This window comes from Diadema antillarum, unplaced genomic scaffold (assembly GCF_040938485.1).
Source record: "Diadema antillarum isolate AM-2024a unplaced genomic scaffold, OU_Dant_1.0 seq00000030_RagTag, whole genome shotgun sequence".
Classification (NCBI taxonomy): Eukaryota; Metazoa; Echinodermata; class Echinoidea; order Diadematoida; family Diadematidae; genus Diadema; species Diadema antillarum.
The window spans coordinates 736,480-797,427 of NW_027271146.1; the positions used below are offsets into that span (position 1 = coordinate 736,480).

Genomic DNA, 60,948 nt, shown 5'->3' on the forward strand with positions numbered 1-60,948 from the left:
TTACGGAATCCCTGGATCCGCCCCTGTAATCATACCTGTGGTTCAATCTATAGTCTCTTTCTTCGTCCCATTGGTATACGATAAACAACAAAAGTAACCAAAAAATACGTTTGTACAGACGGTAGGAGCTTGTGTTCATCCTAACACTCTTGCACATGAGTGTGACCTTTAAAAAAATGTACATTTTACATGCATCATGGTTATTGATTACACATTATACCTGGACAATCATCAATGGGACGTAAAGCTAAAAACACAGCTAAAAGATGCGTCGTCAGTGGTAGCGCGCCCACTGACGACGCATCTTTTATTTGGGTTTATAGGGCCTACCATCTTCAAAATAAAATCTGCCATCGACTTGACAAAGCTCTATAGGCGAAATTCGTTGAAACAATGTCTTTCACGGAAGTTCCTCAATTACTACTGTTGTGAACCTATGTCTTATTTACGGGACTCTGAACAGATGTGTCAAAGATATACAATGGGTCATAATACATCTTGTCTCACGGTGAAACATTGTATATAGATCCGTATTCTGTTATGGATTTCTGTGTCCAGGTACCAAGCCTCCTTCATCTGACCTTTATGACTACACACTCTGTGATGCACTACAAAAGAGAGGTAGAGTGGTATGAACTGCGCATCTATAGAGGCTGATAAAACACAACCAATGAACGAAACTTAAATAACATCACGCCATAGAATAAATACACCGCATGTCATAAAGATAAGTAATGATTACGACTAGCTAATCGGTTTTTTTTTTTCTTATAAGGGAAATCTTAAAAGCGTTACGTGTTTGCCATTAGTCTCTGGTTTAAATCGTGTATTAATTATAGCGCGCAATTCAACTAATTAAGGGCGTGTGTAATAATGAATGTTTACACCTATACATCACATTTAGCAGACACGTTGTAATACACTAGCATTCTTCTTTGTGCTTTCAAAAGATGTACATGTATATCGTACATGTATTATGACTGAGTGCTACATGTTGTATATTTTGTTCCAGTCCCCTTGTATCACTATTTCTTTTGTCGCGGGATGTGTAATGGTGCACGATACTTGTGAATTTGTCTGTGTTCTCTGCGTTTGTTTTAAATGTAAATGATACGCTAGTGTACTACACTTGAATGTACATTGTGGTAATACAAGATACGCGATATGCATAAATTAGCAAACTACGTGATCGTTGTAAAATGTATAAAGTACTGAAAAGTACTAATATATTGCAGATCATGTCTGAATTTAACAGCATTAGTCTATGTCTTAAAATGTATAAGTTCTGTCAATATTGATCATACATGTATTACTATAGTGATACAACATCAGTGATGTCCGAGTATACATGTTAACGCGCGGTCTACCAGTGTAGCTGCATCTCTGTAGACATTGAGAAAAGATGAGTTGCCAGGTAACTCTCCGTACATTCTTTATGGCAACATAGAGGCGAACCTTCTTTTATTGTGTAATTATTTTCAGGTGTACTTGGTGTGATATATCTTTCACATCCGGTCTGATAGTGTATGATTTGTGTGATACCATTCAGATTATCGCATAACCGACAGAGGGTAAGGCACACTAGGCAATTGTGTTTCCTTTTATTTTAAAAAAAAGAGCCGCGTTGATTTTGTATGTAATTGCAACTGTTTATGTATTGCACCTTTTACTTTTGTTGGAAATAAAATCATATGAAGGTGCTACATGAGCAACAAACAAACAAAAAAGAAAATTGAACACAAAAAACGATCGCAGAATACGCATTACTCACACACACACAGAGGATGAGGGCTTGGGTGGTCATGATGGGTCTTACTGATGGAGGCTAACTCTTTTCTATATTTTTGAAGACAGTACATGAATTAAAAAAGAAAAAGTGATTTAAAATCACTCAGTGGCTCTGGAATTATACTCACTGGTGTTTAAGCGCCATCACCGTCCTGTTCTATGTCTTGATTATTGTATTGTATTGACTTTAGTGTTTTGCTTAAAGTGATTTTGTGTGCGTTCTTTGCTGTTCCTATTGTCTTTTTGTACATTACTAGTTCACGAGAAGTACTACTTCAGTATTACTATTAGTGTCTTATTCAAGAAAAACTATTGATTTGATATTAACCGCGGTGTTGATCACTTGCTCCTAATAAATAAAAAATGCCACTTTTGCACGAAGTTCTTGGTCTCCTTGATTGTAATTTGGAAAATTGTGAATCTGTCTAACCATGTTGCATGTGTGTGTGATTATATAATCATAATGAAATTATAGTGCAAAAACACACAGATAGAGTAGTTGTAGAGTAATTAAGATTTGCTGTAGAAGAAGAAAATCGTTGAATTTGAGAGTTTCAGTGAACAATAGTTTGGTCACAATACATGACAAATGGTATATGCACACAGAATTATAGAAAAAAGATTGAGAATTTTCTCGACAAATTTAATAAGCAACCACATTTGTTCTCACTGTATAAACGTAATTTTTCTTGAAGTATTCCAGCACAAATGAAATTTGATACATGTACAAATTTGCTTTCCTGTTTCATGTGAAACAAGGGAATTTAACTGACTTTGTGTGGTGGTCAATATAGAACTTCACCTTCTTCAGTAGAGCGGTGTACTGACATAATTATTGAAATCTGTCTCTTTTGTCTTGACGTATAGGAACGAACTTCAACTTAACCAGCACTTCAAAAACATTTTTCAATTCTTGGAATCCAATTTGCATACATAAGTTGTTAATATAATAGACCTATACGTCGGGCAACCTCGGGCAAGTGAGGTTGGCTTGCATAGATTCGATTTGCATAATGCCGAGGCCGCGGACTAAGGGGAGGGGGGGGGGGGGGGGACTGCTTGGCTGCATCACCACACTCAGTACTTTTCGATCAAATAAAAACCAACAACAAACAAACGGAAAATCAAGAAAATACACACACACTTTTTTGTGTGTTTTATGATATCATTTATTTGAGTTTCATCCGATATCATGCAGGTCCATGATGGCAATGAAATTAATATGAGCAACAGCAACAAAAAAAGCAGCTGTATTTTTTTTTTTTTTTTGAGCTGCTAAATCATTTTTCCAGCATACAGTACAATATATTATTTTGGGTTTTTTTTCACATCATACCATGTTCATATAAGAGAAATGACATTAAATTCTGCTTAACTTTCAGAAAAAAAAGTATCTTGATTAACCTAATCAAGCCAGTCCTTATATGCCTTATTACACACCAAAAAAAAAAAAAAAAAATGTGCTGCTAAATCACCTTTTTTAAAAACATACATGTATTTACCTTTTTCTTTTTTTGCAGAACACACGCTATATACAAAAATATCAAATGAAGCATTACTCTTAGAAAAAAAACACTATCTTGATCAACTTGATGAAATTAATCAATATCCGCTCAACTCCCTTACACTCTCTTGAGAATACAGCATTTCCCAAAACATGCCATAAACTGAAAAAAAGGGCTTCTTAAAGGGCTTCTTAAAGAACAAAATCGTGACCCAAGCATTATGATACGGACTGAGTGAATCGTACTGCAATATTACAATGTACATGTAGTACAATTAACACTCAGCATGCTCAGTCAAGATTGAGGAAAATTGGAAAGTTTGTTCAGAAGTTAAAAGTTTCACTTCCGTCACTGCGGGACAATGATAGCAAAGAAAATATAAACAGAATTCAATAGATCCCATTTTTAATGAAAAGTGCACAATACCCTCGACTTCTTACGGGCACATATAAGGGTAATAATTCATTGTTCTCCCTACTTTCTGAAAGAGGTATAAGAGTCAAGCCCTCTTGAAGTTTCTAGAAATATCAAAATACACTGTATGATAAGTTCTGTTGTCCTGTAATGACGTCGTAAACTGTGATATAGTCGCCGGTGATCCTCTCATCCAGAAATGGCAGCACTGAAACTTACAAAATTCATAACTTTAGAATCAATAATATGTGTCCGATTTTCCTCAAACTCTTACTAATTTTTTTTTTTTTACTAATGTTGCTGCATTCACTCAATCAACATGAATATTTACGTGAGCTTGTCCTTTAATTCCCACCAAAAAGAAGCAGAGTCCTGATACTTATTCACTTCCATCCAAATAATACCAAAATAAATAATTATTTAATTTGAAATTACTGTACAACGTGATTTCCGCACTGCTTGGAAAGAGAAATGAACAATGGTGACATTTGTGACACAAATTTCTTGTTTTCAATGTAACAAATGGAGTTGAAATCATACAGTTGATACCAAACAGTTAAAAAGATGAAAGATGGAAGTATACTCACATCTAAAAACGTGTCCTTACACCAATTCTCCATGACTATCCTTCCTACCAATGTAGTATACCTTTACAACTTTCAAAAATTCCAAACACCTCCCAATTTCCCTCTTGTACACACAAGGGTCTAGCCCAAATATAGAACAACCTGTCTCCTTCCCCCCATTCCCTCGTTGATTTGACCCAACCAATCACGAGCACTACCCCCCCCCCACACACACACACACACCAAAAACGTTTCCTTTTCTACCCAATCAAACCAGGGAGGTGATTCTCACCTCCCTGATCAAACCATAATCGAGCTTCACACCATTGTCAAAATGGATTCAAACAAGCCCATCACTGTGTAGCAGCTCCATAACATGCATGTGTGACCAAAATGGTTTCGTCTATCCATGGAGCATGGTCTACAATATGAACAGCATTGTCAGAAATTGACCCCAATAGTCTGATGTTTTCACCAAATTAATTCTAGCATGAAGTTGTTTCGTAAGCCTACTTCTTCAAAATCAACATCTTCTTCTCCTTCTTCTTCTTCTTCTTCTTTACGGTAGCACGCCCTCTACGTTGCGCCTGTCATCCATATTACTTTTTCCCCCTTCCACAGGGTTCCTTTATCAAATAATATCATACACACAAATATATACAAAAAGAGATATGTATGTACATGCAGATTTAACACATGATATTCTTGGCCACTCTAAATACAATAAGAACAGCAAACAGTTACAAAAATCAATTATAAATTGCAAATTCTTTTCAAAGTGTCAGAAAATTACCTGACAATTAATTTCATAAGAAAACACAATCAGAAACATTTAGTAAAATGTAACCACTTTTTCATAAATTTCTTTTCTTTCAGATTTGTTTTACATAAATACTTTTCCATATCATAATAACTTTTTATCGCTGACATGATTTGTTCAAAAACTGGCAAACAATTTTTGCATTTGGCTGTAAAAATTTCTTTCCTTACTATAATCATAATGCAATTGAGGGCACTGTTATTACGTCCATAAAAACCAAATAATTTATTTTGATTTGTAAGCTTAATATGATTAGCATTACGGGACAGCCAAAGCTCAAGTTTTGACCATATTTCGTTTGAATATATACAAGAACAAAATATATGCATAATTGTTTCTTCGCTGTTATTACAAAAAATACGTAAGTTATCTGTTACTAATTTAAATCTCAATAAAGCGTCTTTCATATAAAGAATTCTATTTAGCATCTTGAACTGAAACCATCTCATGTTTACATCGACAGTTGAATAAAAGGGAATTTGGTAATAAAAACTCCAAATGATATTGTCAAAATCAATAAAAACTCCAAATGATATTGTCAAAATCAAACTCCTGTTTCCATTTTATAAGACTTTTACATTCCTTTGTCTTATGTTTCAAGAAAGCCTGGTAGATATGTGCACAACCTTTTTTCACTTTCAGTGCAATGTTTCAGGGATAATACATGTAGGTTCCATAATCTTAGGTATGACATTTTTATTATAACCAAATCGAATAGCATTACACAAATCGTAATATTGAAGAAAGTTTACTTGTACATTGTATTTACGTTGAAAATCAAAATATGAAAGAAATTTTCCATCTGTTTCTAGAACATCGTTAACAAAACGTACCCCCTTAGCACACCCTGACTTACAATAAATTACATTATTATTAACTTGTATTCTAGGATTGTTCCAAAGGGGTTGACATGCGATATTATCTACAATGGACTGAGTTAGATCTGGAAAGGCTAATAATACCTCTTTCCAAAATGGGTTGCGCATTGAAATAGCTAATTCTTTGTGTAATGTTCAGCCCCCATGAATAAGTGGAGAGATGTGTATGATGGAGGCAAGAATGATTGGAACATATGTAAAGTGAGATTTTCGTTACTTGGATAACAAAAGAATCTTCTTATCCATGATATTCTGAGTGATTTAGAATGCATAAAAATATCTGTCATTTTAACCCCACCATCACTGTATAATTGGCACATTTGTTTCCTACTTATTTTATCAGGTTTATCGTGCCATATAAATTTATTAAAAGATCGGTTAACATCATTCATTATTTCTAATTTTGGTTCTGGAAGAGATAAAAGCAAATAATTCAGTTTGGGTATCAATAAAGATTTTACTATCGTTACTCTCTCTAAGGGAGTCAATGTTCTTTTCAGCCATATCGCTATCTGACGTTTTATCTCTTCAACCTTTTCTTGATAATTGTGATTAACCATTTCAGATAATTTAACTGAAAAGTCAATGCCCGGGTACCTGAAATATCCTTCAGATATCCAGTTTAATTTGTACTCGTGTAAAATCTCTTTTTTGAAAGTTCTGTTCTTCCCAATCCATATTACTTGAGTTTTAGTTACGTTAATTTTGAGGTTGGACATATTTGCAAATTCATTAAGTATTGTAAGAGCACTTTGTAAATCCTGGGTTGAACCGTTGAGTGTCAAAAGGGTATCATCTGCATATTGCAAAAGTTTAAGCGATTTCCCTTTCATATGCAATCCAACTAAAGAATCCGAGTGTCGTATTAGGATACCAAGTATTTCACTGACTAACAAAAAGAGGTAGGGGGACAAAGGATCTCCCTGGCGACACCCTCGTCTTATTTCAAATCTATCTGTACAGTATCCGTTAACTAATACACAAGAGGATGCATTTGCATAAAATAACTTGATCCATTTCTTTACAGATGGACCGAAGTGAACAAAATCCAGGACCTTGAATAGAAAAGTATGCGATACGGAATCGAAAGCTTTTTCGAAATCGACAACAAGAAGCATGCCTGCTATATCATTCAATTCAGTATAAAGTAGCGTATTATAATAGACGTATATTTTCGCCAATGAAGCGACCACTCAAAGATCCTGTTTGATTTTCATGTATTAAAAAAGACAAAACGCCCTTGAGTCTATTTGCAATACAACCGGATGCCAATTTGTAAACTATATTCAATAAAGACTAGTGATCGGGCGCCAATTTCTTAACAAAATAACGTCTAGGTTTATTTCCTTTAGGAATCAAGGTTATTATTCCCATTTTTTGTGAGTTTGACAATTGTCCTGAGAAATACGCATAATTCAGTGATCTTACCAGAAAGTATTTAAGATCTTCCCAAAAGTAACGATAAAATTCTACAGTAAAACCATCCTGTCCGGGAGATTTATTATTTTTCATAAGTTTTAAAGTGGAATAGACCTCATCAACACTAAGTGGACCTTCCAATAATCCATATTACTATAGTCATATTCATGGTCTTTGGATATATTGACAATCTGCTGTTATCAATGCTTGCATTATCACCGTCATCACAATCACAGATTATGATAACGATGGTGATGATGATGATGATGATGAAATGATGACAATGTCCCAATTACGTTTCAATCATTGCCATTGCGGGTTTTTTTTTCAGCAATATGGGCCTAGGCCCACTACAGTATGTTGATTCATTAAAATCTGGAAGTAGGGTGCCTGTTTTCAAGATTTCAGTACAAATCAATACAATAAAGAAAAGAATGAACTTGTATGAAGTAGGCATCTATGTGGTAAAAGTCAAAAGTTAGCCGGGCCACTGGATAAGCCCGACTGGGCTTGGCATTATTTTCTTGTACTTCCTCATATTTCAAATATTTCATCCTATTCTCTTCATTCTTCCGTACCATCCCCATGTCGTTTAAGTCTGGACCCCTAGATCACTCCATGGAGTGGCTAGTGACCCCCCCCCCCCCCCCCCGACTCCCCTTTGACGCCTTCCATCCGAAACCTTTAAAGGGGAAATCCAGTCCAAATATAAATTAGGGCGTGTTAGTTTGATAAGTAGTAAAATACTATACGAGTTCAACAGCAAAATTTTTATTGAAATCGAAGAAAGTTATTCTCTTCCCAACTCCGCATCGAAAACTTTCCACATTTTGAAGTTTCACTATTATTTTTTTTTTGCAGGAAACAGTTCTTGAACAGTCAAATGTGAATATGCAAATGGGAAAGTGAGCATGTCATCATATATTATGTCATCCCCTCACAACTTGCCATGTAGTTTGACTTGCCATTGTAGTTTGTTATACATAAAATTTTGAAATTTCCCATTTTTTCATTCAAACGCATAGTATTATGCCCGAGGCTCAAATCCTGGATATCTAACTGATCGTTGAAGGTATTCAAGCAGGAATAACGCCATGTTTCAGACTTCAATGACCGAAACTGTAAACATTGAATTTTTTTTTTTTTTTTTTTTTTTTTTGTACACGACCAATGGAAAATTGTGAGGGTATGCCTTGGTTAGCTCACTGATTTGCATATTCATATCCACTGTACAAAAACTGTATGTTTTCCAGAAATTAGTAAAATTTCAAAACGTCATTTTTTTTTTCGTAAACTCGAAAGATTTTACTTTCTTTTTATCAGATATATTTATATTTGGACCAGATTTTGAACCATTGCTTTTGACATGAAAGATTTGAAATCGAGGCAATTTGCTGTCCCGATGTCAAAATGAGAATTTAGTGTCTGCCCACATGACTTTGCATAGTTGTATATAGGCTGCATCATGCAATTCACGCCGTGTTCAAGTTGACGTATAGGCCTAGTCAAGTAAATTCAAATGCACACTAGTGGGGTAGGCTCCAACTTGAAATATAAGGTTTTTTATGTTAATGTCTTACAAAGAACACCCCATAATTATCTTCTTACTGGGCCGATTTGGATTAAATCTCTACCACTTTGTTTCTGAGTTAGATTAATAGACCCATCTCACAGTCTGACCACTGCATATCTCGTGTCCTCAAGTTGAGTTTGAATTCATATTGCACCTAGGGCCTATGTTTGTTTGTTTGTTTTTCTTGTGTGTTTGCTTTTGTGTGTTTTGTGTGTTTTGTGTGTGTGTGTGTGTGTGTGTGCGTGCGTGCGTGCGTGTGTGTGTGTGTGTGTGTGTGTGTGTGTTTGTTTGTTTGTTTGTTTGTTTGTTTGTTTGTTTGTTTGTTTGTTTCAAAAGGTTACGGTATGACGAAGGCCGGCTGTGTCCGAGGCTGTGCTAATCGTGCAATCATCACGGTTGTTAATTTCGAGTCTGCATTCAAGACTATCAAGACGAATCAATCAGGTGACTGCAACACGCTGGGGAAACCTACGACTTCAACAATAATGGCAACAACAAGAACAAGCTTTCCTACTGTATGTCACATGATACGCCGCCTGCACTAAATGAAAGCTAGCGAGATAACGAAGTGAATGATGCAGCAAAACACTACTAAACCGGTCATTTCTCTCGTGAATTGATTCAGTCTGTAGCATGAATTGTGACAACGAACACTCACCTTGTAAATTTCAGAAACTCTGTCAGAGTAAGTATGGAATCGCAATTATTAGTGATATTTTGCATGTGTGTTCTAGAAGTAGAACTGAATGGGGATGTGGCTGGGCATTGCACTGTGTGGTGGTGACTACACTACTACGGCCCACGGGCTGTAAAGTGCATGTTTGTACAGCTCGTGCACTGTAAAATAGATCTATAATGAATGGTAACGCCGGTAATCACAATGTCACGGCGTGTGCTCGGGCTAGGTTCTGAGTAAATTTAGTACCTAGAATAAACTAGATCTACTTGCTTGCTGCTGTGGTGCCTACTTCTTCAAGATGGAACAATCTCCCCCCCAGCAGCTGTCCATGCAACGTCAATTTTAATAAACAGCTTCAAAACAGAATTAAGACCATCAATGGGTTACTAAGGGCGAATAGCCCCCCTCACCTTAGCCGCACTAAATTTACATTGGTACACTACCAAGACGGCGCTTCAGTAAGTTCAGTTCTTTCTACAACTTACGACTCGACTCAGTAAACTACCACTACAAATACAAGTACATTTGTAGGCCTAAACTTTAAAGATAATAGATTCTATAAAGTTTTGGTACCTCAAAAGTTTCCTTGAGTTTCCTTGTCTTAGTTTGTGTTTCAGGTTAAAGTACCTTTCATATGTGAGACTAATACTCGCCCCAAAGTGCTCTCATGTCTTAGTAATCATGCAATAATGGTTTCGTACCAGAGCAGAGCGGGCTCTGAAAAAGTCGAACGAGCCGTTGGTTTGACTCGACGTGGTACCGCGACAATCAATGACAATATACACATATTGTACGAAACCAGGCATTATGCATGATTACTAAGACATGAGAGCACTTTGGGGCGAGTAAGTCTCACAGTGTTAGTTATATGAAAGGTACTTTAACCTGAAACACAAACTAAGACAAGGAAACTCAGGGAAACTTTTGAGGTACCGGTACCAAAACTTTATATTATCTTTAACTTTATTAGCTAAACATACTGACTGGTAATGACTGTCTTAAATTACTGGTATATTATCATTACGAGTAGGAGAGGTCTATAAGCTGACTATCACAGCAGGCCCTGTTGCTGTAAATTACATGAGTGTCATGGCTTCTATGTCTGGTCGGGATCGCTGTATATACTGTACATTGTACATAAAGAAAGTACGAGTACGGCCACGAGTAGGCTATTTTTACATGTTGTAGTCATAGATCTGTAAACTTAGTTACTTGCTTATTACTAATTGATACAAGGTAAACTTTATGTTACACAGAATAATATGTCTGTCTGACTCTGGAGGAGTCTTAAATTTAAGTTACATTTTTTTGGGGACACTATTTTTTTATCATTATTATTATTATTTTTTTTTTGCTTTTACAGCTCTCCTAGAGCTGTATAGGAGGGGATTCTGTGAAGTCAGACCCAGTCTCCACCGAACATCCCCATCGACAAGATTTGTTAGACCAATCTTTTGGTCAATTTGCTTAGTTGTAGGAGGATTGGCATATTAGTGAATTCTGAAGTAGGCCCCACCACTGTTTGTCTGTTTACCTAGCGAACTTGTTAAGTTTTCTAGAACATACCAATTCACTAGATTGTTTACATCCACTCTCTGTAACTTACAAGCAGAGCATGAATTTTGTTTCTTTCCAGAGGACTTCAAGGGACTTCACGTTTCATGTTTGAGAGCAGTGCAGGATGTTGTTATTGATCGGATTGAGACATTTAATACAGTACACTCTAGTCTCTCTATATCGCATCAAACTTTGGTCTACAAGATAATACATGTAGTTTAATACTTTGAGTGTAGTCCGTACCCCTTTTTGCTCCACTGTATACTTAAAAATGTATATTACTGATATCTACTGTTTTACATAGTCTAGGTCTAGATTCTAGATGAAGTCAAACTTTAACAGAAATAGTCAAACAGGATATTTTTCTCACCGGATCATGTGCCCTCCTCTCAAGTAGCTGCATTCCTTAATCAAACTCCAAAGTGTGCACTTAACAACATTAACATTAATTTCCATGCTAAACCCTATCCCATGCTATAGAAATTTCAGATACAGTAATGGTCCTCATTAGAGAAGTGGTGTTTGTATTATGCCTTAGGAAGTTCCATGCTTTGAATGGCATGTATTGTTAGCACAGATAATGTGTTGACTCTGGTAATTATTGCAGTTTATAACAATCTTACAATGTACAATTGTACATCAATTCCCACTTCTTCACCTACATACACTTGTACATGTAATGTGTAGATCTATGTCGTGTATAAGATATCCTGCCATTTTGTCAGATTTCTTTTTTTTTTAATCATCTTTTGTTTTGTTTTGTTTTGTTTTGTTTTTGTTTCCCATGATACAGCTTTTATAGGTGATTATAAAGCTAGACCCTAGAGTGACAAGCTTCAGCACCAAGCACCATGGAGAAGCTTACAACATGCTTGTTGACTTTTTGGCTGGTTAACCTATCTTTGGGAAGCAGCATTGAGCTGAGCACTCAGTCTCTTACACTAGAGTGTGGCAAGAATGGATCATTCACCATTACTCCACTCCGTACACTCAACGAATCAGTGACCATCAATCTCTTTACTGATCAACCTGATATTGTTCACATTCCTGATGAGGTATGTTGGCATGATTTTGTACATCGAAGATGTCACTAAAATTTGTTTTGTCTATTGATGTTTCCATGCTGCAAAAAAGGAAAAGGTGATTGTTGTATATCGTCTAATTACATTTCAAAGGGATGATATAGTTTTGGTTGAGATGAGGATTCAGGTTTAACTTTTTGCAAAATGATTACGAACCACTAATAAGTCCTATATGAGATATGAAAGAGCATGCAATTCTAAGAGGTATAAAAGTTTACATGATGAAAATCATTGTTGAAATGGCTGAGAAATGACAAAGATGATGATGATTAATGATGATACAGCATTTACATAGCGCCATTTATCTGTGGAGACATTCAAAAGTGCACAGCGCCCATAAATATGTCACACTTCATTCACAAAGTTGCTGGAAAAGATAAGTCTTCAGTTCAGACTTGAAGGTATTGAGGCTATTCAGGCTGAGATATCCAAAAGCAAAGCATAATGAAGTGGTCTTAAAAGAAGGTTCCCACTTTTCATTAGGACCTCTTTGTTTTGAGCTGTCTCAGCCATTTCAAAACTGATTTCCATCAAACAACTTTCAGTTTCTCGTAGAATTGTATGCTCTCTATTGTGTCATATAAATGGTTTGTAATTGCTTTGCAAGAACTTCAAACGTGAATCCCCATCTCAACCGAGACTGTACCTTCCCTTTAAAACCATGATTATGAAATACTGTAGAAGAAACTTTCTCTTGATATATTTAGTTGAGAGAAAACAGACGTCATGTTGAAAGTGAATGATTTGAAAGCATAATTAGAAGAAGAGATGGGTATGGCCTTCCAGGAAAATTGAGACAATTGCCAAGTCCTAATGTGTGAAAATATTACTTAGTGTGAAAACAATAAGTGTACCCACCCCCTTTGATGGTGCTAAATCTTGCTGCAACCACTGGGTATCCTGTACTCTGGTAGGTTGGAAATGTGTCTTCAAAATCTAGGTCAAAGTAACAATTGTATACTATGAGTTAATTGATGCCTCTTACCCTCTTGGCAAATTGAGGCACAGCTGGAAATGTATGGCAAGGTTCATGTCACATGAGATAATTTTATTTGTTTTAATGCAAGGTACACAACTTTACAAGTGCTTACCTTACTATGCACAGCCCTGTCACTGTACAGAAGTCATGACAGGGTCACTGTGTCTTTTCTGACTAGTGCTTACCCAAAATACTGGCATCTTGCTTTTGTGTGCAACAGCTCGGTACAGTGTTCATGTGATCGTGTACATGCATAGAAAATTGTACGTCCAGATTCTGATTTGTTATCACTTTCTTTACAAAATGTAGCCACAATCAAGGGCAATTAAGTTTGAAAACTATTCAAAATGAAAGCATGGGAAAGGCTTATTATGGGAAATATTGCCCTTTATTCACTTACTTACAAAGTGTACTCTTTTTGACACTCCACATGTGTCAATGTGAATTATACATGTATCATTCTTTGAGACTTTTCTCTAATAAGTATGTAATGTATGATACCATGCAGGTTATTTTAAAGGAAAACAGCTCTAAGCCAGTGACTGTGGACTTGGCCAGTGAAAGTGTGGGTTTGTGTCACATCTTGATGAACACAACATCTACAGAGCTGGGAAAGTGAGTCTTTGAGAGTTTGACTTATACTTATAATAAGAATTGAAAGAGAGCAATTTTGTCTTGAAGCAGAAAAGAAATCCCTCAAATGCCATATTTGTGAACTTTGTCAAAATTCCACCAGTTTCCTCTCTTTCATTTTACTCTTTCATTTGACTGGAATCAAAATTGTGATGTAGGTTGTGTAGATGTATGTATGTAATTCCTCTGTTGTTTTGGCAATCTTGCCTACACCCTGAAGCATTTATACTACTGGTCAATGAAAATTACCCATTAATAATAATAATAATAATAATTGACAGTGCTTATATAGCGCATAACACATAATGATAATGTCCCTATGCACTCAAAAAATGAAAAGATTGTAACAAGAACATATAATTCCAATTACAGTGATGGTACATTAGCCTGTAAGCAGTGATGTGTGTAGAATTGTAATAATACTGATACCTAACTTTTCAATTCATCAACTTTTTGACTTGTAAGCTTGTCAGCAAAACCAGTATAGGCTCTGCAAAATGTGTAGGTCCTCTAGTACACTGTAGCTTGTACTTTCTCTCTTTGATTTCAAATATGTCTGGTTGTCACAATTGTGAAAACATACATGCAAGACATCAAGAAAAGTGACTGTGTAGTAGTTGGAAACAAATTTCCAAAGTATTTTGACAAGTTGCCAATAGAGAGTCGCCCAAGGATGATCAGCAGATTTGCCCAAACATTGTCCAGGTTTCTCTATGATATCTGGTTTGTGTGCTGTTTATTTCCACCCAGCTTGACCGACAAATATGTGGAGGTGAGCATTGTCCACAGCAGTGCATTGTCCATCATCATTATCGTGGTTGGCTGGATCTACTTTGTGGCCTGGTCAATCTCCTTCTACCCTCAGGTCATTCTAAACTTCACAAGAAAGAGGTGAGATACACACCCTACAAGATAAGACATACAGGTCTAGGGCTGCGTTTATCTAACTTGAGAGAGAGAATCACGTTTCCAAACGCATTTGCAATGGTGTTTGTAAACGTGGTTTGAAACGCGATTCTCGAGGAGCCGCGTTTATCTAACCATCATACAATCGCGATTCCAGTGGTGTCACTGCACAGCTGCTTTGCGCCGTCTGACCCGGGAAGTAAAGGTCAACTTCATACCACCAAACCTGCCTCATCAGTCACACACAAATAATGGGCAGAGAGCACAACCGGAAACAGCTGGGATTTGACCTTGAGATATAAACGCGTTTCAAAACGGCATTGCGTTTATCTACTCACAGAACAGTGATCGTGGTCTCAAACGCGTTTCAAAACGGCATTCCTAAACGCATTTGAAAACACGATTGCATTTATCTAACCCCTGAAAATGCTTCAAACGCGTTTAGGATCGTGATTCTGCCTCAGAAAATTTTTAGATAAATGCAGCCTAGGTTAGTCACAAGTCCTCCCCTGGCAACCTGTTGTAGGCACATAGAATCACCAAAATCTTTGTGTCATGTAATGTGATTTTCTGTTTGTATTCTGTGTTGAAATGCCAAAATATATAATAAGTATTGTGCATGTCAGGAGTTGAATTGTGCCGACTCTCCAGTTTTGTAACGACTGTTGAGATGAAGGTATTTAAATGTAATTAATGTTAAACTACTGTGTACGCCCAATATTTTGCAAGGTTTTTATTTTTGCAAATTTTGCAAGTCAGGTGCTATTCGCACAATTAAAGACACATGCAAATATTGACTCTGATCCTGATATGAATTTGACGTACACATGTGCATTTCTCTGTTCAGTACAGTACTCCACGATTGTGAATTTAACCTCTCGCAAAATCGTCAGGAAGTCCTGATTTGCAAAAATTTAGACTCGCTAAATATATGGCATATTATACAGTAGTTCTTCACCCTCACTTTACTTCAGTATCATTTGAATGCTGAATGTGCAGTGACTTCACTAGCCCTTCATGACTGGTGTTTATTAACCTGTTCCATAATCAGTACTGAAATCCCCACACACATACATTGCTGTAATACACATTCCACCAGGTTTCTGTAAGGAACGGATTAAGTTCCCAGTTTCCATGACTGAGACCATCTCACCGACATGTAATCACTTGTTGTGTGACAGTGTGCTGTGATTTGTTGCTTGCAATATTATTAAAGGACAAGTTCACCTTCATAGACATGTGGGTTGACTGAATGCAGCAATATTAGTAGAACACATCAGTGAGAGTTTGAGCAAAGTCGGACAATCCGTTAAAAAGTTATGAATTTTTGAAGTTTCTGCTCAGTCACGGCTGGATGAAAAGACTACTATAGCTTGTGATGTCACATGAGTACAACGATATAAAGAAAGAATAAAGAAAATTTAACATATATTTCCATTCTTCTCGCATAACAAAAGAACACTTGACTTTTCTCTTTCAGAAGGCAGGGGGAATAATATTACCCTTAACATATGTCAGTAGCAAGTCGAAGAAATGTGCACTTTATTCAAAAAGTAAAGTTTGTGAAATTCTCTTTTTATTTTCCTTATATAGTTGTACGCATGTGACATCATACACTGTAGTAGTCTTCTCTTCCAGCAGTGACCTGGCAGATACTTAAAATATTCATAACTTTTGAACAGATTGTCCAATTTTCCTCAAACTTTCACTGATGTGTTCTACTAATATTGCTGCATTCTCTCAATCCTTATGTATATGAAGGTGGACTTGTCCTTTAACTAGAAATCATCTACAAATCTGCCACAGAACCCTTCCCCTACCCTCAGCCCCCATTGATGGCATACCAGTAGGGGCTATTTCACACACCTCTCATCCAAGGTCAGTACTCGAGACACAAAAATGTGCCACCCCCATACTGTGTTTTTGAGCCAGCTGATATGTAAGTGGACTGAGGACTAGCTAGAATTGTGTTTCACTAATCCTTATGGCCTCCCAAGAACCACTGCTTGACCATGAATGCTTGGAGACACCATTTAACAATGTTTACATTTTAGAAACCTTAGCCACATGGTCAGGACACTACTAGTCTGAAAATGAAGCTGAGAAAAATCTATATACCACAAGGCAACCACTAAATGCTTAAAAAGGTGTTAGAATCTGTCATTGTCTAATTTAACTATACTCAAGTTTCCCAGGAGACATAAGAGAGAGATTAAACCATATCAAAAACACTTTACTACAATTTGTATTTTGATGATATCTATTCTGGGATATGTTGATAACAACAGCATGATTTTCAAAAACTTGAATACACTCTCATGCCTCAGTATGATTAACCATTTCACAGGAGTGGATTCAGGAATTCCGTAAAGGAGAGGCGCCTTTACAAAATTAAAGATGTGCGCATGACCCCCGCCCCCCCCCATTTTTTTCTTTTATTTCTTTTGTTTTAACAAAAAATAAAGAGGGGGCGCGCGCACTGTTTCAACATCATTTGAAAGTCAGTTGGCAACAATAGTCTCTATTAAATCTGTAAAAACCTGTCCAAGTCTAGTCTTGGGATTTGATGAATACAGCTCCACATGGTTTCAACTTGGGTAACCAATTGGTGACTGAAGAGTGAAATACATTGTAGACTATACTGTGTACAAGGCTCTTCCCAAATGAATGGTGATGTCCCTTGGAGGGATTTTCTTTCAGCAGGAGCTGTGTTACATTTAAATTGAAATCAACCTACATTGTAACATCCTAAAGGCATCACACGTACTGAAATAAATCAGTGTGCTATTAAGGATGGCAAGATAGTAAACAATAGATACAATTTGTGGAAGTCATGAATAAAAGGTATTGCAGTTCACATTGTATTGGCACTTGAAAATGGTATTGTTTTGCTGGTGTGCATCCAAATGGTTTAGATCAAGGTGTATCTTCTTTGTCAATCCAAACAAAGCAGTGAAATAGTGTGTCTGTCCATGAAAACTAGACACTTTCTCCTTTTCCATTTTTACACAAATGGAGAGCTTGTCATTTCAATTATGATTCTAGTGATGAATCACAAGAATCTTCATTCTAATTTATTTTGGCCATGTGTGCACAAAGTAGAATCAGTGAGAGTAATTTGAATTGCACAATTCACAGTATGGTCTGAAGGTTCTTTCTAGTGACAATTCTCCAGAATGACGCAGCAAAATAGTTGTGTACTGAATGCTCTCCAAATCTTGTTTTATGGAGCGAATCTCACAATGACCTTTCGACCATTTCCAGAAAAAAAAATTGAGCGTCTATCCAATACAAATACATCCAGCATCATAGACTTCATTTTCTCTGCAGTTATCATTAGAGGGTAGATACAAGTACACTAAGGTGTTACAAAACAACATTTTTACCTTTGTGGGCACCATCATCATCATTCCCATCAAAATCATGTGCTTCCATTTTATACACTCATTAATTTAACATAGACAGGGCTCCACACTAACTTTTATTTTTGGTGGCCCAAAGGCAAACATCCGACCTTTCTTGGTGGCCCGATCAGGCCACCAAATTCTTCATTTCTGAAATTTTAGTGGCCCGACGTGCGTTTTTGGTGGCCTCGGGCCACCGTTAGTGTCGAGCCCTGCCATAGAGCTGGTATGTTTTACTGCTTAAACTTCTAAGCTATTTTTTTTGAATTATTACTATCAATTTCTGTAGTAAGTTTTGTTTGCATTATTCCAGAGAGGCATCATTTTCCTAAAATACTCTTTACACCATCATGTGGCATAAAAGTCATTACCCCACCATGATTTTCCCCAAGTTTGAACAGTAAGTGTTAAAAGACAGAAATCTTGGATACAGCAACATGATTTATTTATTGTCTTGTCATAATCACATTGGTTTATGCACTACCATATGGTTAAGTACTGGACATATTGTGCAGAATGCTGTTGATGTATTCCCTATTTGTAAAATCTTCTTCAGAGTCAAATGTCACAACTAGTCTCTGCCATAAAACTTAACATCTAACAATATATTAGGTTTCCAGGCGAGGTTTATACTCTCTAGTAAACACTGAATACACAACATCTCCTTTAATTTCTAAGTTACAGTTTTGTCTCTTTAAAGGGGAATTTGCCCCAAGCCTGGTGTGTAAATTCAGTGAATGCAGAAATATCAATAGAATACATTGGTGAAATTTAAGGAAAAACCAGATGATCTCTTCTAGAGTGATTAGTTTTTGGACAGATCCATGTGTCATCTCTGCTACAGTAGATGGATATGCAGTAACAGTTTGCAATGTCATGATATTACAACAGCACAAAGACAATATTCTTCTAAAGAAACTTCCAGATGTTTTCATTTTTCTAATATAATGGAAAAAACTCCATAGCTTACATCCTTTAGAAGACAGGAGACATGATATTACCCTTGACATATGTCAGTAAAAAGTAAAGAATACAATTGTATGTGTATTTTTTGTGTCTGTATGTATGTGTGTAAAATGACAGTTTGCCAATTGTCTGGCTGTACCTTTAGAATGACTTTGGTTGCTGGCAGGTAACAAACTTTGGCAAGAATTTCTCAAGTTAAAGACCTGTGCAGAACTTGATTTGTAATAGATACTGTTTGTATGATGGTGGGAGGGGCTATACTTATAGAATGGAGTCGTGGGTGACAGTCTATTGCTTTGGGTGGCTGTTTGCATTTCACTTTGTATCATGTGAGCCATTTCAAACACAGCTGCATGTCATAAACATAATATGTACATGTATCTTATGTTACTCCATAGAGACTCACTTATGTGCTGAAGTCATATTACAGAGAATGAATTATGGCTTGACCTTTATAAGGGGGTTATCAGGTGCAGACTAGGAACATGTTTTTCTGTGCTTAATGAGTGTGGAATTTTTCAGGATGAATACATAATGATATGTGCCTGTCTCTCATGTAGTATATTGCAGCAATTCTAACAACAACCTTGTACACATGTGTGATCCTAGAAATCATTAAGATGTCATGTATTAAGGTGACTTAGGCACTCCAAGTTTCTGTTTGAACAAATGATCGTGTAATAATGGGATATTAGTCTGTGCTAGTGAGTGCATGAAAACTGTGTTTCAAATTCCAATGTGTGTAAATCTGCAGTTGATCACTGTCCTTCTAATGCCATGGGAAATTTGGCTCCAACAAGTGAAATACAGCTACTCTGCAGGCTGGTCATGTCATAGTATACATTAGACCACCAGTAACATTATCATCGTAAAGCACTGGTCCTCTGGGGCCATGTTATCCTGAAATCTTGATTGCGAGGTCCAGCTACACACAGCATACTTTCAGTTCTAGTCCTGGCCAGTTATAATCATCATTGTGATAATAATACATTTTCTGATGTGCACTCTCTGACAATTTGTCAGTCAAGGCGCTACAATGTTACATAAATACTCAACAACATTAGATTAAAACATGAGTCAAGTACCAGTAAATAAGTGAAGTAAGTAAAGAAAACTAACAGAACCACTTAAAATAAATGTACGTAAATGTAAATTATGATGTCTGGTACAGACTGGTACAGATGGTACTTGAGATTTGACTGAGTATCACTAAAGTGTGTACTGTAGTTACAGTGCAATTACACACCATACATGCTCAAGTTGACTGTTCTCAAAGTAGAATAAAACCAGGTGAATAAAATGAAAGAATTGCCATCAAAATGGACATAAAGTGAGAAAGTTGTGGAATTTTAAAATTTTACGTCATATTTAAGTTTTGCATCTTTCACCAAATACATGTAAAATTGAAGAGGATATGAGGGCATTTCCTTACAACTTGCGCATTGGTTTAGATGTTCATTAAAAATATCGTAATGATTGGGGCTGATTGACAACTTGCCCTTCATCAATGAAGATAAACACCAATTATACAGCATTTTAGTAGTAGCCAAGAAAAAAAGTAATGAACATACATACAGTCTGTACTGGTGCAGATCTTGAACCAACAACCTTCGCGATTGCCATTCAAATCTATTCAAATCAATAAATCTGCTGTCAAGCTGTTTTAATTGCAATTCCCCATACAATGATGAAAACAACACTGATTACTCAATTTATTAGTAGTTGATGATGATGATGATGATGATGATAATGATAATAATAGTAGTAGTATTAATAATAATGATAATGATAATAACATTAATGATAATAATAGCAATGATAATGATAATAATCATTATTGTCATCATCATCATCATCATTATTACTATTATTATTATCATTTAGCAAGTTTTCATAAAGCACATTTCAGACTTGAAAAGAATTTCAATGTGCTTTATAAAACAAACTGTAACATAATACAAAAATTACAATTCCAAGTACAACAGATTACTCTGCAGTACACAATTTTTTACATACGTACACATGATAAGAATCATGGGCAGGTTGGATTTAAACCAATAACCTCCTTATTACAAGAGTGTCCCATTGTTTCTCTCTTCCTGTGTGACAGTTTAATTGCAATAGGATGAGTTTCATATTGTTTTTGATCAAATCATTCTGTCATCAATTGCTCACAAATGATGCTGTTAAAATGCCTAGAGATACTTTGAGGCTGAAAGACATATACCCCCTGTTCAGACGTAAGCTAGTTTATACTAAAACTCGATAAAGAAACGACGTGTAAAGAATCATAGTATAGCCGACTGACCGTTCAGACGCCAATCTTGACTGTTCTGGAAAACGCCATAACGATGCGCAGTTTCTCACTGCACATGTTGTTATAGTCATGAGTGACACATATACATTGTAAGGTCACCTTTCGTGTGCACTCCCATTAAGCCCTGCCCAGTTACTGAATACGCCATATATTTCGCGAGTCTAAATTTTCGCGAATCGGGAATTCCCGACCATTTCGCGAGTGGTTAAATTCGCGATCGTGGAGTCCTCTACTGAACGGAGAAATGTACATACGCGTACGTCACATTCACATGCGGATGAGAGTCAATATTTTCGCGTATCTTTAATTTTGCGAATAGGACCCGACTCGCGAAATTCGCGAAAAGGAAAACCTTGCAAAATATTCGGCATATGCAGTATACCGTTCTTTGGTCGCCATACGTTCAGACGCACAATGGACGCGAAGGAATACTGATTCATTATCGAGTTCTACACTGTAGTTCAAAACGATGCTCTGACCGTCATTTGGCTATACGTCGTTTCGTTATACATTGTTTCGTTAGTCAGCATTCAGACGTATAAATTCATTGTATAGCTATGCCGTTTTGGTATAACTATACTATTCTAGTATATATATTTTGTGCATCTGAACACCCTGATAGAAAAGGGGTGTAATTTGTGTGACCACCCAATCCTTGCCACCATTGGAGCAGGCAGGAATGTATGATGTGATTGTAAAATGTATTTGTTGAAGGTCCATGGTATGAGAGAGAGAGATCGCTCCTGGCCATTCTTTCAATCAAACTGGAACAAGGTTTACATCTTGCCCAATTGGTGTCTTATTTTCTCCATCTTGCAGTGTTGTCGGATTGAATTTTGATTTCCTGGCGTACAACCTGACTGGATTCTTTGCTTATGGTGTCTTTAATGTCGGCATGTTTTGGGTTGAGCCACTAAAGGTACGTATAATACAAACCATCACATGCAACTTTAAGCATTTTGATTTATCATTTCATATATCTTTAGGCTTATAAAGCAAAGTACTTTACTCCCACATCATGTGAGGTTCTGATGGATTATAACGAGACTGCAATGTTTTATTGATTTGAAGTCCAGATGTTACTGATATCACACCTATTGATAGATTCTGAGTTTACAGTAGCTTTGAGTATTTGTGTTATAGTTCAATACTAGGCGTATCACATGACGGGGTCACATGACGTCCTTGATGCTGAGTAGAGGAAATGTTGTGAGTGAGTCACCTGTTACCACTAATGGTAGCAGTCTGCTTTGCAATGCTCTTTTTACCCCTTTTTATTTGGACAAAATTTTATTGCTCATAGCTTCATGTATGAATTGGAAAGGATAGGCCTGATTATGAGATCCCTGAAATTTTATGAAGTTATAATAGAATATAGAGACATTGTTCTTTTTCTTTTATATTATACATGATTACATGTCCATGACTTTTGTTTCTTTTTTCTCACATCAGTTTTCAAAAGAACAAGGATTGGATAAAAATGAATGTTTTGAAAATTTTTATACTTGACAGTTTTTATTAAGCCAAGACTAGTGCATGGTGCCAAGTCAACCTTTCATTTAAAAAAGAAGAGGATAGAGTTCGGGTTTTTTAAAAGGCGAATGATGCAAAAGGAAGTACAAGCAGTGAGCACCCACTCACTGTCAGTTTACTTCCTGTGCCATTAAAAGTACGCCTACCTACCATGACTACACAACATGAGATTCTGACAAATTAAAACTTTGTTGCCCTGTTCATTTCATAGCATAGTCCGTTCATGCATACAGCAGTCTAAATACGTCTGCAGCTTATTACATGTACATTGGGATAGTAAAAATTGCGCACATATGTATGCAATGCCCCTAGCAGCTAGAAGTTAGTTTCAGGCAAGTGGATTTAGCAATATTCCTGAATGTGTAACATGTCATGCATTTGCCCTCTTGTATTTTAATGTGATTAGAAATCATACATGTAATGTCCTGATGTTTGTAGTTTTTGTTTTCTTCCACAATAACCATGATACTGGATAGAGGTGTATATCATAAGCAGTTGAAAGGTACTGTCAAACCAAAATTATGTGCGTGCGTGAAATTTTCATGAATTTTGCAAGGAGCCAAGATTTGTGAAATTAAAGGGATAGTACAGTTTTGGTTGAGATGAGAAATAGGCTTTCAAATTTTTGCAAGATACCAAGAAAACACTTATGATATAGCACAGAGCATACCATTTTAAGAGGAATTCAAAGTTTATTTGATGAAAATCGGGTTTGGAATAACTGAAACATCTAAAAACAAAGTAAAACAAAGTGATCATTGCAAAGTGTGGGTCCCACACTTTATTAGAATCGTTCTTTTTTGGATATCTCAGCCATTTCAAAACCAATTTTTATCAAATAAACGTTGAATTCCTCATAAAATTGCATGCTCTTTCATATTTCATATGAGATTTCTCATCATCTTACCTAAAAATGTTAGAAACCTGAAATTAGGTCTCAACCAGAACTGTACGATCCCTTTAAAATGAACATGAGAGTTCTTCTCCACACATGGCACTTGAATGCCAGTGACAGATCATGAAAATTTTGCGCCCCCAAAAAGACCATCAGCTCCAATTGACAAAAGCTGTGAATATTTCTTTCTTTTTTTTCAAGCTGTGTGCATTGAATGTTGTGATAACACAGACTGATTCAAGTTATTTGTACTATCTAACTTCAGCTTCCTTCAAAATGACACAATCACATGATGAGACATGCTGTAAAGACTGGAAAGCTTTATTACCTCCTGAAAATATATCACACATCTCCTGACACACTGTCTGTCTTCATGTTTTACTCAGGATGCCTACAAAGATAAAAACCCGTATGGAGTAAACCCAGTTCTACTGAACGATGTCATCTTTACCCTCCATGCATTCTTCATCACAGCCGTTACCATCTTCCAATGTTTAATCTACGAGGTGAGATATTTCCATAAAGCTTCCATGATATGTGAAGTATTTAAGGGTGTGTCCTAACTCTATAGTCTCTCTCACCTACTGCAAAGTAGAATGTTGGAATTGTGACACCAAAGGTTTTCAAAGTACGGCAGATATAAAGTGGAGCCACATACTGCATATTGGTGTTAAGTATTTAATGTGATTGCATGCTTGTTTCTATATGAACTACTGTATAAGCTGTTACTTTCATGAGGGTTGAATTTTTGCGAATTTTGCGAATCACTGTTGGACCGCGAATTTAACAACACTTGAAAGTGTCGCCATGTGCTAGTGATAGTGGACTTACAATAGCCTCAGTGTCATTTGCGAAAACAATATCTCGCGAAAATGTCCGTGACCTCCTTATTCGCAAAAATATCTGTATGCAAAAAGAACAGCTTATATTATTGTGAATTGTTGTCATTAGGTTCAGGCAAAGATCGTACACTCCATAAGATGGTCAACTCTCAGAAGTGAAAAGATGCCGCTTGGAATTGTGGGATTTTTAAGAAGTGCGCTACTTGTGTTGAGTGGGGATAGTTTCCATATGAGCTGTACTTTCCCGATATGTTTGTGTAGGACCAAGACAGGCTAAGACAAGAAAGAAGGAATTTTCTGTAAAGAATTAATGAGTTAAAGCCCAAACAAAGTTCTGGTACGCCTGCAAAAGTTGTCAAATTTCGCTCCCAAATGTGAACGTATGCTTAGGAAATGTGCAGGATAACGATGTTATTACGCCGATATTCGATGGGTAACGACGAAAATGCGAAATATTAACCAAAAAGGTTCAGTCTCAGTACTTACCCGAACGGGGTCAGGCTAAACTCGGACTCGGGGATAACTCGGCTTCGCTTTGACAGCGGGATGAGTTGTAATGGTTGTCCCTCTGATTGTACAGTGTTGTCCTATGGGAGCGGCGTGTATAAACTAGCGCTTCGTGTTCTGGCTACTCGCAGTAATGGTCCGAGTTGTTACAACGCGCGCATCAAAAACCTCTTTTGCGCGCATGCAAAATTAGTGTGCGCCTATCAAGCACCTCTAAAACAATCAAAGGCGCTTGATAAACAACAACAAAAACTCCAAAGACCGCGCGTCTCAGCAACTGAGGACCGCGCGCTGTCATTTTTGTTTTGTTTTGTACAGGATTACGTTAGCACGCACTTCCCTGTCCATTCAGTTAGGCCTCATTTGGTATTATGCAGTGGCCAGTAGAATGTGGCGATCACTTACTGCGTGTGAATTGTCTAAAGTAGGGTCGAATTTTTCCCGAGACCAAGTTAGTCTGGAGCCTTCTGGAATAAAAGTCGGTTTTCCTACTATTATTATTTTTCTCAAAATACTCCAAACCGACTCATCATTCCGGCAAACCGCGTCAGCCAGGTAAGTTTCTTAGTAGACTCTTTCGATATATTGCAAGCAAAAATGAAATGGTGCTAGACGGGTTCTCAAGTTTTCACTTTAACCTAAGAACTGGTGCAGTGCATTAAACTGCGTCAATAGCTACACCAAACCATCAACAGGTTTATCATTATTCGATTTCCAAAAAACTGCACAGCGAGCTTTCGTCTCACCTTCCTGGTCACAGTGAGCGATAGACTCGCACACAGCTCGCTGAGCTCCGCTTGCAGGTCACTACACTCGCTGTGACTGTGCACGTCCACAAAATCATTGTGAGCTGCCTTTGCAAAAGGCTAACGCTTGTTCGATCTATCCCCGCTCAACGCTAGAGGGTGGCAGCCACTTCCGTTTCACCAGCAGCCGTGTAAAATCGGGAGAGTTGATCATCTTAAAGGGGATGGCTAGTAACTGATCAGTGGGAATCAGTGGGAATGCTGGAGGATGATTGTTCCAATCCTTGTGGGATTCATTTAAGAGTACACTATATATCTATTCTTGTGTGAAAATTATTTGTTTCAGAATGGTCTCATATTCAAGTAATGTGCAGTTTAATGTTTCCAGGTAAGTGTCCCTGGTCAGTGACGGGGCATTAATCTGCACATTACTTGAATATGAGACCGTTCTGAAGCAAATAATTTTCACACAACAGTAGATATATAATGTACTCTTAAATAAATCCCACAAGGATTGGAACAATCATCCCTCAGCATTCCCACTGATTCCCACTGATCGGTTACTAGCCATCCCTTTAAGGAGTTTACGATCTTTGGTTCACATTTTTTTCCCCTATATTTTTGTACAATGAAATGTCACTCGAATGATTAAAGTGAAATACAGCAAAAATATGAGTGGCTCTGTAGAGATTACTGTCTGACTATTGAAAGTACTAGAATTTTACCAGTGAGCGTAGAAGATATACCATTGTGCTCTTGGATATCACTACTTTTTGACCCTTCACCTTTCACCTATGTGTGTGGTGCAAGTGAGATGTACTTCCAGGTAGTGTGAGATGAAGTACATGGATGTAGGATGAGAAGATCAGAAGGAGGTCACATTCACAGGGTCAATCTTACATTCTGGATTAAAGCTCTTGTCTTTCAGGGCTGAGGCTCATATACTGTATCTTGAGAGATTTAATTGTGTACTTTTTGTATTATTCTTTTCATTGTATGCATTGTTGCCTGATCTATACAGTTCATTGTCTTTCACAGTTACAAATGATTACCTTCTTACACAATGTGAACGCTTCAGATTTTCACAACATTTTATATCCAAACATTGCATTTGGTATTAAAAGATATCTTAAGTTGTTACTCAAACTACCTGTGTGTTAATTTGTGAGAAAGGAAATTATCTTTTATTTCAATTGTTTTATCAGGTAAATAATGTATTAACACCATTGAAAACATTGACAATGAATGGATTAGTCTCTTACAAAAGATTTTAGTCCTGGGCCCCATTTTATCAAAAGATATAATAGATTATAAATTTCCTTAGCACACAGGTTGCCATAGACTTATGATAGAAATCAATTATATAATCAATTATAACTCTTCAGAAAACAGGGCCCTGAATTTGCTGGAGCCATTTCTTGTTGATGCAAGATTGTGCAAATTTAGTTTATTAGTGCAAACACTTAAAAGTCTTGACGACACCTGCTGTGATGAGGAAATTTAAACTAGAGTTCTGATGAAGATAACAATACTTTCTTTCCCGTTTCATGTATCCATCAGAGAGGAAGACAGAGAATCTCCATCATCTGTCGAGTCATCTTGGCTGCGATGTGGGCCTTTGCTCTCATCACCCTCATCATCGCTGCAGCATCCAAAGCTCAGGTCATCACATGGCTGGAGTACATCTACTTCTTCTCCTACATCAAGTTGGCTATTACCCTCATCAAATATATTCCTCAGGTAAGATGGATTCATCAAGCCATCTTTCTGTCTTTTGTATAGATCTATCTTTCTATTTATCTGTCTGTCTATCAAGCAGTCAATCAATCTATCTATCTACCGATCTAACTCTACGTAGGTATGTATCAGTGGCAGATCCAGAGGGGAGCGCACTGGCCATGCACCCCCTCTTTATTTTTTTGTTAATACGAAAGAAATAAAAAGAAAAAATGAGGGCGCATGCGCCTCCTTCAATTTTGTAACTAGGCGTCTCCCCTTAACAGAATTCCTGGACCCGCCCCTGTGTATGTACATGTATGTATGTATGTATGCATGCATCTATGTATGTATTCATCAATCAGCTGTGTTTCTTTCTTTTTACCTGTACAGTATAATTCTGTCTGTCTACCTATCTGCTTCTATCTTTCTTTTTTTTTTTGTCTTTATGAACATCTATTGATCCAGCTTCAATGTATTCATCTATCTATCTGGTTCCATGACATTTGCTCCTGTGACAATTTCTCCCATGAAATATTTGCACACCAAGCCAAACATAAATTCTACCTACAAACATAGTCCTAACTCTAATTCCTAATCCTCACATCAAACTAAAACTAAAACCCTGTCACAACCCTTAACTCTAACCCTAAGTCCTTGAAGAAAATAAGACCAGAGCAAATGTCGTGTCACCATCTATTTATCTATCTATTTATATTCCACATACTAAGAATGTTGCAATAGGATTGGTCCAGAGCTGATCACGTGATGAAGTGTAGTTTTGCCCATCACATCACCTGAGAAGAAAAGTTCGTTACACTCTATGTTGATAGTCCCTTTTATTTCGCTGATCTCCATGCAGTCCACACAGTCCTAACGCAAGATGAGTACGCGCGAAATAAAAGTGCGTTGCACTGTGGACTATCATGTGACCTAGGTCACTTGATAGTACACAGTGCAATGCACTTTCACTTCGGTGCCGCGTGGTGCGCGCAGCAAATTCATTGTTTTGTCATCTACGCGCACACGTAGCCTAAGCCCTAAGGATACCTAAAGACAGCTAAAACGGTTTCAGATGTGGAATAAAATGGGAATTTCAAGGACCCTAGATGTGGAATGTAAAGCAAATAATCAACTTTTAGTTTCAGGCAATGAGACAAACTATCACTTCCTCGGCGATCTGAATGTGTACGCTATCTTTCCTCAGCTGCGCTTCGGAAAGAAAGCTACATCCAGATCGCCTCGGAAGTGATAGTTTGTCCCATCACCTTCACCAACGTTGATTATTTGCTTACTATCTATCGATCTATCCATCTATCTATCTATCTATCTATCTATCTATCTATCTATCTATCTATCTATCTATCTATTTATCTATCTATCTATCTATCTATCTATCTATCTATCTATCTGTATAATATCTCCCTGGGTATCCAGATCGCCTCGGAAGTGATAGTTTGTCCCATCACCTTCACCAACGTTGATTATTTGCTTACTATCTATCGATCTATCCATCTATCTATCTATCTATCTATCTATCCATCTATCTATCTATCTATCTATCTATTTATCTATCTATCTATCTATCTATCTATCTATCTATCTATCTATCTATCTGTATAATATCTCCCTGGGTAATGAAATTCTTTCTTCCCTGTCCCCCTCCTTTCTCTCCTTCTTGTTCTAGTGAGACCAATGAGAGTCATAGACGAGATAATTTGTGGGCTGTCCAAGCCAGACCACACATCCTGGTCAGTCTGGGAAAGGCACTGACCTTTAATCACAATATCTATTATGTGCTCTATCAAGCAACACATATCAATGGAGAATATCTTACCTAATCACTTCAACAACAACAAAAAATATCTATGAAGATCAATCAAACTAAGTATGTGCATAATTTTGATGTTTCTGTAATACTGAAGTGTGACTTGTACCCCATATGTAATGTATTTTGTTAAGATCTGTTGCATTGTTTGTATACATTGTCACAAATTTTATTTCATTTCTAGTGATTAATGTCAGTAATGTGGAGGGAAATGTTTGATGATGACTTGAAAAGATAATGAATGAATAATAAAATGCAGTCAACGGTACTGTACTTCAATTCTGAGTTACAAGATAGAATCAGCACATGTTTATATTTCTTCAAGGGTAGAATTTTTCTTCAACGTAACCATTTTTTTTTTTATGCTTGTGATGTTAACTTTGAAGAGATTGACTGTACCATTAATGATGAAGCAATTATTTATAACAGGTTAGATTTACATCTGTCGCATGCATGAAATTCATTTTCATTGATTTTCAAGAATACGCAGTTCAGACCAAAACCACAAAAGTGTCTCAAAACCAGGCCCTACTAAACAGTAAATCTGTGATGAAATGAAGACTCTTGAAATGTTGATATCTCCAGGCCTACATGAACTTCAGGAGGCAGAGTACGGAAGGATGGAGTATTGGAAACATTTTGCTGGACTTCACCGGAGGATCCTTCAGCTTGCTTCAGATGTTCCTTCTATCCTATAACAATGGTGAGCTCAGACAGGAGACTCTCATTGCTCTCAGCAGTGCTTAGTTCCCTTCATGCTGCATTAGTGTTAGACCTTCATATTAAACAGACAATGGGATTCTAATGTAATAACAACAAATAGCTAACACATGATAGTTCCGAGTGGATATGACTCAACCAACTGTATGAGAATGGGATGATGTATGTTAGCGTAAAACTATCTGTGCATCATTTTTTTTTTTTTTTTTTGGGGGGGGGGGGGAGGGGGGGCACAGATTGAAGGGCTGAAGATTAGATTCCACAAACCAAAATGGTGTAAACCCATTGAGAATGAGCTGATTTTGCTATAAGTCATGCTTCCAACAGATGCCTAGGGACTAGTCTTCAAAGGGCTAATATGAAAATCAGTTACTAAATAACAGTCATTCTTAAAGATCTGTAATAATTGTCCTTGTATCATTTTCAATGACCCTAAATACTATTACCCCATGAACAGTTAGGTCATATGATCAGTGATTCCAATTATCTAACCTACATATGTACAATGTAGGTCCTGTTGCCTGATGGATGAGCTCAAACACAAGTCAGAAAATCAATAATAAATCTTTGAATATTAAATTCTAATTAGCTGATACCTGACTCATGCTTGATTTTCTGACTTATGTTGGATTGTGTTTTTTATGCAACAGGGACCATTGGACCATTTTGAATATTATCTAGGAATCCATTGTATTCTTGTCTTTCAGATGACTGGTCCTCAATCTTTGGAGACCCGACCAAGTTTGGTCTTGGTGCCTTTTCCATCGCCTTTGACATTCTCTTCATCATCCAGCACTATGTACTCTACCGTGGCAAGAAGCCTAAGGAGGAGGGGAACAAGTATCCCTCCATCAGTGAGACGGAACCTCTCATCAGTGACAGTGGGAATGCCTCCGGTCGCGAGCCAATCAATGACAAGAAATGGTGAACTTAGGTTGGGATGGGAGTGTGATGGCTGGATGTTTAGTGTCAGTGGAGGCTGGTTTGTGAATACATGCTCAGTTTGAAGGCTCTGTTGGGCCTGCATTTTTGAGAGATATTTTCAAAAATCACAAGCTTGTCCTTGGATTTGAATTATATGACTGCTGCCTGTACTATCATAGATGGAGAGTAGATATATCTGAATTTTCAGCAATAATGTTCAAAATAAGTGCTTAACAAACCAAACTCTTTTTGGCACAAGCATCCTTTTTTTGTACATTATCCATCAATTGTATGTGGTACTCCTTGAAAAGTAAAAATAATTTTCAAAGTGTTTTAACTTTCAACTGCTGAAATGAGCGTAGCCAAGTATTTGAGGCTACTTTCAAGCTCTTGTGAACTATATCATCAGTGTGCACATAGTATTGTTGTGTGCAAGGCAGAATTGGCTACATAGTTCTGGTATGTTTATCTCTCTTCAGAAAATCGGTGTCTGCTGCTTTCTTTTTTAAACCTTCAAATGTGGGTTTGTGAAGAAATTAGATGGATCATAATACTTCATAAAATTAATGATGATAACCATCATCACCATCATCATCATCATCACAATTGTGATCGCCATTCATAGGAGCACTAAACACAATCTCAGTGATATGAATAAAGCCAGATTATTGTTTAGCTAATTTACCTTGTATGTGCAATTTGTTTTGAAACCTAAACCAGGGAGCCATGGTTTCCCACCCCTCTGCTCAAACATTATTTTGACAGTTGTGTGTGGATGCAGGCCATTTTATTAAAGAAGTTTTGATCACAGAGTTTGTTGGTTCCGTTGATATTACTGTAAAAGTGGAAATTTTCGTGGTGTTGAAATTTTTGCGCATTTCACGCAACCAGAAACTAGTGCAAAAATAAAAGCATGTGAATATTTTTGCTTGCAATATGTTCCCGTACTTACTGTCTTGATTCCGCGGAATTAAAAACACGCGAAACTCTTCTTATCAGGCCGAGCGCGAAAAATTAGTCGCAAGAAAACATCCACTTTTACAGAAACAGATGGTATAACTTCACACTGCATCAAGAGGTAATGGCATAAATTCAAGTTAACACTTGCTGTTTGGATATCTGTTACCTAAAGAAAACATCAACTTTTTAATCTGCAAATTGAATTTCAAATATGATTCATATGAATTTTACCATCATGACCAAAAAAAAAAATTAACCTGGTATGTCTTGAACATTTGATTACTGTACAAATGTTTCTGAGCTGTTTATGTACTCAATGTAAATATTTTTTTCATACTTAAGATTGTATTTGTGTGCATTGCAACTATGATTAACTTATGAATATTACAGTGCTTTGAAATCTATCTCAACTGATTAGCCAAACTTTTTCAATGCATTTAGAATTATTTAAGGAGGAATGGTGCAATTTGTAAGTTATGATTGTGGTTTCAGAGTTTAAATACATATTTCTTTCACACAGACAGCTTTGCATTACAAAGTAAATATTCATATGAGATGTGGTCACACTGCGCAAAACTATATGAGATTACTTCCCGGTAAGTTCTCAATTTGAGCATGCGATCACACAACAGACAAACCAGAGTGTAGTTTGAGTGATGTGAAACTACCCATAGATAACATGCATGCTCCACACAGACAAAAATTTTGCAGCCTTCTTGAATATAAAAGGATGCAAACAGCGTGCAAAAAAGTTCACTGTGCGTAAAAAACATCAAAAGGGTTTAATCACATAACAAACTTCTCAGAGTTTCCGCCGTGCGCGGCCACACTACACAAAACTATGCATATCATATCTATCACGAGAAGAAAAAGACTTTCCACTTCTTGAGAAGTTTGCAGCCACACCACCTAAACTTTATGAAGCAAACTACCAGGTAGTTAAACTAGGCGTAGTTTTACATAGTGTGACTGCAGCTAGTGAGAATGAGAATGAAGAACATGGCAATGTGTTGAAATTTAATATAAAATCTCTGTAGGACCGAACCAGCGACTTGAATGATGGCATGCCAATAATCTTCCTGTTTTTGGTGACATGTGATATAAAGTGTGTCTGTAGACAATCTTGTCTTATCTTTACACAATCATTTGTAATGCCTCCCTTTTTTCCTTTTGAGAAAGATTCTTTTTAAAGTGTTCTCAAATTTCAGTCTTCTACAGCTTTCTTTTCCATTACATTTATTCATTTGTTTACTTTTTTGTATAATAAATTCATTTGAATAATGAATGACTTTGTCGGAAAGTGCATACATGGGGACTGGTAATAGTTTGAAGAGGGCGTCTATGATTTAAAAATTCTTGTTTTAGTTGGTTCTACTGATCTGTGCTATTCTCCCCTATGCAAGCAAACACTCTGGCATTATCTTCACTCTAATTTGAGGCTGACTCAAGAGTGTGGCAACACTGATATAATGGAAACTCTACATGACAACAAGTGTTTATGAGAAATAATGTTTATATGTTAAGTCTGATAGCCTGTCATTTATGAATTTGAATTTACTTTCGTGATAATCACAGGAAAATTATGTACACTCATTGCAAACCCCAAAAACATATTTTAAAAAGAATGACAGTATGGAAATTACCTGTTATCGTGGTGGGTTATCTGGCAAAAAGCAGTTGTAGTGTACTTGTAGAATAAGTTATGTGAATATATCAGTAAAAAAAAGAGAGAGAGAGACAATGAAATAGGTTAAATGATTTCAGTGGTACAGGAAAAGTTAGTTATTACATCAAGATTTTCTATTGGAGAATATCTTTTTGTCAAGTATTCACTTCACCAGCTGGGGAATCCCCCTCTCACTTTGTCATTTTATTTTTATATCTTTTTGAGGTTTCTCAGTTCCCGTATATTTTTGCCATTGAAATACATGTGGGAATTTTCCACACGGAATTTAAGTGATTTGGGCATATAGCTATATTGAGAACATGGTGTGCTTTACTTATGTACGTAATATCAGTGAACTTTGCTTTAAATAGCACATACTATGAAGAGAAATATATGTTGAGTGGAATTCAAAAATACCAGTTTCCATATCGGCTTGTCATATTGGTGGTAACATGATAAATTATCCTTAGGAAGGTGCATCTACCAGGGCACCAGAAACTCCATCAGTAATAGAAGTAAATCATTTCCATGGGCCTCTGTGTGAGAGATAATCATCCATTACTTCTAACAGGACTAATGGCTTTGACTATGTGTATGACTGATATAAGTCAAATTTTTGAGAAGCTTAATTCACAGTGTACCTTTCATCAGTGTCCTGAGTTCATCACACAATGTATAAAACACTTCCTTTTTCCTTCTGAAACTGAAGAAATATAATCAAATTTGTGTTCATTGCAGTGATGACAAACAGCAGTGTGTAGCATGAAACAGTTTGCATGGCTACAGTGCACTCCTGTTATGATGGAAGTCCTCAGGACTGGAGGTTTTCTTTCGTTATATTGAAATTTTGTTATAACCAAACAATGAAGTATATAACGATATATACAGAGTAATTTTGGGACCTAAATTCTCACTTTGTTGTGCAGTGCACTCCCCTTATATCGAACATGATTATACCGAAATTCCGGTTACAACGAAGTAAACATTCAGGCCGCAACATTATCTGTTGTATGTTTTTTTTAGAACAAAATTCCAATATAACGAAAGAAAGCTGCCGGTCCCAAGAACTTCTTTATAATGGGAGTCTACTGTAACAAGAATTTTGTTATAACTGTGCTCTTGTAACAGGAGTGTACTGTACTCTGCATTAATTAATGAAAAGGTTGTTCACTGCAGTAGAGATGGCATTACCTACTTGGTCTTGGCCAGGGTAGATTTAGTCTCTCATTAATCAGAAATTGCCATTTCATGCAACTGCCATCATCAAATAAGATTATGTGGAAACTGGAAGGCTTTACAAGATTTGGCTTCTATCCTAGAGTTAGGCAGAATGGAAAAATGGATGCTCATACATGTTCCTTTCCAATACTTGCACTATGTCACAATGGAAGGGAAACAGTCTTTGTCTGCCTTGCTATGTTCATTACTTCGCATTTGGACTTTTATTTCCTGTTGCTTGTGTATTCTACTCTGTGAAGTTTCAAATCGCAACAATGATTCTTTCTGGATCAGATTTGGATTAGTATTGCCCTAGTTTTTATCAATTGGTTATCAGTAGATATTGCTGTCAAAGATGACATTTGTTTGTTTGTTTATGTGTGACATATGGCTTACGTTGAGCCTTAAATTTCACCACTTACTGAGTAATACCACATGACTGTATGCATTGCATAGTGAAGTAATCAAAGAATGTTTGAATTTTACACTCTACCTTCCATGCCCTATGTTTGGAAGTTCAATGCAGAACATTGCAAAAGTATGTACAAAAATAAAAGCTTATGAATATCTGAACTTCTTCAAGGTCACAATTCTGAAATTCCAGTCACTGTCTTGCTACTTCTATTGGTAAAAAGATGATCATACGAGTATCACATCATCATTGCTTTTTTAACTCAGCCACAAGCGTGTATTTGGTTTGTGAGTGAATTTAATGTACTGGTATCTATGTGGATAAAAGTAAAGTAAATTTCAGGATTCCACAGTGAAGGCTATTATAAATTATGTATGTATTTTTGTTATCTGAACTGAAGCAAGACTTTTAATTTACTGTTAAAGAAGTCTCATTGCATATATTATGTGTGTCCGTTATTATGCCACGAAATTGTGACACTTGACAAGAAAGATGGAGTTATTTTTTAAAATGAAAGATAATATTTCTATAAAAATCTAATTGACATTTTGAATAGTGGCTAACTGAAAGTCTTACAAGTATTTAGAACTGAGGGACAGCAAAATTGATGTAGTATAATAACTCCTATTCCTCAGTCTGTTGTGCCATGTTGCACTCATATTGTGGGAGTGTGGAGGGCATGGTAATTCTCATAACAAGGAGGTAATAAAACTACTCTTTCACAATCTCCAGCCATGTAAAATACAACTATCAAGCATTGCTTAATGCTGAACATGGAAATCTTGGTGATGTTTTCCTCACCAGCGATTTTGGTGATATGGTACACTGTCCATTTTGCATGAGTAAAAATGATGAATAGATTTAAAAATGCCTCTTTGTACTTTCATGGAAAACTTGAAAAGTGGCTTCATCTCATGGTATACAATGTGTTGGAGAGATTTTGATACACTATCAATTTTGCATACAGTGGACTCCCGTTATAACAAGGTCCTTGGGATTGGCAGTGTTCTTTTGTCACATCAAATTTTTGTTATAACGTAAGAAATAAACAACAAAAAACATGTATCAGCGGAAATGTTGCGGCCTTCCTTTTTACTTTGTTATAACCAGAATTTCGTTATAACCATGTTTGTTGTAATGGGAGTGCAAATTCACAAAATTCATGAATAAAGATGAAAATGTTTTCTTTCTATTTTCATAGAAAACTTTTGAAGTGACTTGATCTGTTGTCTTTCATATGCAGTGTTTCGTAATGTTCCTCACTTCACATTAACATATTGATGTCTGTTTTCATCTGTATACATCTGAAAATGGAATACATGCTCTGCACACAAATATACATATGAAGCAATTTCAGTTTATTATCCATTATAATAAATGAAATGCGATACAAATATCTTAATAGTGCAGCCGTTATTCAATGATTATGCAATTTGTATTTAAGATAGTTTAGATAAGGATAGCTGTATCCATATTTTGCATATATCTGGCAATAGCTCTGCAGAATTGCTGGGTGGCATTATAAATAAGCAAGTATGGCATTTTATACACGTTTGTCGCATGGATGTGATATATATGGCAGTAACAATTTCAGCATTGGTAAGGCTTACCTAAATGGCAGCTGAATATTTATACGTTCATGATTAAAGGGATGGTATAGTTTTGGTTGAGATAAGAATTCAGGTATCAACTTTTGGTAAGATACTTAGAAATCACTTGTCTTAAATATTTAAGAGCATACAAGTTGAAGAAGAATTAAAAGTTTAGTGGATGAAAATCAGTATTAAAATGGCCGAGATATCCAAAAACAAAACAAAGAGGTCCTAAAAAAAGGTGGGATCCACTTTTTATTGAGACCTCTTTGTTTCTAGATATCTAAGCCATTTCAAAGCCGATTTTCATCAAATAAACTTTTAATTTCTCGAGAATTGTATGCTCTTGAATATATCATGCAAGTGGTTTCTAATTATCTTGCAAAAAGTTAAGATGTAAATTGTCATCTCGGCCACAACTATACCATCCCTTTAAGGTCAATAATATACAATTCAAAAATATATACATCTGAACATTTTTCATGATACGTTCATTCCAAAGTAATATGAATTTTGAGGGCTTCATATTTTACCAGGACCGAAAGTTGACTTCTGTCTGAACAAGTGAGGTTCTCAAATGGCGACCATAATTCACAAATTGTGCACACGTACATATCCTGTGCTGTACATAAAAAAAAAAGACATATTTGTCATTTCTACAGAGTACACTTAACATCGCTACTAAAAGAATTTAAAAATATATATTTTATATGTTTTACATGGCAGTTTAGTAGTGTCATATGGTGTGGTTTTCAAGTTTTGTATGATAGACAATAAGTACTGTACTTACCCTGCATCTAAAATTGAATAAATACCTAGTGGTTTTGAAAAATAAACATTCATTACAAATTTTCAACATCAAAATATTTAGGGACAAAGACAGAACTTTTGAAGACCATTTGGATTATATGGTTCACATGATTACATTTCAGTTTTTGCAAGCAAAATTCCTATTTGATTCTTTGAACAGGCTGTTCATTTCCCTGTTTGTGAATTAGCAATAAAAATTAATGATGAGGGAGTATGAATCAGTCAGTGGAAAAAAGCATTAATGTTTTTATCAAACTAAGTAAATTGACACATTCTTAGAACATTTCAGCTCAACGAATATTTTACGATGAAAAAATCTGATGACAGATTGTTAAAAGAGCACCATTTTGCCGAGCAGTTTGTATAATTCACTTACAAAGAAACTAAAAAGGGAGCTCTATATGTATCTAACTATGGCCTTTTCTTTGTTTGACTGCTTGCATACTTTGGGTATTTGTACGCTTGAATATCTGTTTACTTTTCATATTGACCCTGGGTCATGTTAATCATTAAAATATACATTTGTGTCTCTCCCATGGTCATTTACTGTGAAGTAATATATTCGAGAAATAACTGCTAAAACTGCAGCACAGATATCATTTTTGAAGACACTGAAACTCCAGCTCGCTGCTATGCATACAATAAGGGGTAATACATCTGAATTCTGTGGTGTCACTGACAATTTTTGGACAAATACAGCTGTTCATGGGTGCAATTTCAGAAGATTGTCTCTGTATTAATGGACAATTCTCAGTGTTCCCATGGAGTCAGGCCGTGGTGACTGTCTCTAGACGTGGTACCTCTCCTTAACCTGGTCTGAGGATTGATACCATCTGATCGGTGGAGAGCATGGAATCTCCAGGCAGCCGAAACCATCTCAATCTGCATCAATTGTCAAAATCATATTATCATTATTTTCATCATTATCATCAATGTACATTTGCTGGTTTAGCTACAAAAGAAAAAAAAAATCTAATTGAGGAAACTTTTGCAAACATCTTTAGAACATTTCATAGGGTTCAACATTAGCAGTGGTCCGGCGGCCCATCAGGGCCACTAAAAATTGATGTCAGGCCAGCACATTTTCAAGAAGGTTATCTTTCAGTGGCAACTAAGATTAAAAATAGATTGCTATCTTTGTCTTTATTTCCAGCCACTAAAATTTCATATTTGAAGATTTTAGTGGCCCTGATGGACCATCAGAGAAAAAAGTTAGTGTCAGGCCCTGTATACCAAATCATGCAAATATGAGTTACCAGAGATGAATGGCATTCTATGAGTTAATTTCTAAACATAGGGTGATATTGATAATCATCAAGACTTAATGAAAATAATCCTTGTAAACCTATCATTATTAAGATTTTTAAGCTTTGGTAATATAATTTGATTTATGACACAAGAATGTAACAGAATGTTGGACTACATCAATAGCTTGATCTTTTATAAATACTGGAGAAATGAAAATGAAGCTGAGGTAAATCATACCTCTTTGCAAAGAAAAGTGCAATTTGAAACGGTTATCAAGGATTACTGTATCCAAATAATTTCTGCTACCTTTATTTAAAAGGAAAGAAAAGTATTTTTCCTTTAATTCAGGTTTGTCCTTTCAATTTCTAAAATTGGGTTTTACAAGCCTCTTGATCAAAGTATCAAAGTTCATACTGGGAGAAAAAACAACAACTAGTTTTTCTGTCAGCTCAACCTTCTTGTTTTTGGCAGAACAGAAATCACCGTCAAACTGATGATTGGAATCTGAATTTTACGTATTGGATATTTTGATGAATATATTCTTCTATGGATGATAGCAGATTGGAACGTATTAAAAAAAAGAGAATTCCGGGTGTTATCATCAAAGGAATGAAAGTAAGCCAAGAAAAGATTTTTAGATACTGTGTACTCCCATTATAATAAACAGGGTTAATTATAACAAAATTCCGGTGATAACTAAGTGAAAATTCAGGCCTCAACATTATCTGTTGTATATGTTTTATTGTTTGTTTGGTTATAACGAAGTTTCGATATAACGAAAGAAAAATGCTGGTCCCAAGGACTTCATTGTAACGGGAGTCCACTGTATAGAACTCGTCAAACACGTGGGACAGGTGTATGTGAGAGATTTATCTACACGTGTATGAGGGGCTGTGCAGCCCCAAGCACACCAATCAGTGAATGCTAATCTACGACAACTTTAAAAGGACAAGGATAACCCTGCAACTTGGAGGGTGCCAGAACAGGGTAAGCTTGATAATCGATGAAAAATTGCTAGACACCGTGAGCACAAAGTGATGACATTATGACCAGATATGTTTGAAATATTTGCCGCACATAAAAACTGACCGGTACAACTTGGTTCATCTCGTTTTCTTTCTCAACTTTCTGTAACTCATCCTCACTAAGCAGCGGCAGCCTCACATGTTTGATAACTTTGCTGATTGCCTGAAGGGTTGGAATCCTCTGTACCGTCTGTTAGATTCAAGGAAAGGAGGGGAACAAAGAAACATTAAAAACTTTGAAACCTGAATGGAAAATGCAGATTATTGTCTTTTCTATGATTACTGATAATTTCTGCAATTACATGGTCTTACTCACCCCAGTAACACTTCAGTGTAAGTAATATGCTCCAAGAGGGCCCTATCACTAGTATCACCCCAGGTAACCAATTATACATTTGGGTCACAAGAAATTATGGGGACATATACTTGTCCAAGGATTTTTTTGTTTTTGTTTTTGTTTGTGGTTGTGGTTGTGGTTGTTGTTGTTGTTGTTGTTGTTGTTGTTGTTGTTGTTGTTGTTGTTGTTGTATATTTACTACAGACAGGGTTTTAACTGACAACCTCCTGCTCAGGAGTCTAAAGCCTTATCCACTATACCACATGGTATATACACCGTATGTTTTGATCAACCTATAGACACACAGAGTCAAAAACAAGAGATGCACAATGAAAAGAGACAACTTGGCTGGAACAGTCAGGTGATGGGCAGAACCAAATACTTAGACCAGTAGCAATTGTACTGATCTTTCATAATTCTGAAGCACATACATCAATGCTAAAAATATTGTCTTTATACACATTTAGGCGAGCTGTACATCTTTATACACATTTAGGCAAGCTGTACATGGAATTCTAACAAGAAATGTTGTAGAGATTGATGAACTTTGTAATGTAGAATAAACATTACAGGGTCTCGTTTTATCAAAACTTAAAATCGTCTGTAAGTCCCAGAAATCAGTCGTAGGACTCGTAACTCTAGCTTGATAGACACAAACCAGGTGTTAAAACATTGCAGGAAGTGTTATAACTGAATGGATCTGAACACTCACAGCATTGACTAAAGCCCAGTTTATGACTGTAGCTAAGATATCCATCTCATCCATTTTTAGTCGGTTGCTTTGCAAGATGACAGCCAGTGACTCCTCAGAGAGCTCCTCAAAGCGTGGATGTTTGAAAACAGCCTAGAAGTCAAACAAAACATGCTTTACAAACATGTCTGGTGTGGATAGCCTTTAATTCATGTCATTCACTACATTAGGCTTTATAATAGGCTTTGGAATGTTCTCCGAGTTACATGACAGCAAACTCAGCAAAATCAGCTAACTGCTTCTGTAAAACCGCTTCTTTTCTGTGAGTAATAAGACATCTTTTTTGTAACTATCAACAACAAAAACAAAACAACCAAAACAATGCACTAGCAAATGGACACACCACTTAAACATTGCTGGTTCTAAATACAAAATATTGTAACAAAAGAATTTTATCTCTTTTGACTGGTCAACATTCTACAAAACTGTCTTTTCTGTGATCCTCTATTTTCCAATGGCACAATGATTTCCGTTGCACAAATTTAGTACCTGCTTATTTTTTCCTTTTTCACTTTCAAGTGTATTACCTTGACTTCTTGAAATTATTGTTTTTGAAAGAATTTAAGTGATATTGCTAATAAAAATTTACTTGAATAAAAAATAAGGGTTGAAGCAACCAAAAAAAGAAAAAAAAAGAAGAGGATTGCATATCAAAGACATTTTCATAGAGGAACTAACCACAGTGTGTTCCTCAATGAAAGCCAGTACTGTGTTCCTGAGACTGTCTTGGCCATACGTCACGGCAGCCTGGATGGTCTCACACGCCGTTACCTCCGACAGGTTTTGAGTCAGGTAAGCATTACATACCTTCCTCAGCTCCTCAAGACCATATTCTATACTGGAAGCTAGGACATCAACAACCTGGTAACGTACAGGACAGAATGAAATACATTATATATATATATATATATATATATATATATATATATATATATATATTAGATGGCTTAGACAGTTTCTGGTATGTGATTGGTCGAGAGCTCATCACGTGATCCTGTTTGCGAGGATCGCAAATGTTATATTTTCCCAGATTGTTATATTGACCAACTGGTCAACTGAATATATTTTTTCCATGTGTGACGCCCTCTTACAGTTGAAAAACAAACAATTACACCAATATAAGGGTGTGGGACCACGTCGGTAACTGGAAAGAGCAAACGATTACTATCGATAACTGGAGTCTGGATCGATATAATCTGTTCCCACTCACCCCCCCACCACACACACACACACACACACACACACGATACGTGAGAGAGTAGACGGAACGGCGCGGCGCGGAGTAGCGTCACGCGCTAGCAATAGGCCTGCCTGGATGGAATTCGGGAGGCTAACGTTACGTACTTGTATGCACGTATCATTCGGCCCGCGAAGTTTGGATTCACATTTCAAAATGGAACCCGTTTTATCTATAATAAACAACGACGAGCTCGATAAGATTTTGGAGGATAAGGATTCTAACTCCACTAAACATGGCCTAAAACAAGCGAGTTAATAGTCTAGAGACATTTTTATTCAGTTCAGTTCTTAGAACGAGGGCAATTCATGCATCTTTGTATTGACGTAACTTAACGAAGAGTTAGGCTAACGTTAGATACAGGCCTATAAACGCTACATCGAACAAACCACAAGTGGAGGACTACGACACCGAGCAGACTGGTTTGCAAATCACTGTGTTTCTACAATGTTCATCTCTGCAACAGAGGGAAAGAAGACTGATTTATTTGAAATTGCTGCAGATTCCTGATGACAGAAGGTAGACCTACGTCTATACCGGTCCTGGCACAAGACAAATTGATTGAAAATCACAGGGTAAGGCCTAACGTAAGGCCTATTTAAACATTAACATGTTAGAAAAAGATGATGCACTGGACTGGGGAGCCAATTTGGGCGCATGTGATGTAACAGGCCCTTAAACAGTTAGACACTATAAACGTTAGACTTAGAACAGCGTAGAGTTTTAGACGCTAACATAGACTTACGTAACGTTAGACCGTGTATAGACTAAATTTATACTATAATTCTAATACGTTAACAACTCCCTAACGTTAGATCTAAATTAGGACTAACGTGGGAATAGAGTCTACTGTGAGTACGTTTTGGTATCTAGGCCCTATGGCTATAACATTTAACAAACATTTCTAGGGCCTACCTGTAGAAACAAATGTCAAATGACAAAGATTGCCCAGGCCATAATGTTTAAGGCCTATAAAAGTTAGATTTGTTTTGTGAGTAGGTCCTAGACCCTAAAACATCTGCTAATCTTTTGGACCTGAGCCTAATCTAACTAACGTTATAGGGCCCTAAAGCGTCGTTACCTGACTTGAGCCTATTAAACGTTGACGTTTAATACTGTAGTAGGGCCTACTGTCGTTACAGGACATGAGCCTAGCAACTACACAGTCCAGTCGCCGCTGTACAACTACAAAATCGCGACAGCACGCACACAGCGTCTGGTCGGGCTAACATGAGCGTATAAACGGTTAGGCTATACGTCGTTTAGTGTATACAAGGCTCTTCTGTAAAGCACAATCAAGGGCAATGCCATCTAATATAACAGATATCGACTGGTAGGGGGTGGAATGTAACAATCTTTGGAACGCCAGGGAGTTATATTTTCCCTTGTGATCATATTTTCCCTCAGCGCTGTGCGCTTCGGGAAAATATAATCCCTTGGGAAAATATAACTCCCTGGCGGTCCAAAGAATGTTATATTCCACCTCGTACCAGTCAATATCTGTATAATATATAATACCCAACGGATATACCCTACGTATATATACCCAACATGTCATATATATATATATATATATATATATATATATATACACATACATTATACATGTAATTGATGTTCAAATCTATATTCATTACAGAATACAGAAAATATGAAAAATAAAAAGAGATTAATGCATTACTGTCACACAACTTTAAAATCTTCATTATGTAGAATGAAATACTTCAATATTTCAAATAACACCTCTACAGAAATTCAAATAACATATCTAATCTCGGGGATTGGGTAATTCAAAAATGCACGGCAAGAATAGATGAAAGAAAAAGAGAATACAGTGTCACCTTTGATGCACAGCGGCTAACAAGTCCCAAATATTCATTTTCTTTGAAGAGTAAGTGTACAAAGCATATGTTTAAAAAAGCTATATATATATATATATATATATATATATATATATAGATATATATATATATATATATATATATATATATATATATATATAAAATCCCAAATATACCAGAATGTCGTATATACAATCACACAATAGGTTGTGAAAGCAATTCGATGCATGATACTTGCTATATAGATATTGTTGAATCTTAAATCAGCTCAGGAACTAATGAATGTATTAAAAACTAAACCAGTTCTACTGAAAATACCCACACAAGTCTTCTGATACCATACTGTTTTTACCAGACTACCTCAAAGCAAATTACTCACAGTTTTTCCGCTAAGGGTGGCACAGTTTGTGTAGATGAACTCAAGCACAATCATGAAAATATCTGGCTCTGTATCAGTCAGTACCAGAGGAACTTTCCCACTATTTTCTCGCATGACTTGTTCAGCAAACATGGCCCTGAAGACCTCACACCTTGACACCAGGATGCAACGATGGGCAAAGATGTGTCGTCTTTCTTCTCCAACAATGAACTTGATATCACTGCAATAAGGCACAACAGACATAATCTTAACATACACAATTTATCAATTTGGCTTGAATACAATTTTCCATAAATTCTTAATGTATTTAGTATTTTGAATATGAATCAATATTCTGAGTTCATCAATCAATCTGAACTCATTGTACAGTTTCACAGTGGCCCTGGATCCTTGGACAAGAAGTACCAGTAGATTTTCTACATCAAACTCATATCAAATATCCATCTTGACGAAAGTGTACAAATCACAACTCAGCGATGCTTTGTTGTGTAGTAATACTGACAGGAATTCCAGGTAAACAGGCGCGACACCTTGGTAATAAGTGAGTCTGCTACCATTACAAAAATATGATCTCGGCCATTTGGTGTTAGTCGTCTAGAACCTAGGTTCTAATGTTACTGATTGTAACCTGGCAAACAAAAGTAACCAAACTGATAATTAAGTGATTGCATCATTCACTTCAGGCATAGCTGCAAAGCCAAAGATAAAACAAGCACCGGTTAATTTTAATCCCTGTGATTACAGAAATAAAGGTATTCATGTGATGACGTCTACACGTTTTAGGTACGGAATTACATGCAAGTTTTATTTCAATTTCGTATGCATACTGACATAGCAATGTTGTGACTGCTTACCGGTGTGGATATCCACATAATATAACCTGGCTTAGACACTAGCGTTATTAGAATCTAGTTTATGCATTACGGTAATAGGACCTACATAAAATCATGCAAATATTGCTAACTTTGGTCTCTACAATAGGTGGGACTACGGTACATCGCGTCGCGAGTCTTTTTCGTTTCGAGTACTATCAGTTCATATGGCACTCACCTGAATTCTTTGTTATTGACTAGCTTTGACATAGACTTTGCAAATGGCACAGGATCGCCTTTCATCAGTAGATTGCTTGACATTTTGGCTTGATGAATCTTGTGCAAATAACAGACCAGAATCGGGCAACTAGCAGTAGCAGCTCCACCAGCGCAGCGGGTCCGGCTGAGCTCGGCGGATCGGATGAGTGATAGGCGCGGCCAAAAGCTATTATAGCCAGTGTAGGGACGGGCGCGCGTAGCGTCTGTTAGCAACAGTTGTCAATGGACGAACGGAGGACCTTCAGGGCCCCACACATCGCAAAGCAAATGCATGCAATCAATACTGGTAAACAGGGGGGCGTTTTATCAACGAGTTCGTCGGGGGTTTTCACCGACGAATTTGCTATCAGCCAATCAGACGCAAGGATTTACACTGACAACTGTTAAAAGCTAATGAAATCCTTGGTCTGATTGGCTGATAGCAAATTCGTCGGTGAAAACTCCGACGAACTCGTTGATGAAACGCCCCCCTGGTGTATACTATAATCTGTATTCTGCATTGAGCGACCATGCCATGAGGCTCAGTTGTTGAAAGTTACTGACACTTTGTTTTACTCAACAACCCATATTCTGGGTATCGGAGACGTCCAATGCAAATATCCACATAATGTAGTATTATTAATTCAATGATGCAGAGTTGCAAATAACTTTGGATAGGCAAAACAACGATGACAGAGTAAATAAGAGTGAAATACCATTGATGAAAAGAAAAAAGAAAAATGTACAGATATATGATATAAAGTGAACAAAAACAAAGGACGGAAAATATGAAGGGGGAGAGAGAGAAAGAGAGAGAGAGAGAGAAGAAATGGTGGTGAAGAGGGAAGAGTGAGAAGGACACAAAACTGGTGACAAAGTACTTAATTAAAATTAATAAAAGAAATAACAGTGACATAATTGAGAAAAAAAGGAAAATATAAAAACGCAAAGATTTACGGCAATATATTCAAACGATAAGTGAAGAAAGAATGAAGGAAATATGGAGACGAGAGCGAGAAGAGGAGATGGAGAGAAAGAGGGGAGAGTGAGAAAACAAACAATTAGTTACAAATTAATTATAAAGAAGGCAAAGCCTGTAAGCAGGCTTATGTAGTACCCATGAAAAGGACAAAATAGATGCTATAATTATCTTAACATGTGTCATTATATCTACAAAACTTAAATGGTTGAATCAGAAAGGACTGTTCTCTTTTCACAACTTGATCCATCTTCACCTAGTTTGGGTATTTCCAGTATTGTAATATCTTTTTAAGTATTTCTTTTGCTGTTCATTAAAGATGCTGCACTGGAAAAAAAAAGGCAAAGAAATTCATCACCAATAATTGTCCTCATTGCAATGGGTGCAGAGTCTTTCATTTCTAGGAATTTTATTACATCTTCCAGATTTGGTATTGGCAATTTGTAAAGTACCACAACGGAAATGTGAATGTGAAGGACATAGATTGTGAAGAAGACAGTGCAAGTTTAGCATAAATTGACAGAATGATATAACTGTATTTGTGAGTACAAAATACACATTTTGACCATGAATTTAAAGTCATGCACATTATCATCAATGGACATAGGATGCAAGGAAGCATAATTCTCTGTTTGAATGCAGATAAATAATCATAAGGGGCAGATTTAACATTGAGTGGAGTATTATTCCAAAGTTATATAAAAGGACCAGAGTATAGATAACAGTGTTTTGTGCAAAGGTGATACGTGTATATGACCTATATGCATGGAACAAGTTTTGTTATCAAGTGGAGTAACTTATATGTGAGCAGAAAAGTTTGATGATAAAGGGCAATCGGAGATTACTTCATAAATTGCAGGCCTACATTCGAAACATCAAGGATCCAAGATGAAAAAGTCGTATAAGTTTTCAACTATTTGTTAAAAATATATTTATATTAAAAAAAGATTAATCCGAAGAGAAACCAAACATATACATGTAATGATAATCAACATACAACCCCAGAGTCATTATCGAACAATTCTAGATGAAAATGCACTCCATGTTAAAGTTTTGTATCAAAGATAATAAAGCATAAATAAGATATTTAAATGAGATGAAAGACTTCAGTTTATGAATGTTACCAAAGTTTCTGGAGAATAACTGTGGTAATAAGTCTGTCTGTGTCTTCAAGGACAAATTCTTATCAATGACTATTCAAAGAAATTTGGTAGCATCTATCGTGGATAGTTCAATCCCATCAATATTTACAGGAAAAAAGTCAATTACAAAAATGTACTTTACTGAAATAGAACTATACACTTAAGAATATCAAGTGACATTTTGTTAGATTTTACCCATTTAAGGACATTGTCAGTTCAGAGTACAAAATAAAATTCAGTATAGTACAATATACAGTTCTGGTGAAAATTAAATAAACTTGTGTCATCAGCACAAAGGGAGAATGAGAATAAGTTTTTTTTTCAATTTTAGGAAGTCATTTAAACAGTGGACCAAGGAGTGACCCCTGTGGTACACTACATCACTGTGAAAGGCTTTATGTAAGATTTATGACCATCAACAACAACAAACTGTAAGTTCTTCTTTTTTTGAAAATGATTATGAACCAATCTAAGAATTTACCTTTAGTCCAGTATATACCAAAATAACTTATATAATGAAATATCATGATTAAGGCAATGAAGGCTTTCGAAAAATCTAAAAAACAAACAAACAAACAAACAAACAAACAAACAAACACACAAACAACGAGAGAAAATCCATCAATAATAATAATAATAATAATAATAATAATAATGATAATAATAATAATAATAACAATAATGATAATAATGATAATTGCATTTATATGGCGCTTCATACTGACGTTTCTAAGCGCACTTTTGCTACTCATACAAATAGACTAAAAAACACAATAACATTAACAAAATCAGTGTTAACAGTAACAAAAGAAGAATGAAGAAAAGAAAAGAAAAGAAAAGAAAAATACATGTGATACAATGGTACAATAATTGATAACTGTGTGCGCCTCCAGAAAAAAAAAAGACCGAGTACACAAACTTATCAACACGAGAATAGACCATTTCCAGTCATATAAGTCCCTATAGTATTTGAGAATGTAGAGAGGAGAAAGATTATTCTGTAATTTGTTAATTCTTTATTATTTCCATAGGGTGGTCTTTTCTAACGTTCATATAAATGTAGCAATTTTCGTCAAGTGTCAGAAATGATACTGGTGCGAAGTGACAGGCTACATACCGGTATGTGACGAGAAGTCTTACAATTTCAGAAATCAGACGTTTTAAAAGAAAATTTTAATTCCATCATATCCAGGTTTTTTCTACTGTCCGATGTACTTACAATCTAAATAATCATTTCAGTAATGACAATTGGGGAGAGAAAAAAGTGTGTTATGGTTATGATAATCTAAGTAATCATAGAACAGTGTGTCTCTAGCTTGAATATTACTTGCAAGATTACAGGGTAATTTTGAAAGAATTTTCAAATTTTACTATCTGGGTAGTACCTTTTTTTTCATGCAAAGTGTAATAAATAACTTGGAAATAGAATGACATTAGTCAAAATGTATATTATTATCATTATCATTATTATTATTATTATTATTATTATTATTATTATTGTTATTATTATCATTATCATCATCATCATTATTAATTCATTTGGCATTTCAGACACTGCACATGTACATGGGTAAACACAGAATACATTTGACATAGCATAACAAAAATAAGATAAATCATAACACAGATACAAAGCTATTACTTAGTATGTGAACTTAGTTGTTGATTGTGCAACTAATGTGATGCTTTGTATTTCACAATTTTTGTCACATTCCTGAAAACAAATACTAACCACATTTTACAGAAACACGTAATCACACACATGCCACATCCCCACACACTATACCTTTGAATAGTTCATTTTCACTCATTCATTCATTCATTCATTCATTCATTCATTCATTCATTTTTTGCATATTTCCAATAAGAAACATGTAGATATTTTTACAGAAATTGAATACATAAATTTCATCATGACACATAATAAAGGATAAGTTTACCAAATATTGTAAGTATATGGAAATGCTGGAAATGTTGAGGAATGCTAAAGAGCAATGCTTGGTTGAGATGGGGCTTGAGGTTTCCATTTTGTGTGTGTGTGTGAGAGAGAGAGATAATGAGAAACCTCTGGTGAGATAAAAGAGCATGCCTTTCTACGAGGAATTCAAGGTTTATTTGATGAAAATTGATTCTGAAATGATTGAGATATCCAAAACGATGAGGTCCTCATAACAGATGGGACCCACCTTTTATTAGGACCACTTTGTTTACTTTTTTTTTTTGCTATCTGAGCCATTTCAAAGCCAATTTTCGTCAAATAAACTTTGAATTCCTCCTTCAGAATTGTATGCTCTTTCATATTTCATAAGTGGTTTCTAATTACTTCGTATAAAGTATAAAAAATGCAACCTCCATCTCAAACAAAGCTACAGGTTATCTCTCTTTAAGTTATCATCCATTTCAGCATACACTGACTCACTAACACACACAAAAATACCCATAGCCTACAGGAGAAATAGAGGGCCAGGGAGGGAGAACCGATCATAACACGGCCATGTGCCATCAACGGGCGGGGAGCGCCGGGGGATTCCCCTTGGAAAGAACATGTCGTCATCGTTGACTGTGCTTGACGGATGAATGTGCATGCCCAGTGCAGTGCTGTGCGCCGTGCATCAACTGCAACACTGAGCCAATATGTGTGCTTGTACGCTTGTGCTCAAAACAAGGCCTAGGGTGGTGTTGTGTTGATCACAACATGATCACATGCGGTTTATCTCGCCATAAATTATAACATACAAATACTACTAATATAAAAGTGTGAGGCCAAGTGTGAAATGATATGTCATTGCAGAAGGACGCTGGCTGCACACGTACACTATGCCTATTGTATGGTACGCTGATCATTTAGTGGACTGTACTACATGGACGAAGAAGGACAGCTGATATTTTGCTTCTTCCGGACCGTCGACGTATCAGTAAACTCTAAAGATAGCACAAGCTATATGTGTGGATCGTGGACAAAGTACCGGTACTAGGACCCAACATCAAGAGACATAAATATGCATGGTTTACCATACCATAATCATTATACATTGTTTACCAGTGTTTAACCCCGGCGCGGTACGGGTTGGTTTGTCGCTGGTGCGGTTAACCAGTCACTGTTTACCTAGTGCTTCCAGACTGACTGACTTCAAAAGAAGAGGAAAAATACTTTTGCATCACGACAACGCTGTGTATAATCTAGATCTATAGACTTTTAGTGAGTATTAGAATGACTGAGCTCCTTTTATTTTAAGCTTAAATTTACCATGATTTTGTAACTGCAGCTAGGCAGTATTTCATTACCACTCGGGGATAAGATTCTCATATCTCGATGCTCTGACTGAGCTCTGTAGACTGTAGTACCGTACATTGCAGGGCTTACCAGTTTCTCATCATGCTCATGCAAAGCATAGCCATAGGGTAGGGCCTATATCTAGTCTTGATAAGTAAAAGTGCCTTTAATTGATATAATATGTTGTATGCAAGAAATTAACATCAAATTCATTTGATGAAACATATAACATTGCTGTTGTTTTGCAAAAAGTGACTGTCAAGACAAAGGGACAGAGATGGCATTTTGTTTTGTTGTAAGTTTTTTGTTTTTGTTTTTATTTTTTACATTACACCGTGTATGTTGTGGTTTACTTATGCTCCTGAGAGTTTAGCATGCTGAAAATTATATACGGCCCTGTACAGTAGACTCCCATTATAACGAAGTCCTCGGGACCGGCAGTTTTCTTTTGTTATATCAAGATTTTGTTATTATAACCGAACAAATAAGTGCCCAATATTCTAAAAATTCCACAGAGTGGATGATGTTGCAGTTTGAATTTTTACTTTGTTATAACCACAGAATTTCGCTACAACTGTGTTCTTAATAATGGGAGTGTACTGTATTAGAAAAAACTGGGTGCATTAAATCCCTTTCTTTTATTGTTTTTATGCCTCCGCCACGAAGTGGTGCCGGAGGCATTATGTTTTCGGGTTGTCCGTCCGTCCGTCCGTCCTTCCGTCCGTCCTTCCGTCCGTCCGTAATGAATTTTGTGGACAGGGTAACTACCAAAACCTTTTGAGGTATCCTAATGAAACTTGGCATGTATGTGTATTAGGGGGTGAAGTTGTGCCTATCAACTTTTGGTGCACATGCTCAAGGTCAAAGGTCAAAAGGTCAAGGTCAAATGCTTAAAATTTTACTATTTCCCCCATATCTATGCAATGCCTGAAGATATTTTCTTGAAACTTAGTGTATACATGTACTACCCAATTAAGATTCTCTGGTGAAAGTTTGGGGTCATGAGGTCAAAAGGTCAAAGGTCAAAAGGTCAAGTAAAATGTTAAAATTTCACTTTTTTTCTCTGTATCTTGGAAATTGTTCAAGGTATCTTCATGGAACATAGTGTATCTGCATCTACTGACTGGCAGTGGTTATCTAGGGAATTTAGGGTTCATGGGGTCAAAGGTCAGGGGTCAAAGGTCAAGGGCAATACTTCAAAATCTTACTATTTTCCTTATATTTATGCAATGCCAGCAGGATATATTTTTTTTAAAACTTGATGTATGCATGTCTAACCCAATAGAGATTCTCTGGGATTTTTTTTTTGCCAAGAAGGTCAAAGGTCAAAAGGTCAAAGATCAAGTGAAAGTGCTGAACTTACTTTTTTCTCCATATCTCGGAAGTGGCTCAAGTTATCTTGAAACTTAGTACATGCTGAATTTATGTATGTTCTGCCTGACAGTGCTTCTCTTATAAATCAAAGGCCAGATGAAAATGATAACAATTTACTGTTCAATACAGAAATTGCGCTTTTTCTCCATACCTTGAAAATTACTCAGTGCATAAACTTATGAAATGGTCAAAGTCAAGTTAAAGTTCTTAAATCCCCAAATACATGCTCTCCTATTCATCCGATTAAACATAGGTCAAGGAAGGTAAACATTCAATACATTTGTGACAAACATGTCATTTTAATAATTTGCCAATTTTGTGAAAATGTAATCACACATTGTCCACATGTACTACTGAGTATAGACCTATTAGGAGAATCATGCATTATGGCGGAGGCATACCAGTCGCCATAGCGACATTTCTAGTTTTTTTTTGCTTTGTTTTGTTTTAAACAATCTTTGCATCTGTTCTATGTACAGGAGTGTCATCAAGGTCGTGTGTGGAATGAAAAGAGAATGGCAGAGGGTGGCGAACCAAGGGAGTATCAGGAAGTAGATTTCAGTGGAGATCCCGATGATGACTTAATTAGGCCTCTTTCCAGTAATGAGGAGTGGCCAATGAGCCCACAGACACCAAGAGGGTCAGTTGTATTCCCACCCTTTGGTCTCGCATCTGACCTGGAAGAGAGGGTGAGGACCCTTGAGGAGCATCTCTCCACATTGCTGGGAACAGTCGCCGGTGTCATCCAACAGACAGAGGATAACAAACAACAGCAGAATGATTTACGACTGAAGTTTGAGCAACTGAGGAAGGAGCCCATGGAAATGGCCGTGAAGTACACTCAGTTGATGGAAATGGTGAAGGAAGTTCAGATCAATCAAGAAAATGTGAAGGAGAAGGTTGAGCAACAGGTAGCGGAGATGGTTCAGCGCAGAGTGAATGAAGAGCTTGATAAGCGGATGGCCAAATTGAGAGAAGAAATGAAGGAACTCATGGTGAGATATAATAGGAGGGATGCAAAGTCTGCATCCGAGAGTGAGGAGGAGGTAGAGGTGGTGATGAAAGAGAAGAAATCATCCTGTCCTCCTGGTGTCATTGATGAGAGAGTGAAGGAAATGGAGAGTGCTCTCAGGGTGGCTTGCCGCAAGCGGGAGGAGGTCAGGAAGAAATTTGAAGTGACAGTGGTGCGATTGAAACAGGTGGAAAGTCAGAATGAAAGTCTCTTGGAGAGAGTCAAAGAGCTGGAGCAACGATGCCTTCAGCTGGAGGAAGAAAACAGGAGGCTTCGTACGAGGGAGATCGTACAGCGGACGCATTTCTCTCTCCAAGGCCCCAGTCTGGAATGTTTCTCATGCAAGCAGGAGTACACAACGGACAACAATCCACCAGGGGGCTGCATGTTCCACCCGCTACCCCAAATGCCCTACGAGTCTTGGCGGTGTTACATTTCACCGGAGGAACTGCCGCCAAACTTCTTGCAGGGCGGGCGCCGCTACTTCTACTGGGCTTGTTGTAATGTCTTGGCCACAAGGAGGCCAGATGGTTGTTGCCGGGGGCAACACCACCAGCAGTGGGAGATGGACATCGTTATGAGGCAAGTACTAACAGATGGAGATAGGGACGTCTTTAGTGAAACTCTCAGCATCATGTGAGAAAGCACAGAGAAATAATATTCCCCATGTTTTGATTGGTGTTTGTCAACACACACAATGTTTCATTCCAATGCAATTTTTCATGTTGCTTTTCTTCAAATGTGGTTCTGTGACCTCTGCAAGTGCAGTGCCTTCTTTTTTAATCTTATTCTCAAGACACACCATGACATGACATCATCATGCCATGAGGTCCCTTTGTCAGACTAAATTTATGATTACAATCTGTTACCATGGCAACAAGAGGAGCTAGTAATGCTATTGTTCTTTAAAGGTAGGGGATACCTTTTACAGACCTCCCAAAATGCAGCAAAACATTAAATATGAACATCAGGGGACCTGTTTAAGCCACTGCTGAGAAATTTGGAAGTAAACAGTTATCTACAATTTGAATAATGCACAAAACTCAACTACTCAGTAGTTCTGTGTGTCAGCCACACTTAAGCCTTTTTGTTGCAGTCTTCTGTATTTTTTTATCTATAAACACAAATCTTAAAGTATAAGAGCTGATGTAATAACATAATAGAGTGTGTGGCAAGAATGTATATAGAAATGTTTGTAAGTTTTGATGAACTTTCTTCACAAAATACACATGATGGACACACATGCAGCGCATGGGTCTGCAAAGGTAGCCTAGTAATGTACTGGAATTTACGGTGAGCCCCGAAAAAAATCAATTCAAAATCTAACGGTCAATAAAATTGTACTAAACGTTACCTTCCACTTTCAATACTTTATGGGAGTTTCTAAAATGATACTCTCTTCAACATATCACTGTATTTATACAACTCTTCATTTAAGGCATGCAAATGGGATTCCCTACCTTTAATAGAGTATCTCATTTTCGATTGCACTTGAGCACTTCTATTGTGTGTCTCTGCTGGCCAATAGTTTAATCTTGAGGTGATTCCGAAATCATCTTGGTCAACAATTTCTGTGAAACTGGGGGGGGGAAAAAAAAGAAATGGTAAACTTTTACAGTTTTGCATTCCAATATGTATTACCTTTTAGGGGATCTGTGCTGTTCATTTGAATAAATTAATGACTTTACAATGTCACTGCAACGGGTGACTAAAGATATTTTTTACAGCATGAAATTTTTGTGAATTGGAGCCAACAGCCATTTATGAGAATCGCTACTGGCATTTAATCATATAATGCAGACAAGAACTTTTGCATACATTTTAATTTTGCTAATCTTGGCTCGCACGAAATTTTGAGAAATTAAAATGCATGTGAGCATTTCTGATTTTACAGTAGGTAAGCCTATATAGTTCCATACTGTATCATCTCATGAAATTGTTCTTAAATCTGCCTTCTAATCTGAGGTTGATATAGTTTGCCAGTACTTAAGCTTGTATTCATATTGGGCATTGATCTGATGTTCCTCAGTATGCACGAATATTCTTTTGCCTTACAGGATTTCATTGGTTAAAAGGTATTTTATTTGATGTTGCATTGGTTTAAATGCATTTTATTTGATGTCGCATTGGTTAAAATGTAACGTATCGTAATTCTTCCAAGCATGTAAACATGTCTAGTGTAAGATATTTATGCTATACTGTGGAATGTCTTCTCTAAGGAGATTCAAATTTCAGGAAGGCTGATTGATTTGTCAACAATTCAAGAAGAAGAATATTCTCCTCTGTGGAATATAATGTTTGTGTGTACTCAGGAGCTTTTAAACTGTACAGTATCATGCATCCAGCAAAATGCACAGCATTGTATCATACACAGTTTATGCCTCTATACAGATGAACAAGCAAACAAACTGAAAAAAAAAAATGTCTGCAACAAGTTATGTATAGTATAATGCATAAAAGAGATCATTCTCTAATGAGCTATGTACTGGTACATGCCTCCTATTTGTTTGTACAATTTGATAGCTTGTACATGTAAGTATCTGTACTGTTTATTAGCATCAAAGTAAACGTTTCAAGCTGTGATATTTGTGTTTCATCTTGCTGAGATTGCACGGAAGGTTATTGCTTCACAGACATTAACATTGCATGTTACATTAACCACACTGGATACATACACCGGCTGTACATATATATGACACTGTGTGCATATGCACCACACTGTGTACATACACACCACACTGTGTACATACACACAACACTGTGTACATACACCACACTGTGTATATATAAGTATCACATTGTGTACATCATACTGTGTACATATACATCCACTGTGTAGAATATACCATTAAGCAAACCTCCTCACATATTCGCACTTGGAAAATTCCACAACCATGCCACTATAGATGTTGATGTAATAAAAAGATATATGGGGCAGATAGATCTGGTAGTCAGCTAACTATGACATATTATGATTGAATCATGACCTATTTTAAGTACTGATTCATGGATGCCAGGAGCTATAAAAGCCTTTGTGTCAGCAAACTGCCTTGTCAGAGGTTTGTTTATATGTTACACCATCAGTCCATGTTTTTTTCACAATTAGCCACAATGCAGCATAAATCAAGTTGGTTCAATCTTGACCATTGTCTTTCATTACATATTTCAGTACTTTTTTTTTAAAGTTTGTAGAAAGATACATACTGTAAAAGTGGATATTTTTTGCGTGACTAATTTTTCGTGCTTGGCCAGGTAAGAAGTGTTTCGCTTGTTTTTAATTCCACGGAATCAAGACATCACACATGAACTTATGGCAAGCAAAAACATTCATGTGCGTTTATTTCCATGCTAGTTTCTGGTTACGCGAAATGCACGAAAATTTCAACACCGCGAAAATTTCCGCTCTTACAGTAGTTTTTGTCCAAGACCAATGTGCAGGTCAAATTTAAGATTTTACCAACTGGACCATGGTTGGTACTAATACAAATCTATCATGAAATCATAATCTTGTATGGAAAAGTTTGAGACAGACTGAGTTGCAAAGTTTACAGGTGACTCCCTAAAAACTGAAATATGTCTTCATGAGAAGAGAATATGAGAGCCTCCCTGATTTGGGATTATAATATTCTAACTGAGATGTGTGTAACACGCACTTTAAATACAGTATCTTCCTGTTTGCTCTTTGGAATATACCAGTATAGAATTTTGATGAGTGAATGTTGGCAGTTCTAGTTTGAGAGAAAAGTGCTACATGAACTTTCTAAAAATTTGAATATCGTCTTCCTGAGGCATAAGTGAGCAACATATACAAGGTTTAAAGGGATGGTACAGTATTGGTGGAGTTGAGAATTGGGCTTTTAACTTTTTGCGAGATGCCAATAAACCACTTATGAAATAGTACAGAGCATACCATTTTAAGAGGAATTCAAAGTTTATTTGATGAAAATCGGGTTTGGAATGACTGAATCATCCAAAAACAAAGTCAAACAAAGCGATCGTAATAAAGTGTGGGTCCCACACTTATTAGAATCGCTCTGTTTTGGATATCTCAGCCATTTCAAAAACAATTTTCATCAAGTAAACGTTGAGTTCCTCATGGAATTACATGCTCTTTCATATTTCATAAAGGGTTTCTCATTATCTCACCAAAAAATGTTACAAACCTGAAATTAGGTCTCAACCAAAACTATACGATCCCTTTCAAAGGGATACAGTCCGTCTAAAGCAACCCGAGTAAAACAATGCTTAGCTAGGGTTTTCGACACCGTTTTGTCTCACCAGCCAAGCTTCTTATCTACACAGTTAATCCCTTGTACAAACATTGACCTATAACAGAAGAAAGTACTCCTTTGAATCCATACACGAGTGGCAAAATTGATCTAATTGGCAAAGGGTCTGGAATTCAGACTACCCTTATCTAGAAAACGGTGTCGAAATAATCCCCAGACCCGAGTTAGGAGAGATTTTAGACGTGCAACTCCTCCTCCAACTCGGGGTTTGAGGATTATTTCAGCACCAGTTTGTAGATGTGTAGTCTACATCAAAGGCACTTATACATTTGCGGTAGTGGAAATGCATTGCTGATGACCAAATTACTTCTTGTTGCATGATTGTGATGTGGGCATCGTAATTTTGTGTTAATTTTCTACCAAACACAAGCTGCATGATTTTTTTTTATTACGTATTAAAGAAAGTGCAATCTTTATTTGTGCAGGAATTTTTTTTTTCTCTGCAAGAGTTCTTTACCACTCTAGTCTAGGGATTGATTCAACACTGTTTTAGGGGATTGCAAGGTCTAAAACCTGAATTGTATGAAGAAATCATATTCTGAGAGGTGGGGAAGTCCCTTCCAACCTCCCCGGCATGTAGAAATGGCAGAGAGAATACTCATGACAACATAGCAACAGCAATGTGCGGCAAAGCACTCTGATGTGTGCGTGCACCCATGCATGCAGTCATTTTACACTTGCCAGACTGAGATAAAAACAAAGGAGGGGGGGGGGGGGGGGGTCTCTGTCATGAGAGAGCTAACCGTTGGTAATGCTGGGTATGGCAGTTAAATCCTAATAGGATTAGGATAGCAGCTTCTCTTGTGTAAACATTCAAAACGGTGAGTTCAATTTAGACGAGGTGTTCTCGTCATAATCACTGTAAGATGTGAATGACTGGCAATTCTGATATTTGGTGACACAAACATTTGCTCCGGGGACAACTGTCGCAGTCTTATTTTCTCCAAGGTCTTAGGGTTAGGGTTATGATAGGGTTTTAGAATTTATAAGTTGATGTGAGGATTAGGATTAGGCTTAGGGTAATGTTTGTGGGTAATATTTATGTTTGGCTGAGCTTGCAGGTATTTCATGAGGGCAATAGTAGCAGGAGCTAATGTCATGGAACCTAATACAGATGTACTACCTTCTGAGAAAAAAAAAAGAATTTGACAAGTGTACAGTATATGCTTGCTAAATAATGTTATGTGTACTGTTTATTATGAATTTACTGCCATATCAATGTTTTATATTGTATTCTGAATTGCTTTACAAAAGATTGTGTATAGATATCTTTTAATGCATACTACATTTGTAAAAATCTGAAATACGCTTTGTGATTATAATTCTGTTCTTGTATTACTGTTGTGTTTACATGGGTGAAAATGGCGTGAGGGTTGAAATACATGGGTAACTTGTGAATAGATCATAAAGGGTTTTGTGGCTGTACTAATCACAGATTTCAGGTTTGGAGTTGATGTCATGATTAATATAAATGCAATTATTGTATATGCAAGATACAGTGTATATTCAGCTCAATAGTTTACGAGGTTTGCACAGGTCTTTCTGTTAGTATCTCAGTACTTCAGCTACACTGTAGCTTGTCACAGTTTATATCATGGAATATTGATATACTCTACATTTATCATATTGCAGTTAATAGATATAAAGTAGCAAAGATTTTTTGATATAATTTATATTATTGTGATACTCATTTTTATACACCATCTGCTATAATATGGTCTTTCTTTATTTGTATAATAGACAAATATAAAATTCATTGTTTTTAAATGATTGATTCAATCTGCCAACACCTTTGAAAACCTAATTGTTTGCAATGTCAATGCAGTTTTGAGCCGGATATCCATGGTAGAAGTGTGCAGGAAGTATAGGAAGCACAGGAAACTTGCCATAAAAATGAATAAAAACAACATGCAGTAAACTGCTAACCTCAGCAAAACAATGCCAGTCATTATTGCAGAGATTAGTTTCACCACCTGCATGTTAGGAACAAGAGATGATTTAGATACTAGCTTGATAAGATGGAAACAACTTTGTGTAGTTGGCACTTTTGTCTAGAAATGTCAAACAATGTTCTCTCAAGCTGTTCAATGATCTGGTTTGGCCCACTGTAGGAGTGAAGGCAGGAATTAGGGATCAAGCATTTGGTGTTGTTATCAGAGATACGATAGTTCTTGATGTAGTAGACATAAAATAAAGCCTAAAGCCTAGTCTTCGTGTAGCTAGTACTTACAAGGAATGACATTCCAATTAGTATTCAAAGAGGTACAATTGTACTTTAAATCTTTGCTCTATGCCACTTCTTGTGACTTTGACTGTGAATTCAAATTTATAACTTATTATTGCCATTTTATACTGCCACGTGCCCTGTGAAGTCAAAGGTTTGTTTGTTTTTTCTTTCAAGTTCAGCAATATTCCTTTTTCTGCCTCTTCACCGCATGTGCACTTTTTGTTCTTTATCTTGTAATTACCATTAACTTGGTCGTGAACTAATGTGATAGCAGGATACAAATTAAGTTACTGAAATATTGAAAGGGAAGGTTGTCCTTTTGTGACAATTCCTATCTGGACTGCCCATCTTATCCACCTCAGTTAAAATGACCATTACTCCATTCTTACTTTATTTAAATCATATTATTTATTCATATTTCAATAAGCTTGAACTCTGGAATTCTCTTGCACCCACTAACATATTTCAGAGTTGGTAGTGCACAGCTCTTCATTTATAAGCATAATGCCATAAAGATGAAGTATTCGTGTCCTGTATTATAATATCCCAAATATCTTTGGCTTGCCAGTTCAGCATACACTGTATGAACCATGTAATCTGTCCTCCATAATATTGTTTTGTAACCATGAATCTATTGTATTTGTTGCTGTTCTTTGTATGTGTTTTTTGGTGTTTTTTCTTTGTTTTTTGTTTTTGTTTTTTGTTTGTTAGAGGATGGGATAATTAAGGGGTAGTAGCAATAAGTACTTGAGATATAACAGAGCTTTACTGTGAGGAAGTGAATGTTTGGAAAGTCAACAACAGAAATTATTCTTGTATCATGGTTTTTCCTATTATATTGGATGTAGGTATCAGCAACAGTAAAATGTATGTCATTTCCATATTAACACTGCAGTCACAAAATTCAT

At 36.5% G+C, this 60,948-nt stretch overlaps 3 protein-coding genes across 3 annotated transcripts; 2 read left to right on the forward strand and 1 right to left on the reverse strand.

The window, feature by feature from the left end:
• The first annotated feature begins 12,050 nt into the window (after window positions 1-12,050).
• LOC139725265 (cystinosin-like) lies at window positions 12,051-31,201 on the forward strand. Its single transcript, XM_071636353.1, has 8 exons — window positions 12,051-12,254; window positions 13,769-13,875; window positions 14,644-14,784; window positions 22,306-22,405; window positions 24,301-24,420; window positions 27,570-27,749; window positions 30,139-30,256; window positions 30,981-31,201. Exons 1-8 carry the CDS (start codon window positions 12,051-12,053, stop codon window positions 31,199-31,201), a joined length of 1,191 nt encoding a protein of 396 aa, XP_071492454.1.
• Window positions 31,202-38,605: 7,404 nt separating this feature from the next.
• Window positions 38,606-49,271, reverse strand: LOC139725279 (BTB/POZ domain-containing protein 19-like). Its single transcript, XM_071636367.1, has 7 exons — window positions 49,250-49,271; window positions 45,724-45,811; window positions 44,674-44,893; window positions 41,895-42,077; window positions 41,178-41,309; window positions 40,193-40,318; window positions 38,606-38,737 (listed from the first exon to the last, which is right to left on the reverse strand). The coding sequence occupies exons 2-7, from the start codon at window positions 45,804-45,806 to the stop codon at window positions 38,606-38,608; spliced, it is 876 nt and encodes a 291-aa protein (XP_071492468.1). The 5' UTR covers window positions 45,807-45,811; window positions 49,250-49,271.
• Window positions 49,272-50,595: 1,324 nt separating this feature from the next.
• LOC139725280 (uncharacterized) lies at window positions 50,596-54,401 on the forward strand. The gene is made up of 2 exons (XM_071636368.1): window positions 50,596-51,063; window positions 52,992-54,401. Exon 2 carries the CDS (start codon window positions 53,028-53,030, stop codon window positions 54,162-54,164), a length of 1,137 nt encoding a protein of 378 aa, XP_071492469.1. The 5' UTR covers window positions 50,596-51,063; window positions 52,992-53,027; the 3' UTR covers window positions 54,165-54,401.
• Window positions 54,402-60,948: the final 6,547 nt, after the last annotated feature.

Excerpts from the sequence above, each read along its gene's own strand:
- LOC139725280 (XM_071636368.1), top strand. The coding sequence starts at position 53,028 with ATGGCAGAGGGTGGCGAACCAAGGGAGTATCAGGAAGTAGATTTCAGT.
- LOC139725279 (XM_071636367.1), bottom strand. The coding sequence starts at position 45,806 with ATGTCAAGCAATCTACTGATGAAAGGCGATCCTGTGCCATTTGCAAAG. Across the intron at positions 41,310-41,894 it reads TCATTGAGGAACACACTGTG|GCTGTTTTCAAACATCCACG; the intron begins GTTAGTTCCTCT and ends TTTGACTTCTAG. Across the intron at positions 38,738-40,192 it reads AGATGAACCAAGTTGTACCG|ATTGAGATGGTTTCGGCTGC; the intron begins GTCAGTTTTTAT and ends CAATTGATGCAG.
- LOC139725265 (XM_071636353.1), top strand. The coding sequence starts at position 12,051 with ATGGAGAAGCTTACAACATGCTTGTTGACTTTTTGGCTGGTTAACCTA. Across the intron at positions 13,876-14,643 it reads ACATCTACAGAGCTGGGAAA|CTTGACCGACAAATATGTGG; the intron begins GTGAGTCTTTGA and ends ATTTCCACCCAG. Across the intron at positions 24,421-27,569 it reads TCCAATGTTTAATCTACGAG|AGAGGAAGACAGAGAATCTC; the intron begins GTGAGATATTTC and ends TGTATCCATCAG.